Source organism: Medicago sativa, chromosome 6 (assembly GCF_051527215.1).
Source record: "Medicago sativa cultivar Bolivia chromosome 6, Bolivia_mono, whole genome shotgun sequence".
Classification (NCBI taxonomy): Eukaryota; Viridiplantae; Streptophyta; class Magnoliopsida; order Fabales; family Fabaceae; genus Medicago; species Medicago sativa.
In genome coordinates this window covers 7,093,024-7,153,971 of record NC_140754.1, presented here as the reverse complement: position 1 = coordinate 7,153,971, position 60,948 = coordinate 7,093,024, and the positions used below count along the sequence as shown (strand labels likewise).

Here is a 60,948-nt window from a genome sequence, read left to right as displayed (position 1 = left end):
CGTTCCTATGATAAGGCTCGGTTCTATTTTTAAAATAGGCCCTAGTAAAATCAAAACGCAATTCTTTTTGTGTAGCTAAGCTTTATTAAAAAAATCAGAATTAGAAGAACTTTTAAACACGAAACAAAACAAAATAAAATTAAGTGAAAGAGAGGTGAAATTTATCTAACGGTGCGTTTGGAATGTCACTCCTACGTCGTAGGAAAGAGCAAAACGAATGGTTTATGTGAAAAAGAAATAATTGTTGTGATTCTTTCAATGAGGGTGGGTATTATAATTTTTTTTGAGGCTCATAGTTTTTAGAGGTTCGGTTCGGTAGCGCTTCTTGCACTCCTCAAGGTCTGGCCCTGAACTCACAAAGGCAAAGTACATACCACATGAAGTCAAAATAGATATTTATATAATAATGGTACAATGAATGAAGTATTTTAAAAGTCATAGAAAACAATAATTAATGGTTTAATGTTGAGCTTAACCATATCTTGAGTGCTTTTGTACTGATTATGAATGGATAACCTGATCGATCTTTTGCTTGACTCTTGGCCACTAATATAGGACATGTACTGATAATTTCTTGTACTGATAATTTCTTGTACGCGTTTGGCAATTAATATGATGACTGAAACTTCTGTATCTTTATGTCTATGCAACCATCATTGCCTTTAATTTTATCGTTTTACTCTAATTTTGGCAAAAAGTTGTCATTAGTTGGCAGCCATTGTGTGCAAATGAAATGATTTAACTTAAGTGATTAACGAGTTTTATCTATGATTATACTCTTTGGGAATGCTTGAATTTGATCTCCTATTGAAACAATCTTTGATCATATGTTTTGTTTTTTGTTGATTCCTTTCGCGGGGAGTAATCATATTCGAATTATTGCCGAACACTATGAATAGAGACATCTCATAATTGAGATCAAACTTTGAATTGTCACATTGATAGAGTTCGACTCCTTCTACTAGATTCAACCATGTTGAATCTTTGTTCATATTTTACTTAGTTCTTAATCGAACTTGAAATTATCGATCTGTTTAACTCGACAATCAAACTTACATTGTTTTCTTATAAGGATGACAAACTCTATCCACCTTAGGGTTACTAAACTTTCACATTATCAAAATGCTTTTTTTTAAGGACACACTATCAAAATACTTATTTATCATAGTATATTCCAACATATTTTACTTTTTTTTTTCAACTAGTCTATTGACTAGGTCTCACACATTTTAAATGTGGAGAAATGGGGAATTTGATATTCGAACTCTGATCCATTAATAAAATTGTCCTTGCTAATTATTTTATACTTTTATTTCTTTGATATTGTCTTAAAGATTATGTAAAATAAAAAAGTGTTTTAAGGATACTCATTAATATTTGTCTTATTTTAGTATAAGCCAAAACAAATAAAAAAATACATGCATTTGTATTTTGCCTATTTTTAACTTTTGAAAATATATATTTTGATTTAATTAATTAAAATAAAAATACACATCTTTGATTTTTTATTTTTGCTTATGTAAATGAATAAATGAAAGTAATGAGATCCCCAATTATACTTTTGCTGTAAACACATGGAGCCTGGCCAGCAATGAATAGAAAGTGTTTCGTGTATATCACCACTACTATTAGGCATGACGCAATTTTCCTCCACTTTACCATGCTTATTTCTCACTCCAACCAAAATTCCACATGTATACGTATTCAAGTATTCTAAGGTCAACAAAAAGTAATTTTAAAGTCAACAATTGTATAATTGAGGCAAAGTAAGTTTACCACCTTATTGTCAATAAAGGTAAGTTTTGCACAATCCATATAACTAATTCACTAAATACAATTATTAAGAGTGTTTTAATAAACAATGTTGCTGCATGGTACGATAGGCACCACGCCACACACGAATAGCACAACAAATTCATTTACATATTTGTTTATTTGCTAATAGGTGTTAAATTAATTTTTTTTTACAATAAAAGACAAACCAAGATAAAAAAAAATACACATCTAGAGAAAAATGATGGTGCTAACATCCTAAGCTTGTGCGCCGATGTGTTGTAATATATTGGTATTCACCGTTTGACTAATCAAAATGGATAGACAACTCATAAGCTTAAGCTAGAGTGATTTGATAAAGCACAACCACAAGAGACTTTGGAATCAAATCAAAATTAGAAGAAACTCAAATGACAGTAAAAGAACTCATTTGTGTGAAACCAATAAACTATTATGTCATAGTCTATGGCTTTTTCCTTTTATAGATGATAATTTTACTATTGAAATAAACTCATTCCTCGTGAGTTTAGCTCAGTTGGTTAGGATAATGCATAAAATATGCAAGATCAGGTGTTTAAACCCCGGTCACTATAAAAAAAACTCAACTAATCAATTTTTAAGAAGCATACACAAACTAAATATAACAGTTAATATGAGATAGAAGAAGTAATCGACTACCTAACAACCTAAAGTAGTATATGTTTATATTTTATAAAGAGTTTATAAGATGAAGGGGAGTAACGCTTACCTCTTTCCTCTAATCCAAACTGTTTCTTCTCCAATGTAGAGTACAAGAGTGGTGGTGCGACGAGGTTCAACCTCCGCACCACCGGTGCCACCCTTTCCTCTTCCAGCGGTTTTGGGTCCGCTCTTCGTCAGATCTGTCAGATCCGGCACCGGTGTCTTGTTTTTCTGTCGTCGTTGCGGTCTGTGAGTGTTTAGGCAGCGTGTCTCTGCCTCGCCGGAGGACTTGGGGTGGTTCAGGGAGGCGCCGCCGTCGCTAGGTTCAGAAGTAGGTGGGTCGTTCTACAGACGCCGTCTTCGGTATCACCTCTCTTTAGCCCCTCTGGGTCGCTCTCCGTTTTTGCTCCGGTCCGATTCCGTTTTCCAATTCGTTTTGATTTGTTTCCAGATCTGCGATTTTTGTTTGTGTGTGTCCAGATCTCTCCTTCACCGGTGCTGTTTCGTGACTGTTGGTGGCGATGGGAGAGTGGTGTTTAGGGAGTTTCGTGTTGTTGTTGTGAAGGAGGAAGTTGTTAGGTTTTTGGGTCTATGCAGTGGAGACTGGTGGCAGTGAGGTGTGGTGGGATGATGCGGATACAGTGGTGATAGTGTTTCGGTTGTGTGGTGGTGGTGATGTGTGGTGGTGGTGCCTTTTCCATGTCACCGGTGGCCGCCTTTATACGATCTGGGTTGAGTTTCCGCTTCAAACCGGCGTCGCTGCCCAGGTTTTGTTGTTCGGTTTCGTCTTCCTCGAGTCGTGTTTGTGTGGCCATTTGTTTCTTGGTGAGGCAGTTTGACGGGTGGTTTTTGTAGTGGTGGTGGGTTGTTTTGAGTGGTGGTGGTGGGTCGTTTTTGAGGTGGTGGTGGGGCGGCGGTGGTGGGGATTTGATGTTGGAACGGTTTGCGGACGAGAGCTATATAAGGGAGTGGCTGATGCTGTTTAGGTGAGGAGGCAGGTGTTTGTTGGGGTGATTTCATTTTGGAGGCAGCCTCTGTTTCACAGGTCCATGTTCGTCCTCACTTGCTCTTGTTGGCGCTTTTGAGTTGTTTAGGTGCTTAGGGTGTTTGGAGGGTGCGTGTCCCGTTGTGTTTGAGCCTTTTCATTGTGACTGGTTTGTTGTTTGCACCAATCACATAACATGTCTATCGTCTTACATATTGTGTGTTGGTATCTGGTGGGCCGATTATCTTTGCTTCGAGATCGGGAGTTGGTGTCTAGCTGCAATCCTGTTTGACTTGATGTGGTGTTCTCTGGTGTACCGGGGGCGAGGGGTGCCCTGCTGAGTTGGTTCTAAAGTCTGATGGACCGATCACTTTTGATTCGAGATCGGGAGTTAGCTCTTTGGCTTATGTTGGTTTTTGTGCTTTTGTTTTGTGCTCTTTCGGTGGATCGGAGATCGAGAGGTTGTGGAAGCAGCTTGTTCATTTGGTTAGGAGCTTTTCGAATGTGGCTCAGCTTGGGTGTTGAAGTCTGAGAGTTTTATTTTGAGGGGTGTTCTTTTGGGGGGAGTAGTGGCGATGGGTGGTTGTGGATTTTGTGTTTACAGTGTTGTGTTCTGTTAAGGTGTCTGTCTTAGGTGGTGATGTGTTTTGGTGGGTTTATCTTCAGAGGTTTTGTTTGGTGATTATGGTGTACCGTCTATATACGGCACCATTTGTATCTTGTTTCGTCCATACCTTGCGTCTTGCGGGGATGGCGTTTAATTATATTTGCTGAATAAAAAAAAAAAAAGATGAAGGGGAGTAATAGATATCTCATCCATCACTTAATGTTTCCCAAAACTAGTACGTCCTCCTCCTCCCACAATAGTCTCTTCAATGCAATCCTTCAAAATAGGGTCTACTTAAGCATACCCATACATATAAAATACACATATATAGAAGAGAACAAATGGAAATCAACACAATCAGCATGCAGGAAAGACGTGTAATACACCCACAGAAAATGCAATAGACATACAAGGCCCATATATAATAATCTCTCAAGCCAACAATGTCAATTGGCCTAAAAGTTATCATATTAATTCAAACTAGTTCTCTTATGCATATATCGACCTAATTTAATGTAAAAATGGTCACCACTCTAAGTACTAACCTTAAAATAACATATTGTAAAACCCAATCAGTCATCACTCACAACCTCAAGCTTAGTTTCGAACTAGGTGTAGGACATGTGTGGTTGTAACAATATATACCATTATAAACTCACACATAAATGAAGATGTTGAGGTTCAAATTCTTATCATAGCGTCCGGCTTAACAATTTCGACATTTTGTCAGTTGAATTAGAACATGTGGACTTGGTTTAATTTTTCTTATACTTGTATAACTATGTATTAATTAATTAGTTCTTTGTTTTAGGGTTTAAGATATAATTTCATGTTTATTGGGTTTAATCTCTACTCTCGATCCAATAATGTTTAGAATTATCAATTTCCACATCCAATATCAAAAGGATTTTCAAAAATTTTACAAGAATCATATTCACCTTTTTGTGAATTTCAAGAAAGTGTGCCAAGCCCATAGGAAGGTCCCACCAAATCATTCCCACCATGATTTAAAAAATATTAATCCAAGCCCATTCTAAAACATCATATAACCTTCTTCAAATTCCTTCCCATAACAATCCTTGTGGTAATACCTTTTAATTTTCTCTTTTATTTTTTGAGAGCAAAATAAGTTTGATTAATTCAAAAACTAAAATTAGGATAAATCACAAATTAAAATGATAGTCATGGGTTAGAACGTTTCTCATTCTCATTTTGAGATCACTATTAACGCTAACGATACAGATATAAATATTACTGTATGAGATACGATGACATGATCAAAACGAACATATCCTAACAATTTAACTAATTTCTTCAACAAAATGATTGAATGTCAATAATACTTTAAAAAAAGATTATGCAAATATCCGCTCAAATCAATTTCGACTATAGACGATTTTAACCGGTGCCCCCAACATCTGTTAATGATAGTAAAAAATAAAATTATATAGTATTTATTACATTGAAATTATGCAATCAATCTATAAAAGTCAAAAAAAGTTTTACTTTTTAATAATAACTTCTTTTTTTGGTATCATTAACCAATGTCCGAACATCGGTCAGGATGCTCTTTTATCTATTTATGGAGAATGTTAACCAGTGCCCTCGGGTATTGGTTAAACAACTAAAAGATGTAAGATTTTATTAAAAAGTGGTGTAATAATTAGTTAGTCAAAAGTAACAATTTATATTTCTAAGACAATTTTTCTATTTTTGGATTCATTAACTATCCCAGAACACCGGTTAACAAGACCCTTTGTTTATATTTTGAAAGAGATTGTACCTTATCATTTTCTCTCTCTTCTTTTGCCGTGTATGTAACTTAACTATGACTATAATAGACTTCACAAATAAACATTTTGAGATTTCATTTCATATCTTATAGTATTAATTATTTTGTTTTTTTAGGGGATCTTATATTAATTATATTAATATTATTATCATATGATATATATGATGATAATAAATCAGTGAATGATGACCCTTCTTTGTCTTCTTAGCTTCTTCATCAACTCACTTTTCAACACCTAAAACCCATTTTCAAACACTCATTTTTCAATTTTCACCCCTTTTCATTTTTCAATCTTATTTCAATCAATTGAATTGGATCATCACAAATTGAATTGAAATTCATAAAAAGGGCCAAAAAAAAAATCCCTTTTTTGTGAATTTGATCCATCTGGGCACCGACAAAATTCAATCTTTTCTGTGCTCAGATCACTTTAAAGTTTCAATCTTTACAAGTTTTTGATTAATGGGTCGATTCAAATTTGGTTAAATTTTGATGGGTTTGATCTGAAAATTTGATTTTTGAGATTTGAATTTTGATGGTTTTTGGTGTTTTTGATTGAAATGGTCTATTTCCATAGCTCAATCTCTCTTTGTAAGTCAGTTGATCAACCTCCAGTTCAATCATCCATGGCGAATTCGATCGAATTCGGATCGAAATATTCAAAATCTAAGCAAACTAATCAATTTCAAAGGAATAGGAGGAACCATAGTTTATCAAATTCTGTTAAGATTCCACCTTGTGATCGATCTAGATCAGCTATGATTGATGTTGTTATGTTCATTGCTGTTGTTATTGCTTGTGGATTTTTGTTTTTCCCTTATGTTGAACTTTTAGTGATTAAGTCATTTCAGATTATGAGTATGGTGTGTTTTCTGATTATGGAAGAAGTTTCTTATGCACCTTATATTTATCTATCTATTGGAATAAGTGTTGTTTGTGCTGCATTGGCTACATGGGGTGTTATTGTTTGCACAAGTAACAAATGCGGTAATCCGAATTGTAAGGGTTTGAAGAAAGCTGCAGAATTTGATATTCAGTTAGAGACTGAAGATTGTGTGAAGAATTCACCGTCTTTTGTGAAAGATGGCGGTGTTTGTAAGAAGGGTTTGTTTGAATTGCCGCGTGATCATCATAAGGAACTTGAAGCGGAGCTTAAGAAGATGGCACCGATTAATGGAAGAGCTGTGCTTGTGCTGAGAGCTAGGTGTGGTTGTTCTGTTGGTAGGTTAGAAGTTCCGGGACCGACGAAGAAACTTCGGAAGATCAAGAAGTAGGTGACAGTACACAAAACAATAATATCCTTCTGATTTATAGGAAGGAAAGCGATCATTGGATCTTTATAGAATGTGTAATTTGTCCTTTTGGATCTGAAGTTTTCTCATTCTTTGAGGAACTATAGGATGTCTTTAAATAAGCCTTTTGGTAATAAGTTGTAAGGAACTATGTTTCATACAAATTTAGTTGGTTATACTTGAGAATATACATAAAAACATTTATTTGGATTCACTTCTTTCAAGGTTTATAAGTCTTTACAATTTCTGTGTGTGGTTTCTGAATTCTATTGTCTCTAATTGTTATTGTTATGCCATGTATTTTGTGAGAATTGCATAGGATTTAAGTTCCCAATTTTGATATAAGCTGCAGGTTAGTTAATTTGGATTGGCTTATTTGAGCTTATCTACTGGCATAAACACTTGTGAAATGTTTGAAAGAATTTATGTAAATAAACCTATGTTATGTCCATAACTTGTTTTGAACTTAGTTTCGTAAGCTGTCCGGTATAGCATGAAAACGGTACACTTTCTCTTTTTCAGTCAGTATGATTTCGTTGTAGGCAGATTTTCATACAAGAGGTTGTCTGTGCTGTTAACCATGAAGTGGATTGCGCAAATACAGGACATCCTTTTTGCAGGTAAATGCAAACTCTAGTTATCTATTTGATTTCTCTTGTCTGAAAATTGAATTCTCTTGTGGAGACAATGATTCTGTGATAACTTTGAAGATTATTGTTGTCTTATTATTGATGTCGGCTTCTGTAGTTTGTTGTGTTGTTTATCTGCTCCGTGTTTATTGGACTTCTTTTTGTCGTGTTGCTTCTATAGTCATGTACTTTCTATATGTCTCATTTATCAGCTCGTAAAAATACAACATATTCTCTCCACGAAATCCAAGGTTATAAATCACCGTCACTGTTATAGTCGTGTCGCGATTCTTGATATTGTAGAGAATCACAATCAATTGCAGCTGATGCAACTTTAATTGTGATTGCAAAGACCTTGTTGTCGCGATCCTTGATACCGTAGAGAATCACAATTGCAACTGATACCGCTTTAATTGTTGTCGCGTTGTGGTTGCAAAGACCTTTTTTGTCGCAGTTCAGATTGCGATCAGCGACCATTTCTAGAAAACATTGGTTTATTTTTCTAGCTTGTCTAGTTACTGCTGGAACTTACTTAGATTGACACGACTACATATTTTTGTAACTGTAAGCTTGATTTTGTTGTTCTTTTATTATGAACGAGGTGTTTGCAAATAAATGTTCTCGTTTATGTGTTCAAACCAATCCATTTCCTGCATGCAGAAGTGCTAAAATAGCAGTAGCATTACATTGATTTCTTTCATTAACGATTACTTGAACTCTAGGTTATTGCACAAGTGAATCTCTTCTACACGATTCCATGATTTGAAGAGGTTGGTAACATTGTGAATTTATATATATTCCATCGAGTTTACAATTGATTTTCTACGTTTATGATTGTCTGATATTGAGTTTATGACAGTATGCACGCACTTGATAGTTTATTATCAATGTGAGATGCTATAAATCTGTCTCATTTATTGAAATAATCATAAATTTCATTGTTGTCAAATAGCGGCTATATAGCTAGCCGTTAATTGTTCCCTGATATGTGGTTTAGTACAAAGTGTTGTCAAACAGCGGCCATAACAACACTGTAATGATGTTCTGTAGCAGAATTTGAACAAAGTCCTATTTTCAGCAATTTGCGATTAACAACACTGATCAAATTTCAAATCAACCGTTGTGTTGATTGCAATTTTTAGTGTGAAACTTGGTTGTATAGTCTTACCTTCTTACACAAGTTATTATTTGATGAAAACATTTCTGCAATATTCACCTGTTTTTCAAATCCCTTGAAAACTTGGTAGATGCCAATACATGCCAGAGATTAAGCACTGATCAGTAATGAGGTTATGATTATGGCCGAGGTTATTTATTAGTTTAGGTTCTTTTTTTGTGGTGTTCTCAATCTTTCTTTCAATAAGATAGAAAGACATATCTCATTGGTTGAATAGGTTATCTCATATGTAATAATAGTATCTCTAAACTACCCCTTCATTTAACTTTTATGTGCTTAATTGCATGTTTGGTCCTTATGTTACTTTAAGTTTCAAGTTTGTCGGCCCCTTATATTTTAAAAGTTTTAAGTTGGTACCTTATGTTTTAAAAGTTTCAATTGATCCAAATTCCAAAACATTACACATATTGGAATAAGTTATTCCCTTCTGTCGCCGTTTAGAGATATGGGTTGAGAATATGAGTGTTGAAATTTAACATATTTACAAAATCAGTTTTAAAACATTTTTAATATTTTTGTTTTGTTTAATTAAACTCAATATTATGTGATGGAAGAGACTAACTTAATAAAACTTGAGTAACATTTTAGACTAACTTGAAACTTTTAAAATATAAACAACCAACTTGAAATTTTTAAAACGTAAGGGATCAACATAAAACGTATAATACATAAGGGATCAAACATGCAATTCATCCCTTTTTAAATCTTATGACCAAATTTGTTAGTCATGGAAAGTAATTTGGACAATAGACTTTTTTTTTTAATTATTGGGATTGAATATGTTAAATATGATCAATTACTTTGTTAATATGCATAATTTGATAATTTTTGCTTATAATTCGAGTGGCTATAATCAATATGGCTAAGCATCCCATGCATTTTGATTTATCTCAAATGACTTTTTTCATAAGTTATTTTGTTTCAAAAAGAAAGTTAAACTCCTAGCCTTGTAGCCTAGGTATATTTTGCGACATTGCATGTGCTGAGGAGAAGTACATCCCAAAATAAGGAGGAATCCCAAACTTTTGTCATTTTCTCCTTCCCTTATACCCTTAAAATAGAAATTAAAAGCCAACTTGTACACGTAAAAATCCAGTTATAGGTAGATGAAATTATTCTAAACACTTATAAGTAGTTTAGTACTGTAGCTTCTTATAGTATAAACAATTTCAATTGGATAGGGAAATGGTAATAGATAATTGAGAAATGATATTTTGACAACCACTTTTTGACAACTTTTGGACAACTTTCTCTCTCATACTCACATGATGTTGTTATCCTCTCTCTTCCTTTTTCTCTCTCTATTGTTTTTGACCAATAAGAAGTGAAAAAAACAAGGTTGTCAACAAAGTTGTCATCAAATGGATGTCAAAATATCATTACACTAGATAATTATGCCATGTTTTATCCTTTTGGTTGTATAAAAAATTGACTTTCAGATTTCAGTATTTTTTTAAATGTAACTGACAAATGCACGCAGCTTAATAATGTGATACTGATGATACATTATACTACATCATAAAGTCTAGGTAGCGGAAATGAACATATGCTCTCCTTCAATTATTTTGTTGTTGTTAATCCTCTGGTTTTAAGGAAAGCCGACCCTGATAATCTGAAGTTCCACTGAGAAGAAAGTAAAGTCTGACAAAATATTGTTCCGAAAATCGGAAAATGTAATTACGCATACTTCCTCAAAATTTAGAAAAAAATAAATAAGAATTGATTTCACTGAAAGCACCATGCTGGCAGTAGTCACTACAGTCGGTAGATTGTCGTTTGTATAACAAGATAAGACGACCGTTCATCTTTTGACTTTAGCAAATCACACATTTAATTTTAAATAAAACTCAAAATGCAGATTGTCTAGTCTTGATTTAAAGACCGTGTGTGATCTTGTTTTTTTTAGACAACAAAGATATATATATATATTAAATAAAAATAAAAAGATACAGAGATTGTCGGGACATTGAACCTGACTCAGATACAACCCAGTTGGGGATTCATCGTGATAATACAAACTAAATGGACTAATCCTAATCAATCCTAACATAACAAACACTTCTCACGGGCGCAACATAGCAAACTCGCGTACGGGTGCGAAATCAGATTACAAAAAAGATGAAGAGCGAGCATTGTATACGGATCAAAAAGAGTTTTAAAGTGACGAATGGATCGACTGCCAACACGGTATCAAAATCCACGTACCAGCAACCCCTTGAACAAAACAACAGTCATAATAGCTCTTTCGAGCATAACTATCCGAGTGTAGTCATAATAGATCTTCTGAATGCATGGACTATGGTGTATTTAAGCACCCATTTTTTCAAATAAAATAATGGGTTTATTGGTTCAAAATATAAATTTATTAAATTACTTTATCTAGTCACTATTATAAACAAAAAAATGTCTTGATCTTGATCATTATTATAAAGCAGAAGTTAACTAGTTTTGAATAAACCAAGTGATAGAGCTCAAGTGGTTAATACCAAATTTGATTCCTGATAAAATATATTCTGGTCAGACTTTACTTCTCTTTCGTCTGCACTCCAGATTACTGAGGTATTGTTCCCCTTGAAATCGGGGAGCTAACAATTTTTTTTTAATTATTAAATGTGAATACTTGAGTGAACATTTTCATTGCTCCCTACATATCAATAATGATATTTTAGTCAATTTAACTTGTATTATTTGATAATATCATTAATTTAATTTAGATTTTTCTTTTGGAGTTAACCCTTCGGATCTCAGGGAAAGAGGATTATTGTAATTCGGAGTCAGGCCAAAAACAATTCATCATTTTATGAATCTCATTAACCACTTAATCTCAATTTTTTTGGGTAAACCAAAGGTATCTTCTGCACGCTGACTAATCCTCTCGAGGTACTGAGATTCATTTAAGTGGTTTACCTCTTCCAGTAAATGTTTTCATATACATACAAGTCAGAAATCAAACCATGAACCAAATGGTTAAGGACCTAAGTTTTTTTTTTTTTTTTTTGAGAGGGTTAAGGACCTAAGTATCTACCTCTTGTGCCACACTATGTCGTAATTTAGATTTTAATTTTTAATAATTTGTTTATTGTTCAGTTGAGGGTAATTAAGGGAATGCAGTTATCTTGTTATCACTTTAAAAAATAAATGATATTAACTACTAATATTTCTAAAGATGTGATGTTTGTTTTTAATTATATTAGGAATCGAGTAGTGTAATGTAAATTATAGACGTGGCTTGGAATTTTGATCCTCATATCCCTCTTATGCACAAAAAGACAAAAGATGTTAGAGAAAAAGAGTAGGAAGAGATAGAGAGAGTGATAGAAATAAGAGAGAAGTTAAGAGAGATATAGAGAAAATGGAGATGATGTAGAGAGTATTTGAAAGAAAAAGATCCAAAAATGATATGGTATCCTCTATAGTGATGTGATACACATGATGCAATCGGTGCAGAAACATTGAATTTGGGTGCAGTGTTGAATCCACTAGGATTTAGTGGCTCTTCAACAACTTCATTGAGGTACGTAGATCATTGGAGTAAACCAAAGTGGAAACTCTATTGTTTGAAGTTAAAACAAGATGAGACCATGATGGACCAATTAAATATTAGTTCATGCTGTAAAAGTCATCTTCAAAAGAAATGTTTTTTTTAAAAGGATCTTGCTAACTTATTCGTTTAGGACACGTGTTAAGAATTTAAAACTAAAAATTTCGCATAAAAAAGAAACAATATTTATGCTTTTAAAAATTTGAAAACACAATTTTGAGACAAAATTACAATATGTAAATAAATCCTTTGTAAATTTCAATCGTACAATATTGCACTAAAACTTTCTTGTCATCTTTTTCGCCAAATATCTTCGGGTCTCTAAGTTAAATGTATGTATTCAGGGCCGGCCCAAAGCCCGTCGAGGCTGGGCTATGACACTGGGCCTCGAATTTTTGGGGGCCCAAAATACTTTTTTTGTTTTTTTTTGTTTTGAAGGACACTCAAATAATTGTTAAATAGAAAGAAAGCGAAAATATTTCAAATAATTCAATGTACTTCAGTGGTGCGGATGTGAGTTTGTGAGCGAAGGGACTTCGGTTCAAGTCCTACCAGACACCAGAGTGCATTTTTTTTATAATTTTTCTTTTTAATTTCAAGTCCTACCAGAGTGCATTTTTTTATAATTTTTCTTTTTAGTGTCTTATTTATTTTTTTGGGCCCAAAATTAAAATTTGCGAACATCCCTCACTAGATTAAAACCGGGCCTACGAATTTGTTGAGACGGCCCTGTATGTATTATGCAACATGTTAGTTCGTTAAGTTTTTTATGTAATGAACTGGTCATTTAAGTCTAAAACATTTATGCAATTATTGTTTTTTCTATCCAACTCTATTAAAAAGTGTTTATGTGACCGTTTAACATTGATGTTATTGGTCCAAAAAGTGCTTATGACGCAAAACATGATTACTTACACCTGTTTTCTTCTTGTTTCCGAATTCAAACATAATTTTACAGATCAATATTTTATCAGCAACATTATAAATCAAGTAATCGATTTTGTTTCAAACCAAGATTGAACACTACACTTATGAACCTTAATTTTGAGACCGCTAAATTTAGACCTACCAACTTATCATTAAACAGTCACATAATCGCCTTTTGACTTAGTTTGATGAAAAAAAGGGTAATGGTTCAAGCAGGGCCGTCCTTAAGAATTTGGAGGCTCGGCTCTGGGAATGAAAAGAGGCCAGTGATAAAATCAAAACATATTTTTTTTAAAAGAGCAATGTTCTATTTATATTTTTTAAAAGATAAATACAAGGTGCAATATATATGCGGTACACCCAAAGGTGAAAATGACTACCATATACATGAGGAACCCCCACCTAACACCAAAAGCAAGAAGACCTAATTCTAATAGGCCTAAAATGCTAAAACAAGGAGTTCAGATCTGCTCTAGTACTTAATTCCTCCAGTTTCCCAGTCCCTTGCTTGGATGTATGACAAGTGGCATGTAAAAAACCAATGGCTGAGATTAAAAAAGAAAAATAAACATTCCATCCACTGTTCCCTTTCTTCTTCACAACCGCACCTTCTTGCCTCTCACGTTTTCTGCTTCACTCGACTGCTTCATCACCGTCGCGAAGACCATAAATTCTGCCGCAATTCGTCGACACTGTATCATTGTTCTAAACTCTTATTGATAACATTACATCACTTCTGATTCTAATTGATATTTGAACCCCAAATTGAGAAAGGGGATACAGTGGGAGTTGAGAAGCTAATTCCAAGATGGAATTAAAACTGTGATGTAACGGCGGCGATGATATCTACGACGGAGGAAGATACATCATGGCGGAGGAAACACGCATCGGTGAGACGGTGGATCACGACAATGATAGCTGCGATATGACGGTGATGGAGACGACAAGCAGAGATGGTGAGGAATTGTAGTTTTCATGAACAACAAAGACACAGTGGCGGTGGATCACGGTAGGGTGATTTTCATTCACAGTGGCTTTCCTTACGGTGGCGCTTAAGCTGCGCAAGGGAAGCAGAAAACGTGGGAGGGAGAAGAAGAAGGGTGTACGATTGAGAAAAAGGAACAATGAACTGTTTATTTTTCTTTTTTAATCTCGGACGTTATGTTTTACATGCCACTTGTCATACATCCAAGCAAGGGACTGGGAAACTAGAGGAATTAAGTACTGGAGCAGATCTGAACTCACTAAAACAAGAGGACAGAAAATGGCTGGGGGTATTAAAAAAAAATTGGAGGGCAATAGTACTAGTGAGTATTAAAAAAAAAAATTGATGGCCATGGCTGGGGGAGGCCCAGCTCTGTTGAGCTGTTTGCACCCCCCAGGGCCGGGTGTGGGTTCAAACATTTATGACTTAAAAACCAATTTGTTACATAAAAAACTTTAAACATATAAGACCGCAGAAGGTGTTTAACCTATCTTTTTCCATAATCGCATACATAAGTTGTACATGAAAAAAAGCCTAAATAATACTTCCTCCGGTCCTATTTATAAGAGAAATTTGGGTCAACAAAAGTGAATGTATTTGGTCCAATATTCTCATATATTATGTCTAAATATATTTTTTTTAAAAGAAATATTGTATATTTTGTCAGAAATATATATCATTATATTTCCTTCACACTCACATAAAATTTAGGGAAACTAATTCAAAAGACCGACTAAAGTTATCTTCTGTCTTTAGATAGGTCACTCTAAGCCGATTACAACACACAAACCTCGATAAATGTCCAATGATTTCTTATCATAAATGAAAAAAAGCCTAAATAATACTTCCTCCGGTCCTATTTATAAGAGAAATTTGGGTCAACAAAAGTGAATGTATTTGGTCCAATATTCTCATATATTATGTCTAAATATATTTTTTTTAAAAGAAACTAGTCGAGATACCCGTGCTATAGCACGGGTAGCGCGGCTTCGCCGCGCTGTATGGCCGCGGCTCCGCCGCGTGTCGCGTCTCGGCTGTGTTTGGTATAGTATTTATTTTTGTCCATAGTGAAAATATGTAAAATATTTAAAACATAATAATGTATATATTGATCGGTAGTAATGAAAAATTAAAAAATAATTAAATTTTAATATAAACAAATATATATTAAATTTTAGTATTGACGATATTAAAAAAACTAATAAATAAAAATAATCATAGTTTTTATTTACTAATATGTTTTAGTGTGAAAAATACTAATAATCATCCCGTGAAAAATCGTAACTAATGTATTATATAATATTGTTATCGTAAAATATATTTCATAAATAAGCATATGGTAACATATTCCCGTAAAAAAAATACAGTGAGATATATTTTTGTTAATATATAGTCAATACACTCATATATATTTTATCATTATATATATTTCACATTAGATTTCATAAATAAGAATATACTAATATATTACCGTAAAACAAACATATACTCATATATATTTTTATTAATATATAGTCCATACACCAACATATACTTTATTAATATATTAGTAAAACTTAGGCGGTTCTTTCAAAAAAAAATTAAAACTTAGGCAGTCGCGATGTTTTAATAGAGATATTAAAAAAATATAATTTTTTTTTGAAAGATTAAAAATACAAATTAAAACTGATAACTCGTTATAGTTACTAAAATGGGTCCCGTGTTACAATTGTACACTCCAACGGGTTTTTTATTGATACATTTAAAAAAATGGAAAAAATTGAAGTATGATTAATCATATTATATTATAATTTTTGTGTTTGTTTTAGTATTGACGATATTAAAAAAAATGAAAATACATTTCACAAATAAACATGTACTAACATATTCCCGTATAAAAACGTATAATGAGATATATTTTTATTAATATATATTTCATACACTCGCATATATTTATCAATATGTGGCCGCGGCTCCGCCGCGTGTCGTGTCTCGGCTGTGTTTGGTATAGTGTTTTTTTTTCAATAGTGAAAATATGTAAATTATGTCAATTAATAATGTATATATTGATCGGTAGTAATAAATAATTATAAAATAATTGAATTTTAGTATTGACGATATTAAAAACCTAATAAATAAAAATAATCATAGTTTTTATTTACTAATATGTTTCAGTGTGAAAAATATTAATAAACATCATGTAAAAAATCATAATTAATGTATTATTTAATATTGTTATCGTAAAATACATTTCATAGATTATTTTATGAATATATTAAATATCGTAAAATACATTTTATAGTTATAGTTATAGTTTTGATATAAGTCACCTATGAATGTGTATTTTAGCAATCCACACTTCAAAGTGTGATGTCCACTTTTTTGTTATAACTTTGCCAAAAGATACCTTCATAAAATATTATTTGGTGTATTTTAACAAATGCTCATAGAATAACTCGTTAAAAGACATCTTCATAAAGTGTCTTCTAACTATATATATATAGATACACACACGGTAATTTACACCATGAAAAAATACGATTAATTATATTAAATTTAATTATTTTCACAATAGCAATGGGAAGCACGTTATATGTTTGGGATGAATTGTAACCAAAAAAAATATGTTTGGGATGAATTTATTTATTAGTTGCCAAACCAAGAAAAAGCAATGCTCTTTTTTCTTTACTTTCTTTCTTTTCCATTCTTCCCATATTCTCAAGTCTAAGTTGTCAGTGTAATTAATGTGTCTGTTTTGTATATTAATATTACCAAATTGTCCTTTGTTTGTATGTGTATTAAATTTGACTATTCATATTTCAAGACAAGTTAGTAGTATTAATTAGGGGTATGTTTAGGAAAAAAGTTATAAATGCATCTAGTAATTTGAAAAAGGGGTTATATTCAGGGACAAAAATAAAATCAAATTGGTGGTTACATTAAGGGACGGATGGAGTATATTACTATATAATTTTATTTACCCTCTTCATGCCCCCACATCCCGTTTCAGTGGATAAAACACTAAGTGCTACTCCCTCCGTTTCAAAATATAAGCAAAATTCACTTTTTAGGTTCATTCATTTAATGATGTATGTGGTTCATAATATGGACCATATACATCTTTAAATGAATGAACCTAAAAAGTGAATTTTGCTTATATTTTGAAACGGAGAGAGTACCCCCATAATTTTATAATACTGCATATGTCTTGGAAAGTGGCAATAAAATACTAAGTACTACATCAGTCCTTAATTATAGGGTCTTTTGAAAAAATAACGGAAATTAAGATAGTGGATATTTGTAATAAATATGTTTGTAATTACTACTGTTTTTACAATTTTTTCATTTAAGAAAGAGGGTTAGTTTATGTTTTCAACATGTTATTTATTGTGGATTGAAGAAAAATATGTATAATAAATAGGGGCATGTATGTAAAGAAATAATTAATGTAGTTGGAAATAGCGAATGAGTCTTATACAAAGGGAAAAAAAATTGTCAAAGGATCTTATAATTATCGAGGAAAATGGAGTATATTACTCCCTCCGTTTCAAAATACATGTCCAATTTTTGCAATGTGCACTATTCACTTGACTTACTTTGACCATACTTTTTAACTAATGTATAAATACAAATATTAGCATGTAAGATGTTGTTTGATTTGTCTCGACAAATATTTTCAAAATATTAAATTTTTATAATTTTTTACTTTGGATAATTAAAGATATTAACTGTCAAAATTGTGCATTGACATATCTGAAGTGATTGACTTGGACATGTATTTTGAAACGGAGGGAGTATGTTTTTATATTCAAAAGCTTTACTTGTCCTTATCTTGAAACACCCTACCTGCATACTTATATTGCCCCGATACAGTTGAAGTACTCCATCCGTTTTTTAATAAGAAAATTTTACTTTTTAAGTTCATTCAATTAATGATGTATATGGTTCATAATATAGACCACATACATCATTAATTAATTAATTATGTATATAATTACAAATTAAAACATATTTATTCTCTCTCATCACACTATCGGCCTTCTCTCTTTGTCTTCATCGTTCTCCTATTCTCCTGTCAGACTTAACCCCCAAAATTAACATTTCTGGCCACTAAACAATCACAGTTGCCTTCAAAGTTAATATTTTGTATTCTAAGAACAATGAAGATATAATATTTTTATATTTTCAAGCAAAAAATAATTTATTTAAATATAAAGTAATTTATTTAAATATAAAGTAATTTATTTCAGCAAGGGGACAAAGAGACAACACAAAGTAGAAAAAATTTACTTTGTTAATGACTTATTTATCACGTGATTCACTTATAAGGATTTCTCTTTCCTTGTCTTCTTGCTTCTTCCAAAACACTCATTTCATCTAATATTGTTTTATTTAATTAATTAACTTTAGAATGAAACTTATACTTGGGAGAAGTTAAAAAATTGATCTCTGTGGTTTAAAATTTGAATCACATACATATCTTAAATAATGCTAATTAAATTACTGGAATAATGAAGAAAACCATCAGACAATTTTCCAACCATCATTTACAACCACCAACTTTTCTCTATTAAGGACAATTAATAAGTTGACAAAAAAATTTAAAAACAATTAGCTAACACTACTCTCAGCCGTGCAGACTCCACACCCACATATTTATTTATTTATTATTATTTTTTATTCCTTCAACTCACACCACATCTACAAACATTTCATTTCATTTTATTTTTCTCTCTCTTCTTCTTCACTTACCAGAGAAAGCTCTCTCTTCCCTTAAACAAACCCTAGCCGCCGCTCCTTCTCCTTCTATTTGCGGTGGCCGCGCCTCCACCAACATATGACTTTCGATGTCCATTACAACACTACCAATCTAATGTTATCATCATTTACTTTCTTCTTCTGATTATTTTTTCGAAATCCTCATGGTTGACACCGTAGATCTGATACTTTGGTCTCATTCATTTTCTTTAGCAGCAGATCTGATACTTAATCATGTAAGCCCTCTTTTTGATCTTTTTCATCCCACCAAATCGCAGACTTCTTTTAAACATGCAACAACAACAATTGTAAATCAAAGTTTACATCTCTTGCTATCATACATGCAGCAAAACCAACAACAACAATCAAAAGATGAAGTTAGATGTGATTTTGTTGTATTTTCAAGAGATGTAAGCATATTTTTTGTTGATTAGTGAATCTGTTTTTGCTTTTATAGATACCAATGGTAGCCTTTTAGTAATCCTTCTGTTAGATCTTTGATAAGTAAAAGTTCCTTTTTTTCCATAATCATATAAAAAGAAACTATTTTGTTAATTAAAATTTAGAACTTTTATTGTTAGGAGTGAAGAAGTTTTTTTTAATAGATAAATGATATTTTTGTTATTCTTTATAAAAAATGCAAGATTATTTTAGATCAATGATAAAAATATATTCCTTTGTTTTCTTTTCATGCAAATTCATTGAAGATGAAAAAATAGTATACACAGAAGACACAAAGATTTGTATTTATTTTATTTTCTTGTTGAAAATAGTATACACAGATGAAAAAATTCATTAACACATGTTTGTATTTATTTTATTTTCTCTTTTTTTTTCTGCAGTCTTTGTAAAAAAAATTAATTTTGTTTCTATTAATTGTTTTAAGTTTTGACAAAAAAACATATCGATTATTAATTGTAAAAAAAATATGTTGATAAAAAAATTCATCAAATCAAATTAAGTACAATACCATGAGTCCTAGCAGTGTGATATTCTTTTCCATAACATTTTTTTTAGAGGTTTTCCATAACTTTTTATTACGCATAATAATGATATTAAAATTTCCAAAAAAGAGGTCAATCTATAATTTGTTACCCATTGGTGTAATAAAAATTTCTTTCATGGTGATATTCAATTTAGAAAACTATTAATTGTTACTTTTCCTATCCAGACATTTCTATATATTTTTATATTTTATCTTCAATTTTTTTTTAGTAAAGACTTTTATTTTGATTAAAAGAATAATAAGTTTCCTGCAAAATAAACTAATAATTCATTATATAAGAAATAAAAGAATGTTAGTAAAGAAAGAATGTCATAAAAAAATGTTAGTAAAGAAAAAATGTTAGTGGTACAGTGATGCCATAATTTGTGAATGATCTTTGTTGATCATTGGAAATAGATTTTTCCTGCAAAGAAATTGTTAGTGGTACCTTGATGCCATAGTGTATATTATTTGATTCTGTTGTATTTTCAATTTTGAAGTATATATTATTTGTAAGTAGACATAGTAGAATAAAAGAACATAAATTTATTTTGTATACCTTGATGACAATTTGTTATTTTGATGATGTTACAGAATTTGCTGACTATTTGTAAGCTGCTCACTATTTTCAGCATCGTCTTCTCTTCATCCTAAAATGTGAAGAAGAAGAAGAAATAGATAGATATAACATTGAGAAAGAGACAGAGAAAATGAGAAGGAGAGATGAGAGAAATGAAGTATGTTTTTGTAGAAAGAATGTAAGAGAGGGAATATAAAGTGAATGAATGAAATTTGAAATTTGAAATTTGAAATTTTGATAAAAGTGGGAAAATTGAGTTTAGTTGTAAAATATCAAGTGTAACCTTTGTGTTATAGTTGTAATTGAGTTGAGGAGAAGGGTATTATAAGTCCAATAATGGTAAAAAGCATAGGAGTCTCCCACTTAAAAATTTGTTACCATCTTACCCTTTAATAAAGTGGAAAAACAGTGTAGTTAAAAATTTAGAAACAGGGACAGTTAGGAAATTTTGGTAGTAATTTGTTTTTATATATATATTTTGATAAAAGTGGGAAAATTGAGTTTAGTTGTAAAATATCAAGTGTAACCTTTGTGTTATAGTTGTAATTGAGTTGAGGAGAAGGGTATTATAAGTCCAATAATGGTAAAAAGCATAGGAGTCTCCCACTTAAAAATTTGTTACCATCTTACCCTTTAATAAAGTGGAAAAACAGTGTAGTTAAAAATTTAGAAACAGGGACAGTTAGGAAATTTTGGTAGTAATTTGTTTTTATATATATATAGTAGATAGATATTGTATATTTTGTCAGAAATATATATCATTATATTTCCTTCACACTCACATAAAATTTAGGGAAACTAATTCAAAAGACCGACTAAAGTTATCTTCTGTCTTTAGATAGGTCACTCTAAGCCGATTACAACACACAAACCTCGATAAATGTCCAATGATTTCTTATCATAAAGAAACCAAAATTATCAATTTTTTTTTGACCAAAATTATCAAATTAAATTGCTGGAAGCTTAGAAATACAATTTCCAAATGATTTTTCATATTAGGTAGACTTTTATTTTTCAGGGATCATAGTAGGTAGTCTTGAAAACGTATAATATATTATATACCCTTACATGATTTTTTTTTAAAATGTATTCGTACCAACTAGCTCTAATAACGAATTGAGAATCATTCTTTTAGCACCATTAACTGTTACAAAAATTGTGGTTCGAAGATGCAGAGCTCCGATGGTGTTGTCCACTCATCACCTTCCTTTTCTTTCATATATTAAGTTTTTTGTATATTTTTTTTCTTCTTCTTAATTTATGTATTTTCTATTTTAATATAGAGGTTAATTTGTGAAAAAAACTTAGTCTTTAAAATTTATTGAGCAAATTGATTTGGTGGTTGGGGTGGAAGAATTAAGGAGTGAAATGATAATGATGTTGGTTTGATCTTCACTTCCAACATCATACCAACAATACTAAATTTTTTCAAGAAAAAAAAATACTTACATTGTGTCCAAATCCTAGCTCAATTGACAAAAATGTTGAAATTGTAGACCGAACGTCATGACCAATGTTTGAACTCTGACACCTTTACTTATGTGTGTGAATTTATAATAACGTTGTCATTTCGTCAATCTGAAAAAGTACTTACATTGTAAAATAAAAATGAATTATACGTACAAAGACAATGAAGCTAAGTGCTAGATTAAGGACTAATGGGTTGAAGATGGCCTATGACTCTAAGAACTCGAATTCTTGGGTATTTAGATAAAGATACATCATTAAATTACTTATGTTTTAAGCAAACAAAATAATTTAAATTTCCTTCTTTAGGAATGTATAGATAGATAGGTCACCCCATCATGAAAGGAATAAATGGGACCCAATGACCCAATGGGGATCTGAACAAGAAGGGAAGGGAAAAGTATTATAGATTTAAGGCTTAAATATGTTTTTCATCCTTGCAATTAGGGGTCGTTTAAAAATTGGTCCCTGCATTCGCTAATCCTTGGAAATTACCCTTGCATTCCTTAATCATTTAAATTTTGGTCCTTTGACCCAGTTAATCCGTGCCATGTCATCTGATTACTGACGTGGCGCTACTAAACTGGTTTTCACTTGCCAGCTCAACCATCTGGGCGTGGGAATGGACAAAAACGCCCTCTGCAGATGAGACCAAATTTATATGACGAAAATACCCTTCCTTCCATTCATTCTCTTCAATTGCACAATCTGTGTTTTGTGGGTGACGAAATTCTAGGGTTTTGAAAGGGGAAAAACCGGATTGAAGATCGTACTTGCTCTATGCTACGCATCCAACGAAGTTAGGTGGTGTAACTCGTTTTCAATGGCGAATCCAACGGAGGTTTCAAACTGGAGTTCGAATAATGCAACGTCTGGAGAATGTTCACGACAAAATACGGGTATGTTCATGAGAACTGATAAATGAGAACTGATAACTATGTTTTTAGTTGTTGTTTTTTAGTTAATGTCTGTTATTAGTTGTTGTTCGTGAGTGAATGTTTGAGTAAATGTGATAATTTTTTTTCCATCATTTCTAAATTGGGGTTTATTTTTTTTCCAGATATGGGTATTGCTGTTAAGTTTCATTACAGGGGTAGGTTTGTTAGAGATTGGGTTATTTGTTACAATGGGGGTGAAGAAACGTTGATTGAAGGTGTAGATCCTGATAAGTGGTGTTTCTTTGAGCTAACTGGAATTTTGGAAACTGATTTGCTAGTTAAAAAACCTTTTAGGCTGTGGTGGATGTTAGATGAAGAGGTTAGTTTTAGGGTGATTAAAGATGACGCCACTGCTGAAGTTGTAAAAGAGTATGCACTTAAAAAAAAATCTGCTGTGAATGTTTTTGTTGAACATAATGTGGATGAAAGTATTGATGTAGTTGATTTTCCTAATTATGATGTTGTTGGTGAGGAATTGCGTGAGAGTTATCAGGTAGTTAACAATGAGAAGGGTCAGAGTTCTGAGGCAGTAAAAATTGACAAGGGAAAAGGGGTATTAGTGTACAATGATAATGAACAAGGAGATGTTGGTGGTATAAGTATAGTGAAGATGAAGATGAAGATGATAATGATAGGTTAATTGATAGTGAAGAAGAGAGAGCACTGGGATTTGATGATGGGTTTGAAGAAGTGGATCATGGCAATTTGAATGAAGACAGTGGGGCAAGGATGGGTGATATAGGAGCAAGTGTGCAAGTGGATAATATAGCTGATGTGGATGATACTGATTGGGGGAAGGAGTATGAGAGTGAAGAGTTAGATTCTGATGATCCTGATTTGAGTGGTGATGAGAGAGCACCTGCTTGTGATGTATTTAGGCCCAACCAACTAACCAAGGATTATGTGTTCACAGTTGGCATGGACTTTAAGAGTCTTGAAGAGTTCAAGAATGGTATAAGGGAGTGGTGTGTATTAAATGGGACCCAGATGAAAATCTTAAAAAATGATAAAGAAAGGTGTAGAATAGTGTGCAAAGATACCAAATGTCACTTTACAGCCCTTTGCAGCAAGGTGGCCTACAACCATTCTTTTAAATTAAAGACATGGAATGGGGACCACACATGTGCTAGGGTTTTAGAAAACCGTAGTGCTGATGTCAAATTTGTTACCAAATATGCCCTTGATAATATGAGGACCTCTGAAATGAAGGTTAGTGATATAATGACAGATCTGAGAACACACTAGTCAGTTGGAGTGTCATTTTACATAGCTTGGATGGCAAAAAAGAAGGCCAAGGAACTCATAGAAGGGGATGCAAAGAAACAGTACACCTTACTGTGGAGGTATGCAGCTGAGCTTCAGAGGGTGTCTAAAGGAAACAGCTGTAAGATAAATGTTGAGAGACTGTCCTTGAGTGTTCAACCTAGGTTTAGTAGGTTTTATTTTTGCTTTGATGGTTGCAAGCAGGCCTTTTTATCAAGTTGTCGGCCATTCATAGGGGTGGATGGTTGTCATCTGAAAACCAAATATGGAGGTATTTTATTGGTTGCAGTGGGTAGGGATGCAAATGACCAATACTTTCCTTTGGATTTTGGAGTTGTAGAGACTGAGACATCAGATTCATGGAGGTGGTTCCTTACCTTACTGCTTGAAGACATTGGAACTAATAGGAGATGGGTATTCATATATGACCAACAAAAGGTTAGGTGTTTTTTTTAGATCTGGATCTTTATTTCATATTTCAATTGTATCTTTATTGCTTCCTTTATTTCAATTGTATATCTGGATCTTTAGGTTCTGTTTCTGTTTCTTTAGGTTCCTTACCTTACTTTGTTACATCTGGTTCTGTTTCTGAATTTCAGGGGCTCATATCAGTTCTGGAGGAGTGGTCTGACATAGTTGAACACAGACTATGTTTGAGGCATCTGTATGCAAACTTTAAAAAGAGATTTGGAGGTGGTGCTGTGATCAGGGACTTGATGATGGGTGCAGCCAAAGCAACTTATTATCAATTGTGGAAGTCAAAGATGGATGAGCTGAAGAATATTGACTTGAAAGCTTGGGAGTGGTTAATGGGACATGACCCTAAAATGTGGTGTAAGCATGCTATCTCTTATTATTCTAAATGTGATGTCTTAATGAACAACATATCAGAAGCCTTTAATTCAACAATATTAGTTGCTAGAGACAAGCCAGTACTGACCATGGCTGAATGGATTAGAACATATTTAATGAATAGGATGTCAACCAATAGGCTTAAGCTAGAAACTTGGAACCATAGCATAATGCATATGCCCAGGAAAAGATTAAACAGAGAAATTGTCAAGTCTGGTAGTTGGGTTGCCATATGGGGTGTTGCTGAAGAGTTTGAAGTTCATGAGGTTGGAGGAAGGCAGGCCTTTACTGTTAATTTGGCCAAAAAAACTTGTTCATGTAATTTTTGGGAGTTAGTGGGGATTCCTTGCAGACATGCCATTACAGCAATGTCTAAAACATCAAAGGACCCAGAAGATTATGTCTCTGAGTGGTATAGCAGGGATATGTATGAAAAGTGTTATACACACAATGTGAGTGCTATCAATGGTCAAGACATGTGGCCAGAGGTTGAGTGTGAAGAGTTGTTACCTCCTGCATATAAGAAGGGACTAGGAAGACCAAAAAAAATTAGGAGGAGAGAAGCTGATGAAGCACCATCATCACAAGGTAAGTATAAAAGATCTGGGACAACTTACAGGTGCACAACCTGTGATAAATTTGGGCATAATGCTAAAGGATGCAAAAGTTTAACTGTCAACCCCAATGCTCAAAAAAGAAAGGTACCAGAGTGTTATCATCCTTACTGTTTATAGTATATCAGTTCACATTTTGTAATGAGCTAACTTGTGTATTTTGTTATGAATGAAAACAGAGAAAGCCACCAAGACAAACAAGTCAATCTGGGACTAATGCAAGTGCAAGTGAATCTGTTGGTGGAGAAACTGCAAGTGAAGATGTTGGTGGAGCAAGTGCAAGTCAGAGACAAGCAAGGACTGAGGAGTCTATACTGAGTACCCCAGACATCACTGAGCCTGTGCAGGGTGCAAGTAAAAAAAAGGAAGGTTGGAAGCAATACAAGGTTCATTCCTCCAAAACAGAGTAAGAAACCTCAAAAAAATCCAATGGCCTTTATGTCTTCATCTGTCAAACCAAGTGCTAGTGTTAAAACAACAGTTCACACCACCAAAAAAGCACACACATTAATACACCCAACTGCAACTGTCAACACTGTGGTTCACACTTCAAACACATATGTAAAGCCAACTGCAACTGTCAACACTGTGGTGCACACATCAAAAAATGCAACCACAGTTGTTAAGCCCTCAGCTAATGTAACCACAACTGTTAAGCCACCAACTACTGTCATGAAGAAACCATCTGTTAAACCTGCTATGCACAAAAAGCCCCCAAGAAAACCTCATGTTCAGACCTTAGATGTTGTTAGGGCCATTGTGGAGCCAATAGTGAAAGTTAATGCACCTGTTAGGAGGAGTAGCAGAACATTCTGAAAAACTCCTGCAATCAAAAATGGTCCTGGGAAAGATATGGACAACCCAATTGAGGTGGTTGATGAAGAAGTTCCAAAGGCAAGTGGATCAGGGAAAGATGCTGCTGAAGCTGCCCCAAGGAATTTAAGAGATGATGGTGGAAGCTGTTTGGCAAAGTTAAGAAGTGTGGAGAATGTGAAATATATTTAGTGTTAATTGTGTTACTTGTGTTTTGTGCTTGGCTAAGTCCAACTAATGTAACTTGTGTAGGACTACTTATTGATGTGGTTGATGTGTTTTATTTTGTGATTTGTTTGGCTAAGTCCAACTTATGTAACAACACTTGTTGAATTGACATCACTTTGTGATTTGCTTGGCTAAGTCCAACTTTTGTAACAACACTTGTTGAATTGGCATCACTTTGTGATTTTCTTGGCTAAGTCCAACTTTTGTAAGACTATGTATGAAACATCTGTTATGTATGAATGAATGTGTTTTAATTATTCAAGTATTATAACTTATGTATTCAATATCATTACAAGCATCTCAAAAAAATTGACCCAAACTTACAAGGCATTTTTTCATTCATAGCATCAGTTTACATAATAGGGAACCACTTAACATCAACACAACACAATATTACAGGTTCCACTAACACCATAACACAACAGAACATTACATTAAACCATAATATTACACAATTAACATAGAAACTACATAACATTACTTCTTAACAAAGAAAACCGCAAAGATCAACCAGCTAGCTATGATTACCCACTTAAGCCATTCAACCTTCTTCTTCTCAGCCAACAACTTCATTTTCCACTTGTCTTTCTTTTTCTCCCAGATTTCACCACAGTTGCAATGAGACTTTCCAGTCTTTGCAGACTCAGCTTCACGACTCATAGGTGCATTCACAGGTGCAGACTCATCTTCACGAATCAGATGTGCATTCAAAGCTGGAGACTCTGCTTCCCTTGAGTTTGAAACAGCTGAATAGCACTGAGTCATTGGTCTGGTAGTTGGACCAAGTTCATCATCCCAAATCCACTCATTACAGGTTTTGAATTTTTTCTACATACCAAACCATTTTCCAACGTTATTCACTGTACTGTGTTTACAATACGACGAACGAAAACGAAAATTCATAAAACTTACTTGCCAATCGCGACATCTCCAGAACCTCCTGCCATTATTCTCCAAAGTCGTTGATATGTAAAGAATCATCGGCTTCATAGGTAAACAACGACACAGTGGAAGCATCCCTCGAGATGTGGGCAATGAAGAAGGGGGATACTTGCCACCATTGAAGTAGGTTTCGTAGCTGTCTTTTGTTGAGGTATCAATAGACATTTGCAATGTTGAGGAAACAATGACTGAAATGAAATTAAGAAGAAGAAGAGGCCGATCTGCAAGAAGAAGACAGAAACAGGAACAATGTCGCGGTGAAAAGGAAGAGAAGAGGAGGGTTTTTGAAGAAGAAGAAGGAAGGGTATTTTCGTCATATAAATTAGGTCTCATCTGCAGAGGGCATTTTTGTCCATTCCCACGCCCAGTTGGTTGAGCTGGCAAGTGAAAACCAGTTTAGTAGTGCCACGTCAGTAATCAGATGACATGGCACGGATTAACTGGGTCAAAGGACCAAAATTTAAATGATTAAGGAATGCAAGGGTAATTTCCAAGGATTAGCGAATGCAGGGACCAATTTTTAAACGACCCCTAATTGCAAGGATGAAAAACATATTTAAGCCTAGATTTAATCAAAGCTAGGAAGTAGGAATATACTTTTAACTATTTCATATTATAACTTTTTAATATCTAATAATCCATTCTATCTTTCATTTTAGTCATTTTCCCTGTTACTATGATTATGAGAATATAAATATAATAGTGTAATATCAACTCGAATCCAATTATTCTATATGCATCCCAAAACTTTAATAATAGAGAAGAAATAAAAAGCATCCTTAAGGGAGTGGATAAAGCTTAACTATGATGGAGTTTATAAGAATTGTGGGGTGTAGTGGTCTTTTTCAAGACTCAGATGGCCGTTGGTTGAAAAGGTTGGAGCTTGTGACGCCCTTCATGCTGAGATGTGGGATATATACACATGAATGCAAATAGTAAGAAGATAGGGGTATATTAACCTCGTAACTGGGAGTGACTCGAAGCTTCTCATTGATAATTTAACTGGGAGCTACAAGTTTCATGGAAATACCCTTACTTTAGTTCGTCATATCCAAGATCTTTCCAATTTACAATGACATATTATTATTTTTAAACACACCTAACGTGAAGGAAACGAATGCACTCATTGGTTAGCTAATTTTTAGTTTAATTAAAACTCATAAGATGTATGTATTCTAGAATCTCCCTCTATAGAGCTTTAAAATATACGTTTTGATGATATTTCCAATACTTGCATACCTAAAATTGTAAGACTAGCTTCATAGTTTTCTTTTCTCGGGTTTCAACCTTCTTTCATCACCAAAAAAAGAGAAGAAATAAAAAGCAAGATATAATGTTTGCATGTTATAATTTAGTTCACTATCCGTTACTGTGATCCCTACTAACTCAACTAAAACTTCGTAACTATTGCATCTCTCTGATAGTACAATTAGTACAATTTAACATCGGGTGTAATTTACATTTTACTAATAGTAGATGAAATGAAAGTGAAATATAAAATAAGAAAATGAGATGAAAAGAAAAAATATATTTTTGAGTGTTATATTATTTTACCCTTAAGAAAAGTGAAATATGATAAAGAAAATGAGATGAAAAGAAAAAAAATATATTTTTGAGTGTTATATAACCATCATGACTAGCTCCTACATGTTGATTTGAAAATGTTTCAATTTGTTGATAGATCATTCTAGGATTTCAGCATGACCATAAATTAAGAGGGTTTTTAGTTGACAGTTCTAAATTAACATGCATGTAGACGTGGATCGTAGAAACATATGGGTTTTAAGTAATAATATAAAAAGGCAAAAAATATTGAATACGGGTTCTAGATTAACATGCATGTTGTCTTGATTTGAGAAAATGAACATTAACCCACTCAAAATATAATTCAAATTTCGAATGTAATAGTTTTCCATCATTTTTAATCTCCTCCTAAAACCTACAAATATGCCTTTATTATAATTCTTAATCTTTTACTTGCAAAAATTAAATTTACAAAATGAAAGAATATATATATATATATATATATATATATATATATATATATATATATATATATATATATATATATATATAATCAAAACAAAAGAAGAAGAATAACAGTTTGTCTTCTCTATTTTTCGTGGACTCTCTTTTACCAATTCCACCAAGATACAAAAAAAAAAAAAAAATATTGTTACAAGTACTGGTACATCATTTAAAATTCTATTTTCAGCATCGTTCCAGTTGCTCTTTAGTGTTTGTTTTTCTTATTCTTCATTTTGAGCTTTGCTATACATTTTCTACAACCACCAGTACTACATCACTGACATCCTTGCTACAATCTCACAAGCATAATTTGGCATGTTCTTCATCCAACAAAGATTTTAACCAAGTTTTTTTAGTATAAATAGTAACAGAAAAACTAGATCAGGGGGAGGCAGCGAAAATGTAAGTTGGATGAATGAATACCTTCTTCTCTAGACCAAGGAGTGTGTTATGTTAGGGTTGTTTTGTATGCATAAATGATTCACGCGCACACACCTTTCTTTTCCTTTTTTATTTTATTTTTAAATTTATTTATTATTAGCATTAATTTATATTTACTCTTTTTTTTTTCTTTTCTTTTTTTCCCCTTTTTTTATAATCCTTTCTTTTTCTTAATCTTACCGCAACACATACATTAAAACATGAAATCAGGCGATTTTACTACTTAAATTGCAATTTTAACAACTAAAATGTAAGGAAACATATTACAAACGCAAGCAAAATAGGTATAAGTCAATGAGTGATACTTATTACAAAAAAAATAAAGAAAAATACGGTTTGGATAATTTATAAAAAATACCATATTTGATTTTCCGCTTGTATGACATCCTGATGTGTTGAAATATGTTGTATGTGTTGGTTTTAGCTTCATAGAAGCTCGAGTCCCGAGAAAAAGAAAAGGAGTGAGTTTTTCCATTTTAAAGACCTGGTAAATATTTGAAGTGCTCAACAAAAGTTAACTGAGGGTATAGGTCGTTTACAAATGCGTCCAAACATTACGATGACATCTCTTTATCAAGAACTCCATAACATGTTATCGATAAAGCTTTTATTCCTTGGTCATTTTGTATATGATTTGGAGATAGAAACATCTAGTCATGATAAAAATAAACTACAAAAGCTGATAAAAGTATATTCTATGAATTTGGGATAGAAAAGTGAAATAGAATATCACCCTCTATATCGAGATAAAACAACTAAAACCGTAAGCTTTTGTTTACTTAATAAACCCAAAATTGTTAATCAAAACCCTACATCTAATTTAACATTAAGATAACACGTGAATTTTTTTGTTACTCCTTCATTATCTTAACTTTAAGATAGATGAATCGTTTTGATTGACATTTTAGGATGTATTAATTAAACGAAGTGTATCAGGTTTTAATTGTTATATCTTGGCACTAATGGTGATATTATACTTCATATTTTGTCTCAAATTCTTATAGTATATTTCATTTAGGTTTCGTAGTTTATTTTTATTATAACAAAGTTAAATTTTCTCTTAGGCCATAGTTATGTAAAACCTCTAAAGCCTGTTAAGGCATATGTAAACAAAATGTTGGAAGAATATAGGATTTATTGATAACATAATATAGAGTTCTTGATCAAGATCTTATTGTAATATAGGATTCTAGTACGCTGTAAACGACATATGTACTACTTCAACTTTTGTTGAGGGCATATGGAAGTTGATTAAGTCCTTAAAAAGGGAGACTTGCTCATCTTCTTCTTCCCAAGACATCTAAACTATTATGAAGCTAAAGCCAACACAAATAATTAACACTAATCAAGTAGAATTTATAAGGATGTCTGTTACGGGAGACATCGTCACCGGTAATTTTTTTTTTAAAATTATCTAGAACCATATGATTTACAGATTTTTTGTGATAATTATCACTTATTGGCTTATACCTAATTGTTTGTTGGTTTGTATTGCTTTTCATTTTATTTGGTTGTTAAAATCTCTTTTTAACTCGTAAAATTGTCTGATTGCACGTTTATAGGTATGAATTTCGAGTTAAATTGATTGGAAAATCGAGTATGGGTAAAGTTGAACAAGAACTCAATTTTACTTTAGTTAACATGTAGTAAACTCTCAGAAGTCATACAAAATCGGAAAAAATTAACTCAATGTTACCCGGTTTTGAAGAAATTAACCCTTTTTTTTTTTTTTTTTGTCTCGCTCTTATACATATCGATCTCCAAAGTTGGATATTAGAATTTAGGAGAAATAAAGGCAGCCTACGGCCACAGTATAGCAAGGTCTGATTTATTTGTGAAAATAATTTTAATCTTTAAAATTCATTCGTATGGTTGATTTTATATATATAAAAAAAAAGTATAGGAGTATTATATTTCTAATTAAAATAGAGTTATAACTTATAAGTATGAGATATTACTCCCTTTAATGTAAGAGAAAGTAAGTTAGAATTGGTCCATTTCATTTGGATACCTATACCCATTTTATCAACAGGGTACACAAGTGTTTACCATAACTTGTTTGCATGAGCCCGAAATATTGCTTTAAGGTCATTTTAAGAGCATCTATTTGAGAGATTACCCTTTTCTGTAATTTTGTTACGAAACCATTTCAGAGATAATTATTTGGTACTCACGATAGGGTCCATTTAGTATTTGTGAGTTTTTTTTAGAGGAGTGTATTTGTGAGCTATAATTGATTGTAGGCTAAAGTGCAACTTTGACTCCCTATCTTTCAAAAAGTTGCGATTTTGGCCCCCTAAGTTTGAAAACTACAATTTTGGTCCCCTATGTTTTAGCCCCTTTGCATATTTGGTCCTTTTGGTCAATTTTGACCAAGTCAACGCATACGTGGCATGCCACGTGTGTAATTAATTAATTAAAAAAATAAAAAATCGAAAAAATCAATTTTTCAATTAAATAAATGAAAAAAATAATAAAAAAATTCTGGAAAAATGAAAAATAATGAAAAAATAAAAAAAATAAAAAATTTTCCAGATTTTAAATTAAATAAATGAAAAAAAATCCAGAAAATAAATTTTTAAATTAAATAAATGAAAAAAATAATAATAAAAAATTAAAAAATAATGAAAAAATTTGAAAAAATAATGTCAAATTTTCCAGATTTTTTAAAAAATTCGAAAAAAATATACACAAAAACACCGACGAGAATACAACTTGGCCACAAATTTGGTACATATTTCTTCTTTAGGGAAATGAATGTTTCCATGACATTACTTTTTCGAGTAAGTGATTCTTGGAATTGTCCATGAATTTTTGTGAAATTTTTTTCGTTTTTCTAATCATTTTTATTAATATTTTTATTTTTCAGTGAATTTTTTTCGTTTTTTTAATCATTTTTATTAATATTTTTATTTTTCAAGAATTTATTTCGTTTTTTTGTAATATTTTTTCGTTTTTTAAATTTTTTTATTTTTTCATTATTTTTCATTTTTCCAAAATTTTTTAATTTTTTTTATTATTTTTCATTTTTCCAGAATTTTTTATTATTTTTTCATTTATTTAATTTAAAAATTGATTTTTTCGATTTTTTTATTTTTTTAATTAATTAATTACACACGTGGCATGCCACGTATGCGTTGACTTGGTCAAAATTGACCAAAAGGACTAAATATGCAAAGGGGCTAAAACATAGGGGACCAAAATTGTAGTTTTCAAACTTAGGGGGCCAAAATCGCAACTTTTTGAAAGATAGGGGGCCAAAATTGCACTTTAGCCTTGATTGTATAGTGATTGATAGGCCCTGTTTAATAAATTTTGGAGGTATAAGTTGAAATAGATTTTTTTGAAGGAATAAGTTGAAATAGATGAAGTGCTTATTAATTACTTTCGTTTGAAAAATTATGAAAGTTCGGTTTGATGGTTGTACTATGAGAGTTGTGAAATTAAGTGATAAAGATGTTTATAATTTGATCTTCACTCCAAATATAATACTAACAACACTATTTACTTTGTTCATATTTATAAGTTTACGCATATTAAAAAAGTTGATAGTGTAAATAAGTGGAAAAAAAAATCACACTTATTAAGAAAACCAAAATATAGTAGTAGTTTGCAACATAGTTTCTTGTGTTATCCTTGAAATAAGTTTTATAGAAAGATGTAAAAACAATTTTCATTGGTTATTAGTTATTGAGAAAATGAAAGAGGGAGTAAATTGAATGCACTTTGCATTTAATTTTCCTTTGAAAAATATAATTTTTTGAAACAATGTAATTAAATATGATAAAAGTTGGGACAAAGAAAATGGTTTTTTTTTTTTTCTTATAATTTGGGACGGAGGGATTATATAATTTGGGTATGATATTACTATCATTTGTGTATAAATTTTGTAAGAAAAAAAAAAGTTATGCGTGCATAAATGCATTTAATGTTGATTTTTTATATTTCAATATAAATTGGTAGTATTAAATTATTAATAATGGATAAATTTGGAAGGAAAAAAAAGACTACTAAGTGCATATAGAAATTTGAAGAGGATCTTATACTTAAAGAAAACCAAATGTTCTTCTAAACAAGTCTTATAATTATGAACCGAGGGAGTAATAATTTTCTTTTAAAAAAAGTACTCAGACTAATAAATAACAATTATTTGTGTGCAATGAAAATGCAGTAAAGTATTAAACTGAGAATTCAAACTCCTGCCTATTTAGATAAACATAAATCAATTGTATTTGATTTAAATTTGGACTAAATACATTTGACTTTTTATTTAAACGTCAGAGGAACTACTATTAAATTACTTATATTTTAAATATCCTTCTTTAGGAATGCATAGACAGGTTACACCATCAGGGAATGAATCAATGGGATGGGATGGGACCCAATAACCCTTAAGAGAGCTGGGAATAGGAAGGGTGGAGATTGGAAGAGTATTGATAGATTTGATCAAAACTAGGAATATACTTCAACTATTATAGATTACTATCACTTTATAAGTAGTTAATGATCCATTCTATCATTCATTTCAGTCATTTTAGTTGATCCATACTATTTTTTTTATACGTTTCTAATAACTAGACACTTGACACAAATTATCCCGAACTAATGTCTCACTGGATGTGCCAATTTGTTAATTCGAAAATGTTTCAACCCAACAAATAAACTTGATAGATGAATTTATGATTTAAGTTTGATCTTCAAGAGGGCTCTTAATTGATAGATTTAAAGTAACAATCACGTAGTCGCAGGTCAAAGAAACTTATGAGTTTTGAGTACTATAAAAAAGGGAAGAAAAAAAGATAAGAAAAACAGAGGCATAAGTGTCCAATAAGGGAAAAATATATATTAATATAAGTGAGTTTCATATATCATTGTTTCAATGTTGCGAGCAAAAGTATTATCCTGTAAGGGTGGATGTGTTTCTTGTAGGTGTAATTTTGTAGAATGAAAACGAACACTTTGCATGGAGTCTGATTTTGCAAAATATAAGCAAATAATAAACTACCCCCTAAGTTTTATGAACACCATTGTCTTCTAACTTCTAAGGAACTTGTTGTGGAAGATTTTCTATTGATTTCGAATCTTCGACGCTTAGGAACGAGTAAATGCTGGCCTAAAGACTTCTCCTTGAACTCTACCGCCAAATTGTCTATGTTGTGAGATCCTTTGGCCATAACACTCATTGTGAGCTGCTCTTTCTTCCCATAATTTGTTTCAAAACCATCTCCAGTAGAAATATCTTTGCCATCTCTACCGTTCTGTTTCTCTCTCAAATTAAGGTGGATTCAATATGTATTGTGAAAGTAGATGCAAAAATTATACTTTATATGTGTTAAGATCACACAATTATAGTTTGAAAAAGCTGAAGAGGTGTTAATGTTAATAAGCCAGTCGATGATGATTTATCAAAAGGATAAAAATTTAAAACTTGAATATTAATATGTTTTTACATAGAATAATACTACTAAACAATGAAGTATCGATTCTACCAAATACACTACATAAATACAGAATCGGATACGACATTAATACTGACAATAATTTAAAAAAAAATACAAAATTCTTCAATGAATTACTTGAAACCAAAAGAAAGCTTCCAAAGTGACGTTATTTTATGGTTATACTTGGTGCAATGATTAAAAAACAATGTATAACACTTTCAAAGGAAAATCAATAGGGTTCGGGGAGTTAAGAAATAAAGCTGTTTTGGAGACTTATTTGCTGGAGTTATATGGAGACATATGATTCAACCTGATTTAATAGTGTTCATTTCATAATCAGCTAGATGAACACTACTAAATCAGGTTGAAGTCTGGTCTGCACATAATTTCCAGCAATCTAACTCTACAAAACAGCTATTTTCTTAACTCCTTGAACCCTGTTTCAAAATGCATTTAGTAACCAAACATTATATCACGTAAGTATGTCATACCATTCTTGTTGGTGCAAATATCACTTCATCATTGAGAACATCTGCGGTATTTATCGCTTATCTTTGAACAATATCAAACTTCAAATCACCAAAAATATATAACAATGAGAAATCATGCTAAAATAAGATCATTATAGAAATTTTAATGGGTTTGAAGTATATATTCACCTAATCCAGTTTCTAACTGCTTCATTGGTATTTTTTATGGGATTTTTTAAAAAACCTTTTTTTTAAGTTTATAAATATGTGTTTTTGTTTTTTAGTATAACACAAAGTTTGAGACATTTCATGTTCTGTTTGTGAGAAAACCTGCAAATGGCCCATGTTGATTTAGAGCAAGAAATCATCTTCATCATCATGGAAGTAATGTGAGTGGTGAAAGAGGTGTATGTTTCTCTGATGCAGATGATGGTTCAACTTGCTATTCTCATTTCTATTCAACAAATAGTGGTTCAAGCAATGGTGACTACACTTTTGCTAGTGTTTCTGATTTGGTTGTGTTCATTATTATAGAATAGTCTCTTCAGTTACTGATTGTTCTGTTGAGGATGAAATTAGAATTGGGAGGTTCCTGAGATTAAGGTGTATTTGTCTGGAGAAAGATTGTAGGATTTGTTGTATGGGTTTAGAGAGTGAAAGTCATGAATGTGGTGCTCCAAGTTACCTAGGTTGTGCATGCAAGAAGGATTTAGCTACAAATCAGAATAACTAGTCTGATTTGCAAGAACAACCCAATTTCACAGTTCTTATGAGCAGTAGCTAAATTCTTTTTACAAGAACAACCAGGTCAATTGAAGACCACAAAGAAAAACAATAAAGGTTGCCTTTCAGTATTCATTATACATTAAACATCATGATGCGTTTATTTATAGAGGGTAATTGCCTTTGAGAAATACTTAAGTGCACGATTTAACTTTTTGAACTGTTCACGTGAATATCATTGTTCACCATCTGACGCTGTTGTTGCAACTGCCCACCAACCAAACCATGGAGAATACACATGAAGCGGTTAGAAACTCGATTAGGTGAATATATACTTCAAACCCATTAAAGCAAAGTTCCAAAAGATTCAAGTTTTGGAACATGTTGAAGAAAGTTGAATGAGTTTATTACTTCTTTGGCACTTCATTGGGAGTTCTATATGCTTGGAGGCAGTGTTTAAAAAACCGGACCGTCCGGTCCGGTCCAACCGGGAACCGGAGAGGTGACCGGGTTGGTCGACATGTTGGACCGGGTTGGTCTACACGTTGGACCTTATATGCAATCGAAACGGATATACCCGATGAGACCTGGTCGGGTCGGTGGTTTATGTCAGAGTATTTTTTATTTTTAATATTGATCGGGTCAATAGTCATCCGGTTCGACCGGTGATCCAATACCTGGACCGGGTCGATCACCGATATGGTTTTTAAAACATTGGTTAGAGGTATCATGTTGAAGGGATGAAGTGCTTATTAATTTACTCAATACATCTAAAAATTTGGATAGGGATCTTATTATTAAGGACATCTAAATCTTCTAAAAGGGTCTTATAATTATAAACGAAGCAAGTAATATTTTTTGTTTTTTTTTTTTTTAAAAAAAAGCACTTAGATTGATAACTAAAATGAAAATTATTTGTGTACAAAGAAAAAAAAAACTTAGATTGATAACTAAAATGAAAATTATTTGTGTACAAAAAAAAAACACTTAGATTGATAGCTAAAATGAAAATTATTTGTGTACAAAGAAAATGCAGTTAAGTACCGGATTGAGAATTCAAATTCTTGGCTATTTCAATAAGGGATTTAATGTTTTCCGTTCTTTATCTTTTAGCAAAATTTCGTTTTGGTTCTTTATCCTTCTTTTTTTTATAACAATCTTAGTGTGTGTTTGGTATGGCGGTCGGGAGAATTGATTTTGATAGAATTGAGTTTGAGAGAATTGATTTTGGTTAAAAGTGAGTTGAATGTGAATTGATTATGTTTGGATACACTTTATTAGAAGTGATTCTTGTGGGTTGATGTTTGTTTTATCTTGGTTTTTCGGGTGTCAAACATTGATTAAGTTTGAACCTTTTTTAACCTTTGATATCTCATTTTTTCTTGGGAAGGGAAAAATAAGAAAAACCCTTGAGAATCGAGGTCCGGGAGTTGTTTTCGCTACGGGAAGGTGTTAGGCACCCATAACGACTATAATATCCTATAGGAACCGTCTTTATTTTCTACGCGCGCGCTTTATTTTTAAATGCTATTTGAAAAATGATATTTACACCTAAGAGTTTACTAAGTGAAGGATTGGAGGGAGAGGATGTTTGAATTTTGTTTTATTGGACTTGGAGAGGTTTTGGCCTCTTGCCTACATACCCTTTTAAGGGATCAAACTCCATGTATTTCTCTTCCAAAAAAATGTTTTTGTTTTTGTTGGTTGATTTTAAGTTTGAAAATGGAATTTTGAAGAATGAGAGAGAGAGGCCTCAAGGGCATAAGGTTGTGAAAAAGTGAGGTGGAATTAGTCATTTTGCAAAAGAAAGTCAAAGTATGATTAAAATTCATTAAGATTTTATTTAAGAAAATGAAAGGAAAATACAATGGGATTTTGATCCCAATGTTTATTTGGAAAATGATTTGAGTGATGTTGTTCATGTTTTTGGAAAAAAAAATCTTTGGCTAAGTTTCAAAGTCCCTAAACATACATCTAAACATACATTCCCTAAACATACATCTAAGGCATGCATATCCTAAACATACATCTAAAGTATCTATGTGATGTGTGTGCATGTGTCGGTGCTTGTGTCGGTGTACATCATTAGAGTCCATTGTCCTTTACATCATTGGCCTAGATACATACTATGGTCTTGCAAGAATTTTAAAAGCATAAAGAAATTTACAAAATCCCTAGGCTTTACATTCTAACTTTTGCATGAATTTTTTGCATGAATTTTAAAGTGTAAGAAAATAAAGACTAAGAATATAAGATGGAGGATGAAATGCTTATGGAATGTATGAAACATGAAGTAAAGTGGTTAGTAGCATGAGACATAATAGAATGGAAATTAAAAGCAAAAGAAACACTAAAAACTTGACAGAAGATAACAAGACCCCTAACCTAAAAGTAACAAAATATGCCTAAAGTTTACCATAACATCAAAGCAATTATATGACCTATAATCCTCTCATCATGCCAATTTTCTAAAGGGCTTATCACAATCAATGATATGAGAATGATAGGAACACATTTAAGTCAAGAATCATGATATATTTTAGGCATATTTGGCACTTTATTTTCACAAACAAACATTTACATGACTTGTAAAACAAGCAAACACATACAATATATTCACATGCAGTAAAAAACACTTCAAAACAGCAAGAAGTTCATTACAAATTCCCACTTCACCAATCAATATCATGTATCATGATTAGGGATCAAGAGCATGCACTTTTCACAAGTTTTTCAATATAAAACATCACAAAATAGCAAGAAAAGCATCACATTATTTTTATCAATTTTTAATATGCAAAATCATCACAAAAATACCACAAAACTAACAAGAAATATACATGAAATCTTTTTAGAATTTTAAAGGATTTTTAGACTCAAGAACATGCACAATTTCACCAATTCTAACCAAAATAGTAAACAAATTAGCAAGAAATACCACATATATTTTCCCTCAGGTTTTAACACATGAAAATATCACAAAAATGTCAAGAAAATTGTCAAGAACATGTAGAAAATTTTTAGGAATTTTTATCAAAGTTTTTGAACATATAGGGGTGCAAACAGCAAGAAACAGTGATGAAAATAGCAAAAAAACAAAGAACAACGCAAGAAAATCCAAACCAAAACCCAGGCCCAAGGGAAAGTGGATCCTGGATCCTCAGGGAATCAACAAAGGCCGTTGGATTGATCCAATTGGATCAAACCCTAGATCTAAAGGCCAGGATGCAAAGCCAAATGAACCAGGACTGAACCAGACCGGGTCACCTGCCTATATAAAGGTTTGTGGACCGGTTCAGTTCATTCCACTCCTTCGTTTCTCTCTCTACATCTCAGACTTCTCTCCCTCCTCTCTAAACTTTCCGTCGTCTTCTCCGGCGGACTTGACCACCGCCGGGGAAGATGACGGTGACGGAACCCTAATCTTCTCCGATCTACATGGATCTAAACCCTAAACCACTCTATTTTTCATGCTGATTTCAAATATGAACTTAGATTTGAGAAATAAACGGTGAAACTCTGTAGATCTACGCTTGATGTTTCAGTTTCTAGGTTTTCAAATCTTTTCGAAACTTCTTGAAACGAAACCCTAATCTACTCTATTTTCTACACTGATTATGGATATGAACTCAGATTTCGCAAATAAACGGTGAATCTTCACAGATTACATTTTTAGGGTTTCGGTTTCAATCTTTTTCAAATCTTTTCAAAATTTCTGCTTCGATTCACCGTTTATTTACGTTTGTGGACCTTCGTTGAGCTTTTGCGATGAAAAACGAAGAAGTTTTGATGATTACCTGGTTTTAATTGGAGATTCGAACGAAAAGATCCTTGCGAATGCTTCTGGTAAGTTCTTGAACCGAAAATAAATCGGTTATTCTCTTCTTCTTCTTTACTGGTTCAAAACTTGCTTCGATTCTCTCTTCTTCTCTTCTCAAACACTGTGATCGTACGATTTGTGCTTGAATTGCAGTGGCTGGAGTTCAATGATGATGATTCAGATTCGAATCTCTGAGAACTCTCACCAATTCGTTGAAATTGTGTTGAATTTGTGGTTCTGGAAACTTAGGGTTTGATGAATTGGGGATGAATTTCTGGGTTTCTTTGTGTTTTTGATCGTAACTGCCAAGAGAGAGAAAAATGGAATCTGTTTCTGTGATTGTGATGATGTGGCGTATTGTGAATGATGATTCGTACTGCATTGATGAGTTGGCTCGTATTTATAGCTGACATGTGTATTGTTGGACCAATAGCTTGCTGACATGTGGGTTTGAACTTGGTTGGCTCGGCCTTGCTGAGTTTGGAACTTTAAGGACCTTTTTGCAATTTTTCGAAATTGAAGGACTAATATGTAATTATTGAAACTAAAGGACTGGACTGCAAAATAGACTAAAGGACTTAATTGTAAATTGAAAAAAAGACTTGAGGGGCTGAAATAAAAAAAGGACCAAAATGCAAATAATGAGACTTTTAAAGAAAAGTAAAATGCAAAGAAGGACTAAAGTGCAATTTTAGAAATTTTAGGATTAAAATGAAAAAATTAAAAATGAAGTTGGATTAAAAATTGGTAAATGGAAAATAACGTAAAGTGAAACCAATAAAAAACACAAAATGGACTAAAATGAACCAACTACTTTTTTTTTTTTTTGAAAGGTACTACTTAAATGAGGTACTTCAAAGTAACCTCTCTCTGTCAAAATTTTGTGTAAAATGCCCCTAGGGGCTAAAATGATCCAAATGCAATTTTAAAATGGTTTTTAACAGGGAATTAAAGCAAGGGTTTATTTAAGCAAATTGAAAAGACTCAGAGACAATTTTTAAGGATTAAACAGAGTTTTAACACAGGAAATGACTAAAATGCCCCTAGGGGCTAAACTGACTCAAAATGGCTCAAAAGTAATTTTTTGAAATGGATTTTAACAATGAGATTGAAACAAAGACTTATACAAGCCACTTGAGAAGACTCAAACAATTTTCAAGGAATAAAATGAGTTTGAATGCAAGAAATGACTGAAATACCCTTTTCCATGACTTTTGTAAATAACATTGAAATAAGAAGCAGAGAAAGATGCAATTGATCAAGGACAAATTCAAATGACTTAAAATGCAAGAAAAATATTTTGGATGACTTGAAATACAAGAAAAGAAGAATTGAGCTAGTATTTTTAGGTCCAAAATTAGGGTATAACAGCTGCCCCTATTTAAGTTTCTTTGTCCGGAGGGTCAAAAGACGAAGTCTTTGATTTGACGGGACGAAGATACTTAAATATTAACATTTGCACTGTTTTTGGACATAAAAATACGCTCTCAGATTTTCAAAAACATGAATGCCATGCGACATTTTGATTATGAATGCAAGACAAACAAACTGGTGTCTATAAAGCATGTCATATCACTGGGGATTTAGGTAGACATTAACAAGGTAGACAAACCAGGGGACAAGAGGTAGGTACAAGCTGTTCTTGGGATCGAACTAGCCACTTGACCATGTAATACAAACAGAAGGTGAGTACAAGCTGTTCTTTGGATCGAACTTGCTACTTGACTGGGAAATAGAAACATAGAGCAGGTACAAGCTGTTCTTTGGATCGAACTTGCTACTTGACCGGAAACATAGACATATAGGTAGATACAAGCTGTTCTTTGGATCGAACTTGTCGCTTGACTGAAAGCACAAACAGATAGGCAGGTACAAACTGTTCGTTGGATCGAACTAGCCGTTTGGCCTGGAGACATAGACAAAAGGCTGATACAAGCTGTTCTTTGGATCGAACCTGCTGCTTGATCAATATCACAACATGTAGGTTGGGGCAAACTGTTCTTTGGATCGAACTTGTCGTTTGACCGATAACAAAACATAAGCAGGGTACAAACTGTTCTTTTGGATCGAACTTGCCATTTGACCGAAAATATAGGCATTTAAGCAGGTACAAGCTGTTCTTTGGATCGAACTAGCCACTTGACCCATAACAAGACATATATCAAGATACAAATTGGAAGTTTGATTTAACAAGATACAAATTGAGAGTAAGTTGATATTGACTTGATTGGAAGATAGACATGACCATTTTTGTTGGCCCAAAAGCAAATTGAGAGTGGATTAGCATTGATTGAGACATTGAATTGAAAGTTGATTTTGAAAGAGACATTGAAAGTTGAAAATAATCAGAGACATAGACATAGACATAGACATGGAGTTGGATTGAAAGTTTAACAGAGACGTAGACATTGAATTGGAGATTTGAAATTGAATTGAATTGGAAATTGAAATTGAAATTGAGTTGAATTGAAAGTTGAGATTGAACTGAATTGAAAGTGGAAATTGAGTTGAATTGAAAATTGAGGTTGGAAATGCAACATGTATGTATGGTATAACAATATCATTAACTGTATGAGCACATAAAGTGATTATGCATGTATGAATGCTTGAAATGCATGATTGGTTTGTAATTTGACAGAGAAGTTTCACAGAGACATGTTTTATCTTGGTTTTCGGGTGTCAAACATTGATTACGTTTGAACCTTTTTAACCGGTGATATCTTATTTTTTCTTGGGAAGGGAAAAAGTAAGCAAAACCCTTGAGAATTGAGGTCCGGGAGTTGTTTTCGCTACGGGAAGGTGTTAGGCACCCATAACGACTATAGTAATCTATAGGAACCGTCTTTAATTTCTACGCGCGCGCTTTATTTTTAAATGCTATTTTGAAAGATGTTGTTAGACCTAAAGGGATTCTAAGTGAAGAATTGGAGGGAGAAGAATGTTTTTGGATTTTTATTTTAGTTGAATTGAAGGAATTTTGTTCCTTGCCTACGTACCCGCTTAAGGGATCAAATCCACCGTAGTTCTCTCTCAAAAATGTTTTTGTTTTTGTTGGTTGATTTTAAGTTTGAAAATGGATTTTGAAGAATAGAAAGGGGCCTCAAGGGCATGAGATTAGGAAATAGTGAGGTTGAATTAGTGAATTGCAAAAGAGGTCAAAGTTTGATTATTTTCATTGAAATTTGATTAAGAAAATGGAAAAGAAAATACAATGGGATATTGGATCCCAAGGTTTATTTGGAAAAGATTTGAGTGAAGTTGTTCACATTTGTTTGGAAAATTGGTTTTTTTTCTAAGTATAAGACCTAGGCATACATCTAAACATATAATCCTAAACATACATCTAAACATGCATATTCTAGCTATTTATCTAAAGTGAAGTGTGTGCATGTGTCGGTGCTTGTGTCGGTGTACATTATTAGAGTCCATTGTCCTTATTACATCACACCCTAGATACATTCTATGGCCCCTTTGCCAAGAAATTACAATTGCATAAAAGTAAAATACAAAAACTCCTAAGTATTTACATTCTAATTTTTTGTACAAATTAAATGGCACGAAATTAAAGTGCAAGAAATGAAAGTGGAGAAAGAGATGAGATATGGAATGCTTATGAATGAATGAAACAATGAACAAATGGTTAGTAATAATAAGCATAGGATAGTAGGAAAAAGTGGCAAGAAAGTAAAGCGTATCAACATGGTAAAAACAACAAAAGGTGGCAAAATGCACTTAACAAAACACCAAAAATTCCTAAGCTAGCAAGAAGTCCATAACTCTCACATTTTGATGTTTTCAAAGATTTTTAGATTCAGCCCCAATGTGAGAGTCACAAGAGGATTATAAGCCAAGGAATCATTGGTATGAAATTAAGCCCATCTTTGCACTAATCACACATTAAGATAACAAACAACTTGCTAACTAAGCAACCAATTACCACACATTCCAAACAGCACCAAACACTACATATTATGCAACAAATAACACCCTAAGATCACTCATCAAATAACCATTATCATGAGCCAAAATATTGGAGCTAAAATGTGCAAAAAGACTTCACAAAATGTGACAAAAAGCAACATAAATCACAAGCAACTTCTCATACATTTTTCATCAATCCTCAACGTGCCAAAGGTCATAGGAAACGAGTCTTAATCATCAAAAACAAATGCAAGAGAATTCACTAGCTTTAGAGTTTTTTAACAAGGTTTTTTTTACAAAATTGAAAAGAAAATGAATTAACACAAGACAAAAAGTTTTCACATATCTTTTCCAGTACTAACATGCAAGAACCATCAAGAATCAACAAAAATATCAAAAGGAAAATAATAGGTACTTTTTTGGAATTGTTCGTAGAGGTTTTAAAACTCACAGTAGTGTAAACAGCAAACAATAGTGTCAAGATAGTAAAGAAACTAGTACAAAATAAAACTAAAAGCCAAACAAAGCCCAAGCCCACATGCATAACTATTAGCATCATATAAAGCAAATCCAGCAAGCATAGGAAACGCAAAACACAACAAGGCTCTTCTTCATGTCTTCTCCTTCGTTGGAAACAAAACCAATCCGGCAAGCTTATCACGCCGGCGCGGTGGCCAGGAGTTGCACCACCGCGTCGGAGTTTCAAGAACTCCTCCGTTTTCAAGTTTTTTTACATTTTTTAGAATCACTTTTCATGCTTATTACGAATCCGGATTCAGTTTCGACGAAGAAGAAGAAATTATGAGCAGATCGGAGAAGGAACATGCGAAGTCAAGAAGGTGAGAATCAATTACCTCTTCCTTGTGATTTCAGTTTCGAAAGCAAGCTGTGAGGCTCCTCCTTGCTCACGACCAGAATTCGAACCCTCCTTCCTCTTCGTTTTGCTGCTGTTCTGTCCTCTTCTTCCTTCCTTTTGATTCACGTGCCTTGCTGCGATTCCGTTCGAAGCTTGTTAAACCTTTGTTGTTGAAACTCACGAGACTCGTTTGGAATTGGAAATGATTATGAGATTTGAAGCTTGCGGTTTGGGAGTTTCTTTTTTGCGTTATTTGATTTGATGAAAATTGGTGGAATTGATGGAGGATTATGGTGAGGTTGTGGTGGTTATGGAGGTTAGGGATGAAGATTGGTAGTGGGATGAGGAAGAAGGAGGTTGTTGTGGTGGTTTGGAGGGTGGAAAAAGGTTGTTAGGGTGGTGGAGATGGTTTGTTATGGTGGTGAAAGGAGGTGGTTAGAGGTGGTGGAAGTTGTGTCACGTGAGAGAAAGAAAAGAGGGAAAGGAAAGAAAGTTTTTGTGATTTTTTTGTGGAATTTTTTTGTGGGAAAATGATTGGTAATAATTGAATGATTAATTGTGTTGAAAATTGACCATGCCTTTGACTTATATAGGTGATGTGGTAAGCTTTGGACCAATTGGAGTGGGACATGTGGCACTAGACTTGTAACAAACTCTTAAGGACCAATAGCATTTGGACACATGGCACTTGAACTCTAACAAACTTAAAAGGGATTAAAACGTAAATAACAAAAGTGCGCGGACTAAAAATGAAAATTAAACTAAAATTGAATTGAAAAAGTAAAAATGAAAATTAACGTAAAGCGAGACGATTAAACACAACAAAGCAGATTAAAATGAAACAGAGATATTATGTGAAATGACCAAAATGCCCCTAGGGACTAAAACGACTAAAAACGACTCAAATGCAATTTTAAAAAGATTTTTTAACAAGGGATTAAAGCAAGAGTTTATACGAGCGAATTGAAATACTCAGAGACAATTTTTAGAATTTAAACAGGGTTTTAACACATGAAAAGACTAAAATGCCCCTAGGGGCAAAACTGACTCAAAATGACTTCAAATGCAATTTAAAAAATGGATTTTGACATAGGAATGAAACAGAGACTTATTCTAACCAAATGAAAAGACTCGAACAAATTTTTAAAAGACTGAAAAGAAATTTTATCACATGAAATGACTAAAATGCCCCTAGGGGCTAAACTGACTAAAAAATGACTCAACTGATGTTTTCTGAAATGAATTTTGACATGAGGTTGAAACAAGGACTTATACAAACCAATTTAAAAGACTCAAACAATTTTCAAGGATAAAAATGAGTTAAATGCAGGAAATGACTAAAATACCCTTTTACATGAATTTTGCAAATAATATTGAAATAAAATGCAGAGAAGGATGCAATTGATCAGAGACATATCAAATGACTTGAAATGCAAGAAAAGAAGAATTGAGTTGGTATTTTTAGGTCCAAAATTAGGGTATAACAGCTGCCCCTATTTAAGTTTCTTTCTCCGGAGGGTCAAGAGACGAAGTCTTTGAGTTGACGGGACGAAGATACTTAAATATTAACATTTGCACTGCTTTTGGACATAAAAATACACTTTCAGATTTTTCAAACAAACACGAATGCCATGCAACATTTCATTTATGAATGCAAGACAATCGAACCGGAATCTACGGGCTGTGTCACACCACCAAGGGATTTATAGACATCAAGGTAGAAAGAACGGGCAACAAATAGACAGGTACAAGCTGCTCTTGGGATCGAACTTGGCACTTGACCGGAAACATAGACATATAGGCAGATACAAGCTGTTCTTTGGATCGAACTTGACACTTGATCGGAAGCATAAACATATAGGCAGATACAAGCTGTTCTTTGGATCGAACTTGACACTTGGTTGAAGATACAAACAGATAGGCAGACACAAACTGTTCTTTTGGATTGAACTGGCTGTTTGGCTGGAGACATAGACAAAAGGGTTGATACAAGCTGTTTCTTTGGATCGAACTTGCTTGTTGGATTATCACCACATCATGTGGGAGAGTGCAGACTGTTCTCTTAGATCGAACTTGTCGTTTGACCGATAACAAAGCATAAGCTGGGTACAAACTGTTCTTCAGATTGAACTTGCCGTCTGACTGATAACAAAGCATAAGCTGGGTACAAACTGTTCTATCGAACTTGCCGTTTGACCGGAAGCATAGGTATACAAGTAGGTACAAGTGGTTCTTTTTGGCTCGAACCTGGCACTTGACCAGTAACAAGATACAAATTGAGAGTCTGGCTTAACAAGATACCAATTGAGGGTAAATTGTCATTGACTTGATTTGAGAATAGACATGACCATTTTTGTTGGCCTAAGAGTAAATTGAGAGTAAATTGACATTGATTTGAGTTGAAAATTGACATTGAAAGTTGAGATTGAAAGTTGAGATTGAACAGAGACATAGACATAGACATTGGAAATTGGAATTGGATTGAGACATTGACATTTGACATTGACATTGACATTGACATTTGACATTTGACATTGGATGTTTGACATTGACATTTGACATTGACATTTGACATTGGATACTTGACATTGACATTTGACATTGGATATTTGACATTGACATTTGGCATTGACATTTGACATTGGATACTTGACGTTGACATTTGACATTGACATTTGACATTGACATTTGACATTGATATTGGCATTGGATATTGACAGTGACATTGGATTGGAAATTGAGATTGACAATTGACATTGACATTGGATACTGACATTGACATTGAAATTGGAATTGAAATTGGAAATTGACATTGGAGTTGGATTGAAATTGGAAATTGACATTGAAATTGACATTGGAATTGGAAATTGGCATTGGAATTGGAATTGGAGATTGGCATTGGAATTGGAATTGGAGATTGACATTGACATTGTCATTGGATGTCAACATTGACATTGTCATTGAATGTTGACATTGACATTGTTATTGAAGTTGAGATTGCTTCGAATTTGACATTTGACATGGTTTGGAATTGAGATTGGGAAGTTGAGATTGCATCGAATTTGACAATTGAAATTGAGTTGAATTTGACAGTCGACATGATCGGAATTGAAGTTGGAGAGTTGAAACTTGCATTGAATTTGGCAGTTGAAAGTTGGATATGCAACATGTATGTATGGCATAGCAAGATTATTGGATGTATGAGCACATAAAATGCATGGTTATGCATGTATGAATGCTTGAAATGCATGATTTATTGGCAGTTTGACAGAGAAGTTTCACAAAGGCAGACGAAATATTGGAAGATTGGACACGTAGTGGCTCGTGCTGCAACATATTCACAGGGGAAAACCTCTTTGGAGAGACCGTCGTTGAGAGACGTATCGAAACCATGGCTGATGGCAATAAAACTTGTAAAGGAGAGGCCCTTGGAAGGTCCTTGGATACAGGTCGCCGTTGCTAGGCGTGTCAGTGCTGGGTAAATATTGGATGTTCGCATCTGTGGTCAATGCTTTTTCAATATTCTATTCTTTCATTTTTCATTTTCAAACCCCATTTTTGCCTGAACCGCCCTTTCGGGTTTTCGATTCACCGGGGAATAAGATTCTTTTCATTGCCCCATTTTTGCCTGAATTGCCTTCATAGGTTGTCAATCAGCGGGGTGCTCATTTTTGCCTAAGCCGCCCTTTCGGGTTTTCAACTTAGCGAGCTTTTTATTTTCATTTTTTCATTTTTTTCATTCTGTTTTTTCATTCTTGCCATTGACCACAGATCATCCTGGGGAGTAACCTGCTTGTAACAAGTATTGAAATAGACATTGATATTCATTTGTTCATGCATGTTTCATTGAAATGTACCCTATTGCTCAGGTTTGCTTTCAAAATAGACAGAAAAAGATTTTTCAATTTTCAAAAATGTTTGTTTCAGACATTTGACATTATCAAGTAGAAAGAAAATATTTTGTACATAGCATTGAAAATAGAAAGAAAAATAGAGTTTCAAACAATAGAAAGGCTCAAATTGATGTAGGAGAGTGAAAATCAGCCAAAGGCGTGACTTCACGGATTTACAAAGCTTGGAAGATGGTAATTTTATTGGTTGGTGATACATTGAACACGATGACCGCTACATTTCATAGAAATTTTGAATCCACAAGTACAGAAGCCTCTGATGAAGAAGATCATTGACAGTTGCAGATGCCCCAAGGGGTGATGGTGATTTGCCAGATATAGTTACTTGTCTTTTATCAACCTCATTTTTGCATGAACCGCCCTTTCGGGTTTTCGGCTCATCGAGGCGCTCATTTTTGCCTAAGTTGCGTACAATCTCAGCGAGCTCTTTCATATTTATTATTTTTTTTGTGTCCCTAACTTTTGCCTGGATCGCCCTTTCGGGTTTTCGATCCACCGGGAAGCGCATTTTTGCCTAGGCCGCCCTTTCGGGTTTTCGACCTACCACGCTGTTCTTTTCTTTCTAGACAAAGTATTTCTTGACTATATCGGCATTAACAGGATTTGGGAGTTCAACACCATCCATGTGTGTAAGAATCAAAGCACCACCAGAGAAAGCCTTCTTGACAACATAAGGACCCTCGTAGTTAGGTGTCCACTTGCCCCTTGGGTCGGGTTGCTGACTTATCCTTCTTTTCAATACAAGTTCGCCTTCCTTGAATTCTCGAGGTCGGACTTTCTTGTCAAAAGCATTCTTCATTCGCACTTGGTACAACTGTCCATGAGTCATGGCATCGATACGTTTCTCTTCAATCAGATTCAATTGATCATACCGACTTTGACACCATTCAGCCTCAGTTAATTTTGCTTCCATGATCACCCGAAGAGATGGAATCTCCACTTCCAGAGGGAGTACTGCTTCCATACCATACACAAGAGAGAAGGGAGTTGCCCCGGTTGAACTGCGCACTGTAGTACGGTAACCATGCAAGGCAAAAGGTAGCATTTCATGCCAGTCTTTGTAAGTAGTGACCATCTTCTGAACAATCTTCTTGATGTTCTTGTTAGCGGCCTCAACTGGACCATTCATCTGGGGTCTATAAGGAGAAGAGTTGTGATGTTCAATTTTGAATTCTTCACATAAAGCTTGCATCATGCTATTGTTCAGATTGGAACCATTGTCAGTGATGATCTTGTTGGGAACACCGTATCGACAGATGATATTATTCTTGATAAACTTGACAACCACTTGCTTGGTCACGTTTGCATAGGAAGCAGCTTCAACCCACTTGGTGAAATAGTCAATTGCCACTAGAATGAAACGATGTCCATTGGAAGCTTTTGGTTCAATTCTTCCGATCATGTCAATGCCCCACATAGAGAAAGGCCATGGGGAAGATATAACATTGAGAGCGTGTGGAGGCACATGAATCTTGTCAGCATAGATTTGACATTTGTGACATCTCTTAGCATGTTTGTGGCAATCACGCTCCATAGTTATCCAGTAATAGCCGGCTCTTAACAGTTTTCTTGACATGGTGTGACCCGAAGCATGGGTCCCGAAAGTACCGTCATGTACATCATGCATCAATTTCTCAGCTTCTTGTTTGTCAACACATCTCAACAAGACCATATCATAGTTCCTCTTGTATAGGATTTCTCCGTCCAGAAGGAATTTACTAGCCCATCGTCTCAAGGTCTTTTTATCTCTGTTGGAAGCACCAGGTGGATATTCACGATTCTGCAAGAATTGTTTGATGTTGTAATACCAAGGCTTTTTATCATTCACATCTCTATCAGCTCGATCTGGCATATTTTCAATAGTAAACACATGAGCGGGCCTATCAAGACGCTGCACTTTGATTACGGGCACATCATTCCAGTGATTGACACGAAACATAGGAGACAAAGTAGCAAGAGCATCAGCCATTTGGTTTTCATCCCGAGGGATATGGTGCAGCTCAACCTTGGTAAAATATGTCAATAGACGTCTCGCATAGTCACGGTAAGGGATCAGCTTCTCATGATGAGTCTCCCATTCACCCTTTATCTGATTAATAACAAGTGCAGAATCTCCATAGATGTCAAGGTGTTTAATTCTCAGATCAAGGGCTTCTTCAATGCCCAAGATGCATGCTTCATATTCAGCTATGTTGTTTGTGCATTCAAAAGTTATTCGAGCGGTGAAAGGAATGTGGTGCCCCTGTGGAGTTACAATGATGGCTCCAATTCCTTTACCATAAGCATTAACAGCACCATCAAACACCAATCCCCACTTGCTATTGGGGTCCGGCCCTTCATTGATCAGTGGTTCTTCACAGTCTTTCGCTTTCAAATACATGATCTCTTCATCAGGGAAATCAAACTTAATTGGCTGGTAATCATCAAGAGGCTGACAAGCAAGATGCTCAGCGAGGACACTTCCTTTGATTGCTTTCTGAGCTTTGTACACAATATCATATTCAGACAACAACATTTGCCAACGTGCAATCTTTCCAGTAACAGCAGGCTTTTCAAAGATGTACTTGATTGGATCCATTCGGGATATCAACCAAGTTGTATGATTCACCATATAATGACGCAGGCGTTTGGCAGCCCAAGCTAAAGCACAACAAGTCTTTTCAAGCATTGTGTACCGAGTCTCACAGTCGGTGAACTTCTTGCTCAGATAGTAGATAGCATGTTCTTTCTTACCAGTCTCATCCTGTTGACCGAGGACACAACCCACTGAATCATCTAACACTGACAGATACATAATCAAAGGCCTTCCTTCCACTGGTGGGACAAGGATAGGTGGCTCCAACAGGTATTCTTTAATGCTATCAAAAGCTTCCTGGCATTCATCATTCCATACAACAGGCTGATTCTTTCTGAGTAATTTGAAAATTGGTCCACAGGTAGTGGTCATGTGAGATATGAATCTTGAAATATAATTCAGACGTCCGAGGAAACCTCTGACTTGCTTCTCAGTTTGAGGGGCCGGCATCTCTCTGATGGCTCGGACTTTGTCAGGATCAACTTCGATGCCTCTTTGGCTGACAATGAAGCCTAGCAACTTTCCAGATCTTACACCAAATGTGCATTTATTAGGATTCAATCGCAGCTTGTACTTTCTCAATCTTTCAAACATCTTTTTCAAATACACAACATGTTGCTCTTCATCACTTGACTTTACAATCATATCATCAACATATACTTCAATTTCTTTGTGAATCATATCATGAAACAGAGTTGTCATACCTCTTTGATAGGTAGCACCAGCATTTATCAAGCCGAACGGCATCACTTTATAGCAGAACGTTCCCCACGGAGTGATGAAAGACGTCTTTTCTCTATCTTCAGGTGACATCCGTATCTGGTTATAGCCAGAGAAACCATCCATGAAGGAGAACACTTTGGATTGAGCAGTACTGTCAACAAGCACATCAATATGAGGCAATGAGAAGTTATCTTTTGGACTAGCTTTATTCAGATCTCTGTAATCAACACACATCCGAACTTTCCCATCTTTCTTTGGCACTGGTACAATGTTGACAATCCACTCAGGGTATTCAGCTGTCATGAGGAAACCCGCATCAATTTGCTTTTGTACTTCAGCCTTGATCTTAAGAGCCATGTCTGGACGAGACCTTCTCAATTTCTGTTTGACAGGAGGACATTCAGGCCTTGTCGGTATCCGATGTTCCACAATCTTGGGATCTAGACCCGGCATATCTTCATAGGACCATGCAAAGACATCTGGATAATCATGGAGAAGCTGAATGATTTTCTTTTTCACCTTTGGCTCAAGTGCTGCACCAATCTTGATCTCTCGCTTGTTTCCTTTAGTACCCAGGTTGATAAGCTCAATTTCTTCCTGGTGAGGCTGAATGGCTCTTCTTTCTTGCTCAAGCAGTCGAGTGATCTCATACGGTATCTCTTCATAATCATCATCCTCATCTTCAGCTTCATATACAGGGAATTCAAAATTTGGAGGAACCATAGGGTCACTGTGTTCAACGGGTTTATTATGGTTCAATCTGCATAATATGATTGGGATGATTTTAGAAAAAGTTTTTCATGCAGATTTTTGAAATTAATAAGAAAATAACAAATGTTTTGGTTTTTTCTGGCATTACCATTATTTCCAAGAAAAAAGGCACTAAAAAAAATAAAAACAAAGAGTCGTGGGAAAGACGACAACTTTTTATTGATTAACGGCAATGCCGAAACAAACACGCCCTTACAAAGATATCACTTTCGCCTTGGGCAGAGCGAAAGGATTGTTATTTTGAAAACAAAAAACATGAGCAACAAAACACATTACATGGAAGCATGCATGACTAAAGGAACATCAATGGCTTCCCAATTTCTCACAGTGCCTCCTGGTATAACAAATGTAGGCACGTGACTACTTCCAGCAGCATCTTCGGCAATAGCGTTGATGAACCCAGCACTGTAGAAAGTTCCCTTTGAAACAGCAGATGTTGGAGAGAATCCAAGGCCCTCTTTACGCTTGTTTTCCAAGATCTGAATCACTTTGCCCCAGCCAGCAGCTTGCCCTGCTTGGACAGCCTTCTGGGCGTCTTTCAGTGAAGCCATGCTAGCACCAGCCCTCCGGGGCTCTGCACCCTCAACAGTCAATCCTTGAAACGACGTCCCTTCAGCGGACCCTGCTTCAACACAAGAGAATGATGATACCTGGCTAACTAGAAATGCCTCCTCACCATATACAGTGACAACCTTACCGTTCCTCATGAACTTGAGCTTCTGATGCAAGGTGGAAGTTACCGCTCCAGCGTCATGGATCCACGGTCTTCCGAGGAGACAGCTGTAAGAGGCGTTGATATCCATGACTTGGAAAGTAATTTGAAAGGTCTCAGGACCAATGGTAATGGGCAAGTCCACTTCCCCGAGAACATCTTTGCGGGATCCATCAAAAGCTTTAACCAGATAGCTGCTACCTCTCAGAGAAATTCCATGATGGCTCAATTGCCTTAGCGTGGATTCGGGCATTACATTCAGAGATGATCCAGTGTCTACCAATACGTTGGATATCAGGTCAGATCCACAATGTACTGAAATATGTAGAGCCAAGTTGTGGCGTTTCCCTGCTTCGGGGAGCTCATCGTCACCGAACCCCAAGTTGTTGCAGGCGGTAATATTACTTACTATCCCATCAAATTGATCCACAGAGACTTGGTGGTCAACATAAGCTTGCTCAAGTATTTTCATTAACACCTTCCTATGAGCCTCAGAGCTCATGAGCAGAGACAGGATGGATATCTTTGAAGGAGTTTGTAGCAGCTGGTCAACAATCTTATAGTCACTTTTCTTGATAAGCCTCAGGATTTCGTCCAGATTGGACTCTTCAATAGATTGGCCTGCTGGGCCGGTGTTCTTGTCAACAGGAGGAGCGACTGGTGGAGTTACCGTAGCAATGGGTGTGACCACCTGTCTTTGAAACAAGGGTGGACGGACTTTCCCACTTCTCAGAGCTGTAACTTCACTGGCAACATTATCAACTGTAGCTGGGGATACCAGAGGCACCTCCACCCCATTCTCAATCATGGTTGCATTGTATTTGTAGGGAATTGCTTTGGTAGAGGTATAAGATACCGGACCAGGTAGCCTGATCACCAGAGGCTCAACATTCTTTGCACTTTCAACAGGAGAATCATGGAACACTGGCACAATCACACATACATCACTGACAATCAAGTACTTGTCATCCATCAGGCTCTGGATATCATTTTGCACAACACAACAGCCCATAGGATTCTGCAGACATTCTGAACAAGCAGCATGATTATGTTTGAACAGAGAGGCCTGGCAAAGTTTGATATGTAATGGCACCAAGGGAGTAACGATATTGCGGACATCCAACCTGGGATCCTCTTGATGGACAGGAACCCTTTCAAAGGCCTCAATCATGTTAACAGCAGCATGGTTTGGAAGCGGATTGTCAAGGACATGAGGAACACTATTCTCAAAAGTCAAACGTCCTTTTTCTATCAGGTCTTTCACAATATATTTCAGGGCAAAGCAACCTTCAATATCATGGCCTTGAGCACCCTGATGGAATTCGCATGTTAGGTCTTGACGGAACCTGGGAGGTAATGGATTAGGCGGAGGCTTGCCTGGTCTGGTGACGCAGTGTCCCTTAGCCAATAGAGTTGGGAGCAGCTCACCATACCGCATTGGTATTGGTGGAAAAGAAGGCTTGGGTCGGGGACCCTGTTGTTGCTGTCGTTGCTGTTGAGCAGGAGGCTGTTGTTGTGTTTGCTGAGGGATAACATTGACGGGCATTGGTGGTTGACCCGGTGGCAAAGGATATTGTTGGTAGAATGGTGGGAAGAAAGGATGTTGAGAGTATTGCATGTATTGATAGGGCAAAGGTAGTTGCATGGCTGCTGCAGACGGGTTACCAGACACCATCCCTACATCAGATTCTTTTCTCTTGTGATGACCGTTACCGTACTTCTTTGGTGCACTGTTTGATGATTCACCTTTCTCAAGGACAATAATACCATCTCGGACGGCCTCCTCTAATCGAGTGCCCATTGTAACCATATCAGAGAAGTTGTTTGGGGCAGAGACTATCATTCTCTCCTTGTATTCCTTCTTCAGAGTCTTCAGGAATGTCTGTGTCAACTCTTCCTCATCAAGTCGGGGAGAAACACGAGCAGCTGCCCCTCTCCACCTTTGAGCATACTCACGGAAGGTTTCATCTGATTTCTGAGATAGGGCTTTAAGAGAGTCCCTGTTTGGCCTCAGACGGGTGTTGAACTCATATTGACCTTCGAAAGCAGCAGCGAGTTCCTCAAAGGTATGGATGTTATCTTTGCTCAGACTAGTGTACCAATCTGCTGCATCATCTGTCAAGCTACTCTGAAAGCAGTGGATCATCAGTGCATCATTGTCGGCGTAGTTAGCCATCTTTCTGACATACCGGATAACATGGTTATGTGGGCAAGAAGTCCCATTGTACTTGTCAAATTCTGGCTCTTTGAATTTCTTAGGAACCTCAAATCGGGATACCAAGCATAGATCACGAGCTTTAGTAGGAGCACCATTGTTTCCTCGGCTAGCCTTGACCTCACGGAGTTCTCCAGCCAACTCCCTTAACTGTCTCTTCATAGCTTCCATTGCGGGATCTTGTCCACGCGGAGTGTCAACATCAACCACCTGTTGCACAGTGTGTACAATAGGGTCGGTAACAACAGTAGTTACTTGAGGCATAGCAGTAGACACAGGAATCTGTCCTTGACCAGCAAAACCAGAGACACCAGCAGCAGTATTAGGAGAGTAGTAAGCTGAGAGGCCATAAGGACGGCCGTTGGGCATAACAAAACGAGCATCAGTAGCCACAGTAGATAGTGGGATAGAGGGAATCACCTCAGCAGTAACTGGAATAGAAGTGGCTGGCTGTTCCTGTGAAGCCATCATAGCGGACATAGCGTCATGAGCCTTAGCCAAGTCTTCTTTCATAGCAGCCAGTTCGGCACGGAGCTGAGCATTCTCTTCTTCAAAATTAGCCATCATCCTTCTCTTGTGAAATCTTGTTTGATGAATTCTGTCTGGTTGGTAGACTTTGCGAACACGAGCCACTTTTCAGACTGCGGCGGACAAAACCAGGAGGCAATGAGCACGAGAGAAGTTTTTTGTAGCCAATGAATGCATATGATGCATGAAATGTGTTGATGTATATGCAAAAAAGACTCTTTTTAGGTTATCGAAGGGTTTTAGACAAATTATGAACTTGTAAACATTACCAAACAACAATTAACGTAAACGGGAAACAAACAACAACATGTAGTTTTACAAGACAATTTTAACATAAACAAAAGGAAATAACAACAGGAAATGGAAATCCTCAAGCATAGGAAGTGGAAGCGTCGTCCTCAGAGTCGGACTCATAGCTGCAGTATCGTGCGTAGAAGTCACGGGCACTCCTAGCCCTCTTGGAGTCCCTCATAAGCAGCCTATCTTTCTCCTCGATCTCTCTCTTAGCTTTAGCTAACTCTTTCTTCAGTGTCAAGACCTCATGAGTCTTCTGCTCATCCTTTCCATCCAAAGTCATGATCAAGTTCTCAGCCTCGTAGTATCTAGCTCTCCACTGATGCTTCTCCCGACTCTCCATAGCTAGGTGCTCCTGATACATCTCCTGGGTAGGTGGGAGTAGAGGCAGAGGCATGGTAGGAACAGATGCAGACACATATCTCATAGAGGGGTAAGGCGTACCAGCCTCCTCAGCTCGGTTTATCACCCACTGTGTATAGGCCTCATGAGCGATACCAGACCTTACACCCATATGCTTCACCTCTTTCTTCCGAAGCTTGGTCCAAGCTTCCATGAAATCCTCTCTAATTCCCGTGGGGGCATTGGAGTAGTGAAAGAAGTAAGGAGCTGTAGCAAGATTGATGGGTTTATCTTTCATCGGGAAACCAAATTGTCGCAAAGCCAGCTCCGGGTTGTAGTTGATTCCACCCCGGGTACCAAGAAGAGGTACATTAAGAAACTTTCCATCACCAAAGATGATTTCCTTGACCCTAGAAGCGGGAGTGAGCCAAACCACTTCATTAGGAGTGAGAGCCATAATCCTCTGTGAAATAGACCAATTCCTCGGATTGTCGTGGAAAGACTGCGGAAGGTGCGAAATAAACCACCTATAGAGGAGAGGCACACAACAAAGAATGTATCCACGACCTTTGCTGGAACGATCGTGAATAGCATGGTATGTGTCAGCTAGCAAAGTAGGAACCGGATTCTTGGAGTGGAAGATCATAATAGCATTCATGTCCACGAAGCCATCCAGATTCGGAAAGAGAATAAGCCCATAGATGAGAAGTGCAAGAATAGCCTCAAGAGTGTCCTGACAAGTGGTATTGAGGTTGGCTTTCCCAAGAAGATACTCTGAAGTGAACCCTCGGATATGTGCTTTAGTAACAAGATTCTTGGAGACATCGGTGGTCTTGAGATAGAGATCTTTAGCAATAACCAATGGAGGAAGAGGATTTTCAGGTCCTGAGAAAGGTACCCCCTTAGCAATAGATAAACCCATCAAGGAAGAATAAGCCTCTAGAGTAGGCACCAACTGGAAGTCTGGGAAAGTAAAGCACCGATACCCCGGATCATAGAATTGCACTAGAGTGTGCACAAGCTTCTCATCCACATTAGTATGGAGAATAGGAAGTAAAGCCCCGTAACGGCGTCGGAAACCAGTCGGATCCTCAATCTTGAGTGCCAAATCCCTCAAACTAGCCAAATCCACTTCCTTGAACCTGTAGGATTTAGTCATCTTCATCCCTACAATGTTTACAATTTCAACTTGTCTAAGCCCTTCGATAACAATGCATGACAAAAAGGTTTATGCATGTATGCATGTATGCATGAATGCATGATTATGTTCAAGTTCGGAGAAAACATGGTGGGTTTGAAGTTCAAAGTCGAGGAGTCATGGGTGGACACGGTGTCCGGTGAAACTAGGGTTTTAGGATAATAGTAACCGGGTTCTAAAAAGGTTCCCAAGTTGCAACCTCTCCGACGTATCTCATGGTGTCACGAGACAACTCTCGCTCCATGATTATACGTGGAAGGTCTAACTTGAGTGTAGTATCGCGTGACGACTAAAACTCGAGACGACACTCGGTTTAGCCTCCGCACTACATCCTAGAAAATGGCCATGGATGGGTTTGGTTATCTACGGTTCATAGCGTCATAGAACAATTAGAAGTAAAGTGCCTAAACGCGACAACTCGCGCCGACAACATCACCTCCAAAATGCCTCAGCTATGTGGGATTGATCGCATAATCCAAAACACGAGGCAACCCCCGGAATGAATTGTCGATTATATCCCCCCTAAATCCTAAGTTCACTCAGCCCGGGTGCAGGACTTTTGATATTCTCACCCCACACGTTTGCAAGAATTTAAACATTTATTCACATAGGAAAGCAAGTAAGTAAAAATACAAGCGCAAGCGTGGAAATAAAGACTAGGCGTAACTCTCGAATCCCCAGTGGAGTCGCCAGCTGTTTTATCTTGGTTTTCGGGTGTCAAACATTGATTACGTTTGAACCTTTTTAACCGGTGATATCTTATTTTTTCTTGGGAAGGGAAAAAGTAAGCAAAACCCTTGAGAATCGAGGTACGGGAGTTGTTTTCGCTACGGGAAGGTGTTAGGCACCCATAACGACTATAGTAATCTATAGGAACCGTCTTTAATTTCTACGCGCGCGCTTTATTTTTAAATGCTATTTTGAAAGATGTTGTTAGACCTAAAGGGATTCTAAGTGAAGAATTGGAGGGAGAAGAATGTTTTTGGATTTTTATTTTAGTTGAATTGAAGGAATTTTGTTCCTTGCCTACGTACCCGCTTAAGGGATCAAATCCACCGTAGTTCTCTCTCAAAAATGTTTTTGTTTTTGTTGGTTGATTTTAAGTTTGAAAATGGATTTTGAAGAATAGAAAGGGGCCTCAAGGGCATGAGATTAGGAAATAGTGAGGTTGAATTAGTGAATTGCAAAAGAGGTCAAAGTTTGATTATTTTCATTGAAATTTGATTAAGAAAATGGAAAAGAAAATACAATGGGATATTGGATCCCAAGGTTTATTTGGAAAAGATTTGAGTGAAGTTGTTCACATTTGTTTGGAAAATTGGTTTTTTTTCTAAGTATAAGACCTAGGCATACATCTAAACATATAATCCTAAACATACATCTAAACATGCATATTCTAGCTATTTATCTAAAGTGAAGTGTGTGCATGTGTCGGTGCTTGTGTCGGTGTACATTATTAGAGTCCATTGTCCTTATTACATCACACCCTAGATACATTCTATGGCCCCTTTGCCAAGAAATTACAATTGCATAAAAGTAAAATACAAAAACTCCTAAGTATTTACATTCTAATTTTTTGTACAAATTAAATGGCACGAAATTAAAGTGCAAGAAATGAAAGTGGAGAAAGAGATGAGATATGGAATGCTTATGAATGAATGAAACAATGAACAAATGGTTAGTAATAATAAGCATAGGATAGTAGGAAAAAGTGGCAAGAAAGTAAAGCGTATCAACATGGTAAAAACAACAAAAGGTGGCAAAATGCACTTAACAAAACACCAAAAATTCCTAAGCTAGCAAGAAGTCCATAACTCTCACATTTTGATGTTTTCAAAGATTTTTAGATTCAGCCCCAATGTGAGAGTCACAAGAGGATTATAAGCCAAGGAATCATTGGTATGAAATTAAGCCCATCTTTGCACTAATCACACATTAAGATAACAAACAACTTGCTAACTAAGCAACCAATTACCACACATTCCAAACAGCACCAAACACTACATATTATGCAACAAATAACACCCTAAGATCACTCATCAAATAACCATTATCATGAGCCAAAATATTGGAGCTAAAATGTGCAAAAAGACTTCACAAAATGTGACAAAAAGCAACATAAATCACAAGCAACTTCTCATACATTTTTCATCAATCCTCAACGTGCCAAA

General features: G+C 34.8%; 1 protein-coding gene, 1 long non-coding RNA gene and 1 pseudogene across 2 annotated transcripts; all 3 read left to right on the top strand.

Moving 5' to 3' along the window:
* The first annotated feature begins 5,897 nt into the window (after positions 1 to 5,897).
* LOC146912443 (Ribosomal protein L34e superfamily protein) lies at positions 5,898 to 7,373 on the top strand. The gene has a single exon (XM_085720572.1). It carries the CDS (start codon positions 6,399 to 6,401, stop codon positions 7,110 to 7,112), a length of 714 nt encoding a protein of 237 aa, XP_085576698.1. The 5' UTR covers positions 5,898 to 6,398; the 3' UTR covers positions 7,113 to 7,373.
* Positions 7,374 to 19,399: 12,026 nt separating this feature from the next.
* Positions 19,400 to 20,916, top strand: LOC146912442 (uncharacterized). The gene is made up of 2 exons (XR_015016476.1): positions 19,400 to 19,536; positions 20,706 to 20,916. It is a non-coding gene; the product is annotated as an uncharacterized LOC146912442 (long non-coding RNA).
* Positions 20,917 to 23,220: 2,304 nt separating this feature from the next.
* LOC146912441 (uncharacterized) lies at positions 23,221 to 26,235 on the top strand (annotated as a pseudogene).
* The last annotated feature ends 34,713 nt before the right edge of the window (positions 26,236 to 60,948 follow it).

Excerpts from the sequence above, each read along its gene's own strand:
- LOC146912443 (XM_085720572.1), top strand. The coding sequence starts at position 6,399 with ATGGTCTATTTCCATAGCTCAATCTCTCTTTGTAAGTCAGTTGATCAA.